The sequence below is a fragment of the Nelumbo nucifera genome, chromosome 3 (assembly GCF_055504915.1).
Source record: "Nelumbo nucifera cultivar China Antique chromosome 3, China Antique-T2T, whole genome shotgun sequence".
In the NCBI taxonomy this organism is placed as follows: Eukaryota; Viridiplantae; Streptophyta; class Magnoliopsida; order Proteales; family Nelumbonaceae; genus Nelumbo; species Nelumbo nucifera.
Window position 1 is genome coordinate 47,682,159 of NC_142651.1, and position 71,916 is coordinate 47,754,074.

Here is a 71,916-nt window from a genome sequence, read left to right on the forward strand (position 1 = left end):
TAAGGCTATGTTTGGCTTGATAGAAAATAAGTGAGAAACAGAAAATTGAAGGAAAGTTCTCTCTTATGCACATATTCAGCAAGGATATCGTAATCAACGCAACTCCAACTTCAGCCATTAAGGAGCTCACGACCTTTTTAATAATTTGTTCACTAAAAAATTATTCAATTCAGCCACTCCAGCTGTTATCAAACAGCCCCTTAATCCTTTGCCTTTGTTTTCATCAATCACATTGGGCTTTGATAAATCAGTGGGCCGAGTGAAGAGGGTCTTCCTTGGAGTGGAGGATCCATCACTTCCACTACAATGCAAATTGCTGATCAGAATTAGGTAAGGTTAATTAATTTAGGGAAAATTCTGATGTTGTTATCAACATATACATCAGTCATCATCCATACATCAAATTATCAGATGGAATCAAGAGCGGGAATTGTGCTCTGGAGTGCAAAAGTGCGAAATGCACCTCAAGCACTATCCTTTTGTGCAGGCTTGGCCTATTGCAGCTCGACAGAAGAGTACAAATTTGGACTTGTATTGTATTTCCAATTCATCCTCACCTACTGATGACAACCAAACAAAGAAAAAGCCATTTCTAGTCCAAAACCCATTAATATTTCTCAAAAAGTTGTCGCTACGTAACAAGAATATCATCTACTTGTATTCGAAATACTTCCCGATAGCTACATTAACATCATTTTCCTTGCTCATCCAGAATTGTAACAGTAGCTATTTATCTCGAAAGAAGTGTTGAACTTGCTTTGGGTCTAATGATAACTAGCCACGTGGCAAGTGGGTTCTGACCAAAATAGAGTATATAGAGAGAGGAGAAAGAAGTAGGGATTGGATTGGACATCAAATCCTTTTGCAAGGGTCATCTCCTCATCCCCACATCATATCCATATATGTCCATAGCCCTCCCTCTCCTAGAGACGGATTAACCGAGGTGCTCATCTTTAGCCCAGCCCAAGTCAGCCTGATCAGATCATCATCCTCCACCAAATACAAGAATTCTATCACTAGCCCAACTTATATTTACGTGTTTGGTGCCTGCTAGCCTAACCATACAGGCCTGGTGCACTATGGGTCTGCTTATAACAAAAGGACCAAAACGAAGAAGAAGGCAAAGTTCTTATGGGATCCTGATTAATTGATTATTTGCCCATTTCGTTAATTATGGGCTCGTACAACCAAGTTCTGGTTGGGCTGGGTTGCCTGAGACTCAACACCTACAGGCACATGGGAGCTGTAAGGCCTTTTCTAACAAACAGGATTCAGTACAAACTAGTCTGCAACTGCAAAGTGAAAAGGGGAGAGCAGATCAATACAATTTTGAAACTGAAGCTAATCCAAAAGACGGTCTGAAAAAAGAGAAAATCCTCAGCAATAATTGTCGAATAAAAACTGAAACAAAGTGATCTGATTGATTGATAGCCTAACTTTTGAAACATAGCAAAAAAAGCAAATCACACACACACACAAGAGTGAGAGAGAAAGAATAGTGCAATACAAAAAGCAACAATGCCCAAAAGCAGAAGCAGAACTATTCTCCCCATCTTCTGTAAAAGCGCGTAGTAAAAGCTTCTGTTAAAGACCTTGAAGTAGCAAAACGTCCTCTAATAGACAGGGGAGGCATCATCTTTAGGAGCCAGAGAGAACCCATGAATCCTGCCGAGTTTTTTGGTTGGGCCAATGGGCCCAACTTATTTGGCCCACCAACCTAGTTAGTGGGGAAAAAAAAGAAGCATGATTTTTTTTTTTTTTTTTTTTTGAGAGTGCACTTGCCAGTGTTTGGTGAAAAAAAACGTTTTTTTCAAACTACATGTATTTTAAAAATTGTGGTGCAGTTTGGATCAGGTGGGCACAACGTTGTAAGCACATTAATTGAGAACTTGGAAATTTTTTGACACTTGTCCCTTAAAATACTCCCCAGCCTATCATTGAAAAAGATTAATACCCACTTTTGACAGTTGTCAAAATATTTATCAAGTGCTCATTTAACGTACTTATTTTTTGTGCCTATTAGATCCAGTCCCATTGTAGTGGGATTCGGATGAGATAAGCATAAAGTTGTAAGCACGTTCAATGAGCACTTTGAAAATTTTTTTGACACCTGTCCCTTAAAATACCCTCACCCCGCCCTTGAAAAAATCAATACACACTTTTGACAGTTGTCAAAATATTTATCAAGTGTTCATTTAACATGCTTACTTTGATGTGCCTGCTAGATCCAATCCCGTTGTAGTGTGCCAAAATAGATTTAAAAAGAAAAAAGTGCTTAAAAACAAGAACCTTCTTGGGTGATTATTCAAAACAGGCTTATTTCCAAGAATACACACTTATTGGATGGGACTTTTTTATCAAATGCCAATAAATGCTTATTGGTGTGACCCCAATCTAAAATAAATGGATAAAAATAAGCACTCCCAAACATGGGGGTTGGAAGAAGGTTCCGTTTGATATGTTAGTCTTTAGTCATGGGCTGTTGGCCCAGTTCATATCTGTCCAACAAGTATGGACCAAGAATCTAGTGCTTGAATAAAACAAACAGGAATTTAAACTAAAGGGAGGGTTCCAAGTTGATGGATGTTCCAAGATGTAGCCCACAGTTTTCTTGGTCTAGGTTTTTCAGGAACAAGTGAGCCAAAGTAGGCCACTATTTCCATCCAAATTCCAAACTGTCTTGACAAACAATAGAAAATTTTTCGAGTGTTGCGCCCCTGGCGCTGAACCCAAGGAGGATGGAAATGGATTATGGGTTGGAAAAGAGATGAAGAAGGTAGTTGCTTTGTTAGGCAAAAGTAGGTTTGAGTAGTCTTCAACCCACAACAAACACAAGCAACCTACTTCTCACTCTTTCATCTCCTGCTCTTCCTTTTCCTTTTCCAATTTTAAAAAGTTAAAAAGCATAAGATGAGACACAGTATTCCTGCTTTGTAATTCAATATAGAGAAAAACAGTATTCCTTTGATTATGTTTTGTTTGTTTGTGAAGGGTGAAAAACTGAAAGTAAAACTGTGGTCCCCATTTTCTCTAAGGTGGGAAGAAGGCTGTTTGTTTGGGAATTGGGAGGAGTAAAATAAAAGCAATGTTACCAAATACCAAAAATAAAATAAAAGCAATGTCATGTGATCTCTAGTTAATTTATATGAGAGAGAGGAATAAGGTACAATAGGAGGTGGTGTAAATTTTGCATCAATTTTGTGATGCAAAATTTAGTGTTAATAAATGCAAATTTTGTTTCAAATCATAATCACAAACAAATGAATGTAAATGTAAACTGGGTACAAAATTTTCATCCGGTTCAGGTTTTACGCTGCAAAGTGCAAACAACAGAGCCTAAGGTTTTTGGCCCCTTGAGACTACCTTTTTTGTGGCCAACTACTGGCCACAATTGTAGTAGAAATGTAGAATAACCCCCGCCACAATTTGTGCTTTCTTTGTCGGAGCAAAGTATTTGAAGTCAATTTATAACTTTGCATCTTCTCCTGTAGCTGTTAAAGTTTTTAAAGCGTTAGCCTTTAAATCTTTAGAATAGAAGTTATATCAGTGAGGATGCATCTGCTGCGACCACAGCTGCAGTACTTTCTTGCGCACATGCACCAGCAATTGATAGCTGTGAATTTGCCTCTTGATAACCAAGGAGAAATGAGAACAGGTTAGCTGCATTTGATAGCTGTGATTTCTGCTGTAGGATGAAAGCGTCAATAATGGGCTGCAGGGCATTTTGGTATTGAACCACTCACCTTTTGTCCCATCAAGGTTTTAAAACTGAACCGGACAACAAACCGGTTCCTGCATCGAACGGTCCGATCGTTCAAACTGAACGGATGGCCCGTTCTGACAAAAAATAAAAAACGGTCTAAATCGTTGGATGATTTGAATGGTTTGATCGCCCAGATTAGCGGTTTGCTAATCAAATCAACGGTTTTTTGGTGAAATAACGGTTCTGGGATAAAACAGGACCTGTCACTTGACCAGATCCCGGTTTTCCCGATCCAGTCCGGTTTTGAAAACCACGACCCCCATAGAGGCCGTATTTTAATTTTCCTTGGCATAGTACAGTACTTTCTTCTAGCAACATTAATAATTCTTCTCAAAGGTGGTGAGAGCCAATAACGGGGCTCAAAACCGCATCTCACTTGGGACTATCCAGTTTATGTGCCAACTAAGCCACCACTCGGTTGGTAGTATCTGGCTCTTAATGCTATCTACTTTGTAGCACATCTTAAAAGTTAAAAGACATGTCATCTAAAGCCGTGTTTGGGAGTACTTAAAAATAAGTGCTTATTTGGGCCAGAATCACACCATTAAGCACTTATTGGTGTTTGGGAAATAAGTCCGAAATAAGTGCTTATAAAATTATCCCTAGTTGAATTTTAAAATACCACTTATAAAATTATCCCTAGTGACTTTTATAAAAGTACTTTCGTAAAAGTGCTTTGTATTTTTATGAATTTGCTTTTATCAAAGCACTTTCATAAAAGTACTTTTGTAAAAGTGCTCTCGTAAAAGTATTTTTATAAAATTTGTTTTTATAAAATTTGCTTTTATAAAAGTGCTCACAGAAGTATTTTTGTAAGTGTAAAAGTACTTTTCATAAAATTACTTTTACAAAAGTGCTTTCATAAAAGTATTTTTACAAAAGTAATTTAATAAAAGTACTTTTGTAAAGGGTATATTTTAAAATTTTGAAAGAAGATAAAGGACAAAATAGTCACAAATGCTTATTTAAGTGCTTATTGGAGAAAAGACTACCAAATGCCCAATTATGAAATAATCACAAATGCTTGTTTAAAATAAGCACTTTGTATGTCAAATAAAAATAAGTGCTTATTCGAATAATCACTTGTTTTTAAGCACTTATTCAATAAACACACTCAAACACGGCCTTGTACCGCTTGGAAGGGCTTTCAAGTAACAGCTTCTGACTTTATTAAAGTGGGTCCCACCCACACAACTAATAAGCTATGTTTAACAAACACACTGGAAACTTGGAAAGCACAAAAATAGCTGATTGAGTTTCCACTAAAGTTAAAAAAAAAAAAAAAGAGTTTCCATGCAACCTCTTTTAGGCTGCATTGGCAGTCCTTGTTTTAAGAACTTATTTTCTTTTGTGGTTAAAAATTCAGTATTCATACAGACATTTTAACAGCAAAAAGGAGATAAGTCCTTAAACCCTTCCAAATACGCCCCAACTCTAAAAACGACCAAACTAAACTAAGGGTATTTGGTCCCAATAATAAAGTAAAAAAGAAACTGATTCCAAAAGGATCAGAACCCCATATCAAATAAATAAATAAAATAACACAAGTTATCTGTTTTAATCATACTACGTTGCATTGTGGTCAATACTCAATAGAGTAGGATGTTGGGGTTGGGCTGAAACCAGGCGAACCCAAGCCCTACCTAACCTCAATGGAAGTTTTACATGGATTGGGCCTGCTTTTTGGGCTATGGATTGCGCTTGGTGCCTGTATCTTTTGATATATTTACAATGTTATCTACACTTTATGGTAAACTTATATACTATCAACCGGGGTCCATGCACCAAGCTCGTGCATAAAATGTAAAGACAGTTTAATTATTTACTTTCTCTTTTGTTCAATTAGATGATACCTAAGTTAAATGAAGGTAAAAGTGTAAAACCTAAACCTGAACATACAAGAAAACCTTAGACCAGCCCAGCACTATCCAAATTCGCATACTCCTGAATTAGCCCAACTTGTGCTAACTGAGTTCAGCTCATCAGGCGTAGACATTGCACATTGGATTGAGCTGTGCCCACACTTGAGGTCCAGGCCTTAGGGTTTGGGCTGGATAACCTTTAAATCCAATCTTTTCACAGACAATTTGCAGAGCAGCAGAGCTCACACAGTCAGACCAAGCGTTTTGAAATTTCAACAAACGGGATAGTTTCCCGCATAAACACGGATTCGATTTCTGCAACCACTGAATTTGGAGAAGGGGGTTATTACTTATTAGTAGTGCGTATCATCAAATATTTAACTACTAATTTCCAGGTCAGCACTTCCAAGGTTCAATCCAAACAGACAGCCCGTTGATGGTTCAACCACCCGGATCAGCAGGCCATTGCAAAAAATCGGTTCAGGGGTAAAACGGTTCAAAAACCATGGCCATATATAATATAATATAAGGCCTGGTGAAATGAAATCATCTCATTCCTTACTCATTAGCATGTTGATAAAACTTAGAAGCAGAAATGAAAGTCAACTTGACTAGTTTTATTAAACAGAAAGCATAGGTATGTAAGATAGCTTCCAGACGTATCTAGTAATAAGTAATTAGTTTTCTAACAAGGGAAGATTGAAAGACTCATCGAAGCACAAGGAGTGAGGAATTAGTTTTCTATCTAGTCGATCAGTTGGTACTGTTAGTGAATAAAAACTTAAGCTTGTATGCTGAACGGTTCCCTGAGTGACAAGTGGGGCTATCTTGTTGATCTCAAAATTTTAGTCCAGTGGGATCAGTTGTTCAACTGTCAAGCATTCTATCTACTGTTATGATCTCACTTAACCTCAAGTTAAGTGATATACATAACTTGAGGCTTAAGTGAGAGCATATATGCGTGTACGTATATCTTTTCATCAAGAAATGATCCCTTTAGGCCGGCTATACGTCAATTTGGTTTTCCTTATAGGAGCTTTCTCTCAAGTTGATATTTCTGTTAAATCAAATACAGCCTTAGAAAATAATTAAGTAGTTGAGATTGATAGCTCGATTCCCCCCCACGAAATCCTCGGGACCTCATCTAATAACATTAATTAATTAGATGCTGAAATTTTCAACTTTTATTTCATTTTCCTTGTAGGAATCAGTTATGGACAGGAAATTCTCTGTTCAAGGACTTTACTATTAATCTAACATTTTATATGTAGGTTCTGAAAAGACAAATTAAAGGGCATATGTGTATGAGTTAGACCTAGAACATGCATGCATGCACGTTGACTATTATAGGGGCCTGTTTGGTTGGGTTTATCAAAAATAAATAAATAAATAAATAATGGGATGCTCAAATATCACTATCAGTATTCAGTACTGTTTGATCCACCCATGCCCATATTCATTAATTAGCAGGTTCATGAACCTCTTATCTTCTATGTGGTCCCATTCTCCCCAGGGTCGGTATATATATGGACCTAGCTACATCATTTAATAGGTTCACATCTGGTTCATTCAACTGTACTAGTCACTAGAGCTTTAGCCTTTAATGTGTTGTTCTTCCTGTATGGCTCACCTGCTTTTCTGAACCGGTCAATCGTGAACTTATTGCACAGTTTTACCTAAATACATAATGCTAGCTGCAGTCTGATGAACTCTCCATTTAAAGTAAGAATGTTAATATGTTCACCATGTCAAAAACCTCTACACTGCTGTATCTACGTGTTCTGATGAATGGATTGTTTACCAAACTTTACACGTGAACATCTATCTCAATCACTGAACTTCTATATCACACGCCAAGCAGTTAATGAGTGTGTATGTTGCTAAATCATTTTCTAGTTTCTAACCAAAAGAAAACCCCAAGGCCCCATTTTCGTTTGTCGGTTTCTCATTGGGATAAGTTGGTCAATTAACTAATTGATCACGATTCTTGTATTCATATGCTGCAGATTCTCCGAATGCTCAGTTGGTCATGTTTGTTGCTCAGAAAACAAAGCGGCTGAAGTTTTGGCCCTTGGCTGGGCCTGGGCCTAAAACTTTACATTTTTTAATTTTTCAAATTGAATTTGAGTTTTTAAGTAGTTCCAGTTCTACTCATATTCAGCCCAACCAAACCCCAGCTCAATTATATATATATATATATATATATATATATATATATATATATATATATATATATATTTGTATGTATAATTACGTGTATACCAATAACGCTCTCCCCCTCCCACCCTGGATGGGAGGATGGGTAAATCCCCTAACTTTAGGCTATGTTTGGTTTGAAAAGGCTTTCCTACCTTTTCCTACTTTTTTCTTCAAATCAAACACAGCCTAATTGTCTTAAGTCCATAATTCATGCATGAGGGAAGCTTCCTAGCTAATGCAACTATATCCAGGAATAAGAAGCAACTACAGAAAGAGGATTTATTGACTCATTGAATGATTCTTGCAGAAGTTGGAGAGAAACATCCAACGACAGCCACGGGCCATCAAGAGAAAAATTCCGGCAAATATACTGACTTCAAGACGTTTCCTGATTGACTTCAATTTCTAGACTTTTTAAAATGAAATAAAATCAAGACCATGAAATCCAAGCATGGTTACCAAATTCTTTTAAATATATAAACCATCTGATTTTGATACATTAATCGAAGTCGTCCCCCGATCCTGGCCAGCCTCTCCAACACCAGATGCCAGCATTATCTTCAATCCAGTTTGTGGACACTGCTCTAGCCTGCAAGAGGCCTTTCGCTCTATCTTATACAAGCCCCAAACAGAAATGGGTCATCCGCCAGCACCTCCTAGCCCTGCTTCAGGACTTCCCCACTCTTTCCCCGTCGGCAGACACCTTCGTTCATAACGACGGTACCTCTGTCTACCTTTTAAATGCCAGAGGAAGCCTTCGGATCTCTCGTGCCACACTTCTGGTACCCCTCATTATTTGGGTTCCTCAAGACTACCCTGTTGCTCCTCCTATTATTTTCCTCTTACCGACTTCTGACCACCCAATTCTTTCCAATCACCCTTTCGTCCATCTATCTGGCTTAACCACATTCCCTTACCTCAACAACTGGAACCGCTCTCGCTCCAACCTCTCTGACCTTGCACACAACCTTGTCCAACTCTTCGCCCACCACCACCCTCTGTGTCCTCCCTCATCCTCTCCCGTCTCTAGGTTCACTAACCCCTTTCTTGCCTCCAAGGTAGAGCTCATAGACCGTCTCTACGGGGCGCTTTGCTGCGATGTGGTCGCCCTCCAGGCCAAAGTAGATGAGGAAATACAAGGGCTAATAAGGTTGCAGCATCAACTGCAGGACCGAGCCAAAATCGCAACAACGATTTTGAGGGAGGTTGAACATGAAAGAACAAGTTTGGAAGAGAGGGTGACAGCTTTGATATCGGAAGCTGACGAGCTGCAAATTTGGTTGAAGGCTTACGACTCCGACTCTATTGTTGCACCCACAGAGGGTGAGGTGGACGCATTTGACGCCGATGACGAGGAATCGAAGATGGAGCTCCACCGATGGGCCACATACTTGGCAATAGAAGATTTACTACAACAACTGGACGATGTATTGGAGAAAGGGGTAGTGACTTCTCAGCAATACATTAAGCAGGTGAGAATTCATTCAAGGGAGCAGTTTATGACAATGATACGCAGGCGAAACCAAGAACACTGATATATTACTACGTACTTGACCCAGATAGATTTTCAGTGTTTATATTGATTGTTAATTTATTCCACTTTGCGGGACGGACCAAATTGTTCTAATCTATCACTGGTCCTTCTCCTTGTCCTGATCACTCCTCAGTGTTTCTGTTTTATCTCGAATGCATGTATGACATGAAGAAGCTTTGTCTTGTTTTAGTTAGACTAAGGCTGTCTTTTTTAATTAAGGAACCAATTAGGAAATCTTTGTTCCGGAAAGTTGATTGTGTTGGTAGAAATACTATATCGAACTCCTCACTAGACCTGTTTATGGGCCGGGTAGCCGGATGGCCCGCCCCGCACCCCGGTCGGGCTTGGTCGTATAATTAGGCCCGTAGGTCTGACCTTGGGCCTAATACAGTAAGTTCGGCTGTGTTTCAGGCCGGGCTCAGAATTTGTCAAAAAAGCCCGGCCTGAGCCCGGCCCGGCCCGACTCAATATTATATATTTTATAAAATACATATTAAATATATTATATAAAATACATATTAAATATATTATATAAAATATAATATTTATTAAAATATATATTTATAATTTAATATATATACATTTTTTATTTTTTTTCTTTATAATTTCTCTCTTTCTCTCTATCTCTATTCAGCCATTTCAGCAATAGTAACAAATGAGCTAAATTTCGGGCTTGGGGTCAAACCCAGGCTTCGAGCTTTTTATGAGGACCGGGCTCGAACCCAAATTGTAGGGCCGGGCTCGGGCCCAAACTGCACGAGTTTAAACCTGACAGCGACCATCATCATCTGATTGAAGTATTGTCCATACCCATGGCAAAATTATGGGCCCCTAAATTAAATCATGTTTCACTGTTTCAATTCGGCTACTTGTGAGTTTTGGCTGCCCCTAGGCCCTAGCTAACTCGTCTAGTCACATTATATATATCCTTTTATATCATTATACGTACTAATTACTGATGATGGTTCCCTTAATATATATATATATATATATATTTTCAAACAATAATTTACTTTGTTCCAAACACAACTATACAAATATAAGAGGAAAGTTTCGATATTTTAATTAGAGATGATCAAAAAGAGAGTTTACTTATCCGCCATGTGGCAAGGAATTTGTGGCTCAAATTTGGCCCACTAACGGGGGGGGATAGGGATAGAAAGAGTAACTTTGTGAAAAATGAAAATGCTTCCAAGTCCTAACCAATTTCTCACTTTAAAGAATCCTCTAGTTTGGCCTGATTTTTATACTAAAAAAATTAAAACTTGGAAAAGCTAATATTAATTGTTGAATGTAAGATGAAGAGTATAGTTTCGATAGATAGCTGATACAGAATGTGAGATTGTATGTGACAGTTTGACTGTGCTGCCTATTAATATGTACAAAATTTATAGACAAAAGGTCGGTTCTAGCATGCCTTAGATGCAGCGATGTAGTTGATCCACCCAATGATTCGTTGGTCGATCTGTATTTACAAGGTCTATTAGGTCTGCATTATCAGAAAAAACTAAAAGATGCCTTGTGGTTTTGAGGCTTATTAAAAGGGCTCATATTCGTTGGACCTCCTTCTGCAATTTGGAAGCCTTTAGTGGTATTTTTTATGATGAATCCTCGTCCTGCACTTCTTGTAACTAGATTAAAAGAACCATCAATAAACATGGAGGGAATGAATGAGTTGAGCAGTGGTGCATGATGAGGAGAGAGGTGAGATTGAGAGGGCCATTCCATTTGCTAATGCAAGCGATGGTTCAAAGATTTACAACTCTGGATTGAGAAAGATTCAAAGCTCGTGATAAACTATCTCAATGAAAACCTTGAATCAATGATAAAATAACATATCACATAGTTGAATCTTTGACGGTAAGTACACCTTGTCGAAACTAATAAAAAGTAAATAGACCATATATTGTCTTCAATGGAATTAATGGTAATCACACTTTGTGAAAATGTAAACTAATGAAAAGTCAATAGATCATGTGATGCCAATTAGGATTACACCTTGTGCAAACATGAACTAATGGAATTAATGAAAAGTAAATAAATTATGTAATATCTTTATTTTGACTTACCTACAACAATTATTTGAAATGGGTTACACAAGACTTAATTGACTTGACTAACAACTTTGCTCCATGCCATCTTTTAGTTGAATATTTATAACTTGGAAAAATAGTTTTTACTTTAATCAAATCCAAAAGGGGGCTACAAAAGACGAGGGTATTACACCCCCAGAAATCAAAAGAACAAATATATGCTAAGGACCACCGGAGGATGCAGATTAAGAGAAAGAGAATCCAAGACATTGAATTGAGTCTTATGAGCTAACCAATCAACAACTTTATTGGCCTCATAATACACATGATCATACCTTTCTCAAACAGTGTCATCATCTGATTTTTTTGCTCAATCCCCCTCTAACCCACTTCTCACACTCCAAATGCCTAATTAGACCTCACCATTCTCTCCAGAATGTGCCAAAACCTAGAGAACCAAATATCAACTAAAATACTCTTAAATTCACCAATCTATAAGATTCCCTTCTGATGGTTATGATTTTGTAACATTGTTGCACTTGTCACATAACCAAACTCCATCGTATGAGACATAACACCTTTAAAGCACCAATCATACAAAATTTCACACTTAAATTCCTTGATTTCACCACTTATCCATCAAAAATTCCATTTCGACAAATCTAACATTGTGACACTTCCTGAGCCTAAGACCTACAATCCACATGTCCCCGACACAATCAAACCATCCCAATAAATTTCAACCCAAGGATATCCCCCATTTTATCCATCCATTAAACCAAGATTCCACTCTAAGACCCCTCATTGGCCAAAATACTTGCAATCCAGCCAAATTTTATACTCATAAATACTCATTTTACCCTTTGTACAAAAAGATTTTGAATCACCAGGTCGGCGATAGAGGCAACTTGTCAAGTCGACAATGGAGGCAGGTTGTCAGGCCGACAGCGGAGGCAGATCGCCAGGTCGGCGGCAGAGGCAATTCGTCAAGTCGACAATAGAGGCAGGTCGCCAAGTCGACGGTGGAGGCAGGTCGTCAGGTCGACGGTGGAAGTAGGTCACCAGGTTGGCAGCAGAGGTAGGTTTCTAGGTCGGCGGCAGAGGCAGGTCGCCAGGTCGGCGATAGAAGCAGGTCACCAGGTCGCCAGTTGGGACTCCATCATTTTGGCTAAGGCAAGTTGTCACCTAGGTGGTTCTGGGGTGTCACCTAGTTGTTCTGAGATGCCATGTGTCATGATGTCAATGGAGGGTCAAATCTGCCATCATCAATTGCCCCCACTCCCGATCTGAGATCAGCTCAGTGAAGGGAGTAGATCTGTGCTTCGTCATAGGTCCTTTGGCCTGTTACCAACATATTTTGAGGTCGGCTTAGGGGTCCTTGATGCTAAAAGTGGTTTGGCTTTCCCTTGTGATATGTGCATCAATGTTGGAATTTAAACAGCGAGTCAATGTCATGACTGCACTGTGTCAATCCTCTAAGGTGCTGGTCGTCTACTCCTACGATAAGCCACAAGGAGCTCAACCTGCGGGGGCTGCTTTACTAATTGCAGGTTGCCAGCTCGCATGGAAACCTTGAAAGGCTCAACCCGCAAGGGCGACTACAGTCCGTTGGCCACCAACTCCCGTGGGAGCCATAGAGGGTTCGACCTATAGGGGCGACTTCCGAAACAGGAATAACACGGCTCACCTGGTCAGCGGAAGTAGGTCACCAGGTCATCGGAATTTTGGCAATCTAATTTAGCTCTCAGCACCTCGGCCTACAAACACCTTGTCACCTCGGTAGGACTGACCTACGAGGGTGGCTCCACAACCTGCTAGCCATCAACTCCCACGTAAAGCATGGAGGGCTCAATTTGCAGCGCGACCTCACAGTTTGTTGGCTATCAACTCCCACGCGAACCACGGAGGGCTCGACTTATGGGGTGGCCTCACATTCTGTTTCAACTCTCATAGAGAGCACATAAAGCTCGACATATGGGGTGGCCTCACAGTTAGGGAGATTCTATCCGGGCAAGACTGTGAGAACTCATTTGGGCTAATCATTTTGCTTTTGCCCCCCAAGGGAGTTCTTTCGATCAAGCGTTGTTGTTGCTTGAAGATGTTATTACTTGAGGCTCAAAGAATCGAGTGAGGACATAGCCTTTTGTAGCTTTTCCCACAGACGGTGCCAATTGATAATGCGCACTTTGGCAACTCCCAGTTGGCAGGTGACTCGGATGCCTAGCTGAATGGTGGCGAGCTGAAAAGGTGCCTCTTATGCCTAACTGAGTGGTGATGAGCTTGAGAGGTGGCTTTGTTGCGACTTGCAAAGAAACAGTGTAAGAGTGCCTAGGTTGCTTTACCCGGGGTGGGCATTGCGATGCTTAAGTCAGCGAATCAAAGATTTTTAAGATAGCTAAATGTGAGAGAGCTGGAGAGCTGCGAGAACTAAATTGTGCATCTCCCTTTTGAGGTTGGAGGTAAGGCCTTTATATAGGCATTGTTTGGTGTGGGCATCATGCAACACGTCTGGGATCTCCGGGAAGACGTGCCTAACTACTCCAAAGTCCTTGAAGGTAGTCGTGCACGTAGGCCAACCTTTGTGCCTTACTCGGTTTCCTCCAAAACGTTCGGTGTGAGAGCTAACTTCCGAGGGAACCGAGAGTGATGGGATGCATGCAGAATTCGTCGGCGAGCACGTCTCACAGGTTACCACTTTGACCTTAATCAGGTCGGCAAACCTTCGAGGGAGGTCGCCTCGGCCAGTAGTGATGAGGTACCACAGGTTAGCCCTAGACGAGGTGCTACTATCCGTCTTGAGTTATGGACGAGGTCGCTAGTTAAGTTTCCACCAAATCGGTGGAGGAGGCAGATCGCTAGATCGGTAGCAAAGGTAGGTCATCAGGTCGGCAATGGTGTTATTGTCAATTTGTCTCAACTATTTCAATATATATATATATATATCTGTTTATTAATTAGTCTCTGGGTTAGTGGTTGTTGTTGTTGCCATCTTTATTGTTATTGCAATTTTATTTTAAGTAGAAAAGTTTTATTAATGACTCATCTAAATGGGTCCAAAGTATGCATGGACTGATGACGCATAAAGTGATGGCACGCATGGCCAATCCAATATTGAGTATTGGAGAACACTTTCAGATTTGACGACCAATTCAATGATGAGAGCACTCACCTCAATATACTTATTTGTAATTTTCTCATACCCCATGCATTAAATGCTGCTATTACAAATTTTAATTAAAAATTCCCAAAAGAAGGATTTCTTTTGGCGTTATGGACGTGGACCAAAAATTTGCCACATAATAAATAATTAAAATTTCGTCATCACCATCAACAGCATCATTTAGTTTGTGTTTGGTTCTATAGACATTTATTAAAAAAATATTGTTATATCAATACTAAATAGGCATTGGCATTTATTACATATGAAATAAAATAAAATAATTTTTGGTTTTATTATTTATTAAATAAATGGTAGAAAACTGAAACACTTTGATTTTTATATATGAGGCATTTGGGGAAACGTCAAATTCTTGTTTCCCCCAACACCTCAGCCTTTCTTGAAACCAAATGCTGATCTGGCACTTTAGTGGGTATTAATCTGAATTAAATAGTAAAAAGCGTTTAAAGTGAAATCCAACCAAACAATAAAAACAGAAAACATTTCAAGTGAAAAGTACAAATAAACAATTAATGCGAGAAGGTACAAATAAACGGTTATCCATAAAGGCTCATGGAACCAAATACATACTTGAGCCTTGCATCCAAGTCAGTCACATGAATCTTGTTTTGCCATTTCATTTTATTCAAGGCAATATCCATCGTTAAATTATGGATGCTTAAATCATTTTATATTATTTAATTCCACCTAAGGCTCTGTTTTCTTTTCGGTAAGTTGCTTACCCGGATAAATGCAATTATCTAGATAAGTTTTTCCTGAGAAATATTTACCCGGGCAAGTGCATTTATCCATGTTCTTTTATTTCCTAGGTAAACAAGGCAATAACCATTTTAGCCATAAAAATCTATTATTGAAATGGGCATTTTTGTTACATTCAAGTGTTGCCAACCTTCCCCCCAGGTGGAAAAGTTATTTACCCACCTAGGAAATGGGTATCACTTACATGGGTAAGTGGTACCCATGAAAATAAACATGGAATTCTTAGTCAATGAGAACCAAAATTCCATTGACCAACTTTCCCCTCTCTCAAGATCTCAAAAAAGAACGCCCCCTAAGTGTACTTGGGCTGCCCCTCGATCTTTTCTAGTCGGTCCCTTCAACTTGAAACAAATCATTTTTCCACACATGCTATAGATGTTCTTCATGCACATGATTAAACCATCTTGATCTACTTTATCTCATTTTATTATGATTTAATGGGGCTATTTGTAGATTTCTTCATATGACTTCATTTCTATCCTTTGACCTTTAATTTCTATTTTTCCCACATTCTTTTTTTTTCGAATATATTATTCCATACGGCTCCATCTACAAGTGTATATAAAAGGAGGAGAGTTGTGTATAAGGTTAACGGCCATTGTCAAACTCTTATGACATTAATATATCCTGAATTGTCTTCGTGCTTATAATAAACAATTAACATTTAACGACACCAATATACAACATTAATTGAAGCATCATTTGCTAAATCAATATCCCCTTTTTATTGTCACAGTGAGTTTTAACAAAAACAATTAATCAGATTTCTCTTGCAAATGTAAGAGTTCAGATAGAAAGGTTTGTTGAAAATTGAAATTCCCAATACAGGCCAATCAGGAAGGCATTTTGGTAAAATATATGGTATATATTTTATTGTGGAATGCTTTTATTGACAAGCAAAAAAATAAATGTGATTAATATTTTTTTTTTGAAAGAAATGAGTTCAAATCAGCCCCCTACAACGTCTCACAGCATATCTCTATCGTACATTAAAAATATTTTCCGATGATGATATCATCATTTCTAGTATTATCATCAAGAAATGTTCTCAATAAACGACAGAGATGTACTGTGGGACATTATAGGGAGCTGATTGGGCTGATTGTGATAGTAGTAATTATTTACAGATTTCATGCTGGTACAAATGGCATAGCGTGCCCATTGAGAATTACAGAACATGTGGGTGGGTCTTGAACAGGAAAAAAGACTCCTATTTTATTATTTTTTTCTGGTAAAGAACTGACTTCATATACTATTTTATAATTAAAAAATTATTGGTGTTTAGTATACATAAGTTGTGGGTCTCACATGGGCCCCATGTGTACCAAACACTGGGTGTTCGCTTCTAATTGGTTGTCCAGCCCAACGTTTAAGATTTTGTTTCCAGCAAATCTGGATTGCGTGTATGTAGCAAGGTTCATGAATACTTGGGCCTTGTTCACATCTTGGTAAATGTATTTATTGGGGGATAAGTGTTTTTCTGAAACAGTTATTTGGATAAGAGCACTTACTTTTATTCCCTGATAAAGATGTACAATAAACCGATCTAACCAAAAAAGTGATATTATTGGAGGTAATAGTGATTTTCAACATGCATGAGTAAATATGTATCCAAGTCTAAGGAGATTACTAATTCCCCAGTTAAATGAGTCGTTCGAGAATCATTCTTTTTCGTGAGACCCACTAATACCAAAAAACAAATACAAGTTTATTTCTTTTTCGAAGAAACCACCAACTTATCCATTTTTACTTTCCAGAAAATAAATGCCTCTAGAGAAAAAGGGTAAATTGTATATTAATACCTTATACGTTGAGGTTAATCTCAATTTAGTACCCAAACTTTAAAATTTGACACTATATATAGTACCTGAACTCCTTAAAACCATCAATTTAGTACCCATGGTGATCTATGGGTTATCCGTATCACATGAACATGCGCAACTTAAATTTTTTAAGCATGTCAAATCTGCCCATTTTATCACATGAATGACATGTGCAACTTAAATTTTTTAACCAACATTTTTAAGACCATTTCACCTAAATCGTCTTGCCCAGCGATAGCAAGCAACAATAGCAGTCTAACCCCCACCACACACACACATTGTTTTTTTTCTGATGAAAACATCATGTAAGACAAAAAATGAACAGTGGTGCCCAATCACACCAAAAATCTGTTTGTTGTAATCAAAACTCGAAAGATATTTATGTACTTTCACATGCCATCTAATTATTTAGATTAAATTGACAGTTTTGAGAATTGAAATATTGTAATGGTACATTTTGAAAATTTGAGGTAATGAAGTAAGACCAGCCCCATGCAAAGTATAGCATAATAAGTTAAGTGGAGACCTTGGCGCATTGACTGACTAGTCAGTTTTGCTTGGAGGAGAAGTTACAGGGTAGTTTCAGCATTGGAACGGTCGTTATGACCTTGTCAACAAGAAGAAATAAAAAATTAAACTAACTAAATCCGGCTTAAACTATTTTTCTTGATTGACTCGTAATGTCTACTCTTTATGTAATTGAAAAATAGACCAGACTATGACATTCATTCATTCCTTACCACTAAGTTTAAAATATAGGCTAAAAAAGGGTAAATTATATATAGGTCCCTTGTACTTTTGGTAGTAACAAGTAGGTATCCTAAATCTTTAGTTCTAACATTTGAGTACCCCCCCCCCCCCCCCCCACCCCTTAATCTTCAAAAATAGATACTTAGGTCCATCTGTCTGTTAGTATGTGAGAATGTCATCATAGGGGGAGATGTTGGATTATTATTTGAGAATGATCTCAAAAGGTATTTTTGACATTATGTAATGTTTAAGTAATGGAATACTATCGGATCATAAACCAAAGTGTTTAACTGCATTTGGCATATCCTTCTGTGGTGTTTATAAATCAGCAATACCGATTTTTGGTCTATTTCCATTTGGAAACGAGCCCTTAATTCTTGCAATTGAAAGCCCAAACCAAAGGATACCTATCTGTCGTTACCCCCAAAGCAGAGGATACTATTTTACCCATTAAATAATGCATTTCCACAGGCCAATATTATCTTCTTACGTCTTCCTTCCCTTCCCAACTCCCAAGTTGGATCTAAACCTCTTTCCACCTTCTCTCCCTCTCCATCACCGGTACCGATGGCACCACAACCTTCAATCCGTTTCGTGGACGCTGCTCTGTCCCGCACCAGCCCCTGCGTTCTATCATACAGAAACACCGACCAGAAATGGCTCATCCGTCAGCACCTCCTATCCCTATTGCAGGAGTTTCCGACGCTGTCCCCCTCAACAGACACCTTCGTCCATGATGATGGAACCACCGTCTACCTTCTAAATGTAAGCGGCAGCCTCCTGGTCACCCATGCCACACCCACTGTGCCCCTCACCATCTGGCTCCATCAAGACTACCCTAATGCTCCTCCTATTGTCTTCCTCTCGCCAACTCCCACCAACCCAATTCTTCCCCACCACCCTTTTGTTGATCCCTCTGGTGTTACTACATCTCCCTACCTCCAGACCTGGCACTACACTCACTCCAACCTATCTGACCTTACTCACAACCTTGTCTGCCTCTTCGCCCATCAGCATCCTTTCATCTCTCCTTCACGCTCTTTTATCCGCAGGTTCACCAATCCTTCCCTCGTCTCAAAAGTAGAGGCCATCGACCGTCTCTTTGGAGCACTCCACTGTGACATGGTGGACTTAAATTCCAAAGCAGTTCAGGAAATACAAGAGCTGTCCAAGGTTCAAGCTCAGCTGGTTGATCGGGCCCATGTCGCCAAAACCATACTAGTGGGGCTTGAACATGAAAGAACAAGTTTGAAACAGAGGGTAACAGAGCTGACAGAAGAATCAGATGTTCTGTTGAATTGGCTGAAAGTTAATGGATCAAACTACGTTGTTGGTACTTCCGGGGATGAGATAGAGGCATTTGAGGCTTCAGATGAGGACTCGAGAATCATGCTTGACTGTGTGGCAGAAGACTTGGCCATAGAGGATTGTATATATGAATTGGACAGGACAGTGGCAGAAGGGGTAGTGACTTTTGACCAATACATGAAGCAGATAAGGTCCTTGGCGAGGGAGCAGTTCTTCCACAGGGCTACGCAGATGAAACTGAGACCACAAACTTCTGTCTGATTTCAGGATTTATTCTCTCAGATGTATATAACTAGGGAGAAGCTTTTCCACCACTTCTTTTCCTTCTCAGTGTTTTTTGTTTCATGAGAAGAAAAGTCGGGGCTTTGCCTTGTTTTAGATTGACTAAGCTATCTTCAATGGAACCAAGTGGTTACATGTTTTAGATTGAAATCTCGAATTACCATGTTTCTGTTCTGCAAAGTATGATCAAATGACAAGATGTAAAGTCTTACCAAAAATAATGAGATTCAAAGATTTAAACCAATGCTTCAGTGCTGGAAGTGATGGTAGTTTAGCCAACAGCTTTTTGCTTTCTTGTTTCCTTTGCCTGGTTAGTAATGACCAAGCTGAGCAATCCTTCCCAAATTTGAATAAGGAATTACATCCAATAAACATGAGAAACTTAAGACTACTTGGGTCCAATGCAATAGAAGTTCAGTGGCTGTTAAATTTTATGTCTCCTTCATGGGGATCAATGTTAGAATGAATTCATCTACACTGGAATCAAGTAATGAATTCACACACAGCCACAAGGCCCACAACCACTACAAGGACAAAAATGGATCATAATTACTCCAACCTGTATACCAAGTTGAAATATTTTTTTGTTATGCTGTTGTTTCCTAAGTATAGTTCCAGAGTTATTGCATTGCAGAGACAAAAACAACTCTTGAGAATGGATGGGACTGATTTGAGAAAACCCCAGATTTTATAAACTGGGCACAAACACCTTATGAAAACTCATAAGATACTCCCTGTTTACAGTGATAAAATTTAGTGTCTACACTCCTTCAGTCTTCCAAAATAGGTTCTTTGTAACTTGTAATTCACAATCAGGGTGTGCCATGTCCATCAAAAATGGGATCTGCCCACATCACTCTCCTATAAAATGTTGATGGTTATCCACTCTCACATTGACTAATTTATAATATTCTTTCAGGTTTGAATTATTTACTATATTATTTATTTAATTGTTTTACATTCAATTATTTATTAACTAGAAAATATATGTTTTGGAGGCTTATGCCTTGAGCCTCCATTTTTTTTCCCAATCATGGGCCTCCACATTTGAACAATGAATAAGAAAGTCGAACGTATGGTATAGATGAAGCCGTATAAATGCTACCAGCCCATGCTTTGGCAATAAAAGCGAAATCCAGTAAATGTTCACATAAGCGTGTATGGTATGCCAACTTTGGGTGGGATGGCGGGCCGGGACCAACATCAAATCAAAGTCAACCCAAACTCACCCAGTCTTCGTCGCCTAGCCCATATTGAATTTGAATTGGGTCTGTAACTTCGATTAATTTACTTTTGCCCAAACGAAGATTTCGAGCTGTGTGTTACTTTCTCAATTTCCAACTTCAAATCAACATTGGCTGTGTTGTTTGCGATATAAACGCCGAATCAGGATATTTTTATACTGTTAGGATTTGTGAGTATTAGTTTGATATATAAAAATATAATTATTAAGATGATAAAAATGATTTTTTTTGACAGATTTGTGTCATAAAGAAAGTGCATTACTGTGCCAATTTTTGAATACAAAAACAGGTTATACTGAACCTAGTTTGTATTCATGAACTGCAAAGAGAGTTATGCAGAGTACATATTTGTTTGTATCACAAGTAAACAACCAAATGCAGCCTATGATTCAAACATACCTCTTTTATATGCAATTATATTTTTTTTTCTCATTTTTTTCTTTTTATCCCTTTAACTATTGGTCTACTGATAGGAAAGAAATAGTTAAAGGGGTGTTTGTCCACACTTGTCCGTGTTTTTATCCAAGGTTTTAAAAACCGACCCAAAATTGATACTGTTCTGACCATTAATTTCCAGGCCAATGGTTCGATCGTCTGATTCGAACAGAGCCTGTTCCAACGAAAAAAATAAAATAGTTAAAATAAAAAACAGTCAAAAACTATTAAAGGGATTGACAATTTGCCTATCTAGGTCAGCGGATCGCTAACCAATTCAATGATTTTTTAACCAAACACCATGGAACTGGTTGCCTAAAAGGTTCCCGGTCCAAATAGCCTAACCATCCGGGTCAATAATGGTTGGAGAACATTGATTTTATCTAGTTCACAAAAACAAATAGTGTTCCGTATGCAATTAGTATGCAATTATTGGTTCTGAAACCAGCAAAATGGCCTTTTTTCAACATGACTTTTTATAGATGGACGGGAAGCAAGAATTAGTGTACGCATGACATAGCGGTAACGTGGTGTCACACCAATATGGCTCAGTGATGATGCCTCTACTTAATGATAATTGTATGATCAAAATTAAAGTATTAAACAATGAAGATACGTGTATGTACCATCACATGACATGATCATGGATTGTATGATTACATAATACATGTTTTCACTATTATCTACTTTTGTTTGTAAGGTCATCATCAAACAAATATAATTTGGTTGGAGCCATATTATTGAGTGGCACCTCACACCGACCCAACTGCCCTCTCTCATGAGAACATCTACCGTACTTTGTATTAATATTGATGGGAGATGTTTTTCAATACAAGGTGAAGCCAATCTCCAACTCTTCGAAATGGGATTCAGTTAATGCAAAGCCCGTTCAAACAACCATCATAGTCTTGCATTGGGAATATCTCCCTATAAAATAAAACATAAACGAGCCCTTCAAACAACCATCATAGCCTTGCATTGGGAATATCTCCCCATAAAATAAAGTATAAATGTACGGAGATGTTAACGATGCAAGGCTGTAAAAAGTGTTCAAACAGTGTTCGAACGAGCCTTGCACCGACTGAAGCCGATCTCCCAGTCTTCACGGTCCAGCAGTCTAGTCCAGTCCAAGTCTAGCCCCAAGTCCCTAACAACATTGATAACAGTGCTCTGTAGCCGCTTGGCCCGCTTCTATCGTATTGGCGTGGGGGAAGAAAAGAGCAGCATTGAAACGTAAATTCACAAAAAAAATGGAAAGAAAAGAAACAAAACAAAAGCAAAACTGCAGCGAGCTTTTTATATGCCAGAAAACGGCAAATCCAAAATATACATCCCTGAATTGGAAATAAGAAATTTCATTTTAACAGCCTTAACAGGGAATTTCTGATATGAAAAAATAGTGAAATGTATTACGTAGGTCTGGTCCAAGTTGTCTCCGAGGTAAGCACATTCCCATAGTAAACCTCTTTTGAGGAATCATCCCAATACGCCTAAAGATAAAGAACAGGAAACATGTTTTAGTAAATCAGATCTTCAAATTTTATGAGCAAATGAAATACACACAATAACCTCGGCAATTCATCCTCTACTGAACCTCAGGGTACTCAACATAAAAAAAGGAACAAATTAGTCATGGTCCCAATAACCAAGCGTGATGAGAATAAATGAGAAACAGATTTTTTTTTTTTTTGTCAAAATGAGAAGCAGACTTAAAACCTTATGGAACATATGGTTACAACCATTCTAAAATCTTAGTTGATTATGAAAGGAAAATGTTAGTAGTACAGAAACAAATGAAAGAAACCAAGGAAAAAGATGACAATTTTCAACTGATTCCACACCAAGTCATGGTTTTGGCCTTTTGGGTGACTTGATTTTTAATCTGAGCCTTTTATTACTTACTTCCCAGTTTTAGGAATAGGCACACTTGCAGTTTATTGGTTCCAAGAATAGGCATAGTTGTCATGGCATCAAATTAGAAAAGGCAAGCCTATTCTGACGAGACCGGATCTCCTGCCCACAAGAACTCTACCCACATAACATCACAGCCACACATGAAGAACATCTCATCCTCCCAAATAGTATTAAGAACGAGAAATGTTCTCAATGCACGGGGTAGTGTGTTGTGACTGCCCCGGCTTCCAAGTATCAATACGCTCAAGAGCTTCTTTTGATCAAAACAAACTCTTACTTCTATTTAATCAGACACCGACAGGAAATACGTCAAAATCAAGATTTTAAGTTCAAAGCAAATGAGATCACCTAATAATACCCAGTGGCCTTGAAAACCAATACGTATCAATCCATATGCACCGATACGTTTCAATATCTTAAACCTTGCTTCCATCACTTTTACTCTACCGGTCTACCCGTCACAACGAGTGATCATTTCTGGCCTAGCTCAGCCCACTATATTTATATGCACATATATATAATGCATATAATATATGTAATGTATGTATATATAAATCATAACATATATTTTATATTATATGCGCCAATGGCCCAGTAGTTGAGGGCCGTTTGGGGCACCCCTCCAGGAGGCATGGGTCCAAAGCTGTCATAAATGCAGGCTCTCCATGGTATGGCCCAGTGGGCCTCACATGCACTGCTCTGCCCCACCCCCGATTTCACTGTCCTATAATGTGTAGTATGTAATAGCAAAAAAAACGCATATATTATGTCATACAATATAAATTATCATATATATTAAATATTTTTTTGAAGGTAAAATAAAAATTTTAATAAACAAAAAGAAGATACAAGAAAGGTGATAAGCAATCACCCGAGAGAAAGTAACAAACCAGTCGACAAAAACCCTAACCCCAACAAAAGCCAACCCGAATTACAGCACAAACCCTTAAAAACCAGAAAAAGGAAAACATCGAAAATCAAAATCGCAACCCTAAAATGAAAGGCCAACCCGAACATCCACAACCAACACACAGCAGACCCATCCCTATCACCCTCCCTGCAAAAGACTCAATGCCAAAAAAGCCTCCTTTTATTCGCACAAAAAACTCCGAAACTGGAATCCGTTGTTAACCTTTTCTGTCCTTTTGAGTTCTGAATCTTCTAACTGTATCAACATTTTCCACAGCTTCTTCAAGGCTCCCTGCTGACTTCTGAACCCACCGCCCCCCTCAGAAATTACTTCCTGCTTCTTGACTACTTCCCCACAATCCTTAGCACACTCTTCCCTCCCTTGAATTAAAGTGTTAGAAGAATTGCAGTCAAACACTAGAACGGCCTTTATATATGATCTAATAAATAATATAGACCCAAAGCCCAGCCCAACCCATGATCAGCCCTACTTCCAAGACCCAGATAGTTAGGACCAAAATTGGGTTATGGCCTTTATATATCACATGGTTCGTTTTAAGATTTTACTGTTGGAAACTTGGAATTTAAAGATCCAAGGGTTTTAAGAGAAAAGGAAAGAAAGAAGAGGATAAAAGATATTTATTTTTATTTTGATAAGTTTTTCCCTCTTTTTTCTTTTTTTCTATCACACTCTTTTATATAATAAAATTGCGGCTCCACCCCTTGTTTTTTTATCTTTTCCATTGTATTTGTCTTAAATTTTTTATAATATAAAATTATAGCCTTCTCTAGTTGCTGATTTGTTATGGATTTACGCAATTGAATACTTTTTATAAAAAACAATTACTCAATAAAATACTTATTGTTGTTTTGAAAATATTAAAAAAGAAATTGCTAGTTTTCAACTTATGTGCACGTTAATTAGGTCAAGAAACATTTTTGAAGATATGATATATATATATATATATGGGGAAGGAAAATATACGGAAATGTAGAGTGCATGACCAGTGACATGTTTCTAAGCATACCTGCCATCCAGATGGGAGATCTTTTGAGAGTTCAACTAAATCAGGCTGCTGTTTTTCATTGGCAGGTATCTCTGATTGAGCCTGCACACTATCATTGGTTAATTGGGCTCTTTTACGCTTCACCCGTTCCCGCCTAAATCAGATAATAAGACATCAGCATAAGAGGTAGAGGCACGGAAATGTAAATGAATATACAGAAAAAATCCAGTGCACAGAAATGAGATTCAAACAGTGCTGAAAAAAAGGAGGGTTCAAATAAAGAAAAAGCAAATTTGAACAAGATCTAAATCCTTGTCCAAGATTGTCTAGGTGTTGTTCCTTGCTACCTTAGACTAGCAATAAGCAGATAGAATCCTCGTTGTCAATAACTTGGCAAATTTAATGAGGTGAAAGGAAGTTACATAGGCCTCAGAACATCAACTACCAAAAAAAAGTATCAGTTAAATAGGCCTCGTTGTCAATATTAGATCACAATGGACTAAAGCCTTCACCTCACATGTTAAAAGTCTTTTTTTTAAAAAAAAGCATGTTAAAAGTTTTTTTTTCTTTAAAAAAAAAAACATGTTAAAAGTACTTTTATAACCACAGGATATATATATATACATACACACACACATACACATACACATACACATACACATACATATATATATATATATACACACACACACAACACGCACACATACACATACACACATATGAGTGCAATAAATGACTGATAACAAGGGTCCAAGACATTCATTAAAAAAAAAACAAAGGTCCAAGACCAACATACCAGTCTCCTCCCAGAGGTTGAAAATTAGCATTATCTTTAGCCTCTCCACTGGCAATCTGTTGTGCACGCCATTGCTACAGAAGACAAACTGAATTGTAAAACAGAGGAACCATGGGAAAAAAAAAGGTGAGCCAACACAATAATGGGAATAAATTTGGAGATACCACTATTTCTTTTTGCCGCTTCTTTTCTAATATCTCATAAGCATATTCTGGTTCATCTTCCCCATCTTCATGCAACTCCTCTTTCACAGCCTTCCACTGGCAAGAAGAAATTAAGGTTCCATCCTTTACAATATTAAGTAATTAAACCATAACGTAGAGAGAAAATATAATGCAAAATGCACCTTGTCCACCAGGCTAGAGACCTTCTTATTAGATCTCAAAGTAGGTGCAACAGCAATTGTTCGTTTCTTCCCACGTAAAGCTGAGAAAATGGATAATAATCATGAGTAAAGTCTAGTCAATAAAAATTTAAGGGAGAAAGAGATTGTTTGGTTGCAAAATTTAAGCGGTACAGCATCAACTTAACTGTGACTACAACAGTCTATGTGGCACATTTGATCAAAACATGACATAGGGATCTCCATAAGTAGGGAATATAGAGAAGAAATAGACAAAACAGAAGTACCTATAGTAGTGATTGGAGTGGACATTTGAAGTCTAATACAGATAGTAACATACCTAATTTTATTAATATAAAAAGAAGAATTATTTTTATTTTTTTATAAATATAAAAAAGAAGAATTATTTTTATTTTTTTATAAATATAAAAAAGAAGAATTAATTGTGTACAAATAATAGGCAAGCCCGCATTTAAGATGCCTTCACCACTATCCTTTTACAAAAAAAATAGTATCCCAATATAATTATTCCCTTTCCACCCCTATTTAGCCAATCCATCTGCTCATCTGTATACCCGTGTTGCATTGATCAGTCTGTTTGTTTTAAGCTCATTTACTTCCAATGTTTTGTTTCAATACTACCAATGGAATCTCCCTGAATGACCAGATTTGTAGCATGGGTTTCTTGCCAACATCACCCCTTGCAAGGCGGCTGATAATTCGGCTATCATTGAATTTTCATAGTCTTCTAAGTTTTATTTCTCATTATTGAAAACTCAATCTTTGCAGACTCATTCTAGATCTAGAACCCCGTTCAACACCCTTTTCTTAAGCTTTATGATGAAAAACTATCCTCTCACAAATGTATCTATCTATACAAAAAGATGATGGTAATGAAGAACAGATTAAGGTGGCATTTGATAACATTTTTCAAACATCTAACATCTGAAAAAAATTGCTTTCCAGACATGCAACCCGTTTGTGTTTAGGGCTGAACACAAACTCATGTATTTATCTTTACACAAAGATTATGGTAATCAAGAACAGATTAAGGTGGCATTTGATAACATTTTTCAAGCATCTAACATCTGAAAAGATTGCTTTCCAGACATGCAACCCGTTTGTGTTTAGGGCTGAAAACAAACTCTGATCAAATGAAATAGATCTGAAATGGTAAGGCATGGCCTAGTTGCTTAACGCAATCAGACGTGTATCTGAACCTGACCAAAGTCCTAAATGCCTCCAAAATTTTTCAAAATGGCCCATGTTTCCCCTTCTTCTAAACCCAATTTGATCCCTAATTCGAGTCCTTTCCTCTCGAAATAGAAGAGAACACCATATCACGCCATTGTCATCTATGTCACATCTTCTCCGACAAGCATTGCAAGCATCAATGATGATGGTGATTTTCTGTGACATTTGGATGTTGCGAAGGAAATTTTGAGGAGAGAGAGGGGGTGGAGAGGCAAACTACCGTCATTGCCCCAGTGCCAATGGCCATGATAAATTGACAATGCTGTTCAGTAGCTTGGGTGATTCAAGTCCAAGTTCAAAGAAAGAGAGGAGGGAGGAGGGGGACGAAAATGAGGATGAAGAAGAGGGAGGAAGGGAGAAAGGGTGGACGGCGACAGTTCAGGGCTATCCATTTGCCGCCGAAGGATGAAGCTGTTCAGTAGCTTGGGCGATTGGGGTCTGGGATCGATGAAGAAGAAGAACATGAGCACCCTTCGTTATTTTTTCAAGTAAATAACAGCACCTTTGGTTCTTTTCATCAAAATTTGAAATAGGGCAGTGGATGTAGACACTTTACTATAATGTAAACAGTCAATTTCATTCTAGATAGTTTCTCCATGTTTAAATAAGAATGTGATAATGTAGGTAAAAAAGCCAGATTGGTTGATTTTGGGGCATGTGATCTTTTCAAAAACAAAATAAGATGGACTTCCTACAAGATACTCCCATTTCCATGAATTCTCTAACCATGGCACAGCTATGTCAATTTTTCATCCTAAAACTAGTCAAAAATATTCAGACCCTTAGAATTACTTGAAAGTAATCAGGATTAGCCTGCACAGCAGAAATACATTAGCTTGGGATTACAGTTGATGTTGAAGTCAAGTGTAGGCTGTGTAGCAAAAACAAGTTAGGTTTTCAGAAATTGCACATACCTTTAGATTGAGCCTTAGAAGCAGCTGGAGCAGCAGTACTTGCTGCTGTGGCAGGAGCACTCTCACATACTACAGTGGTCATTGATTCTACTGCGGGTTGCTTAGGTAGAACTTGTGCACTCACCGAGTTGGTAGAAAAATCAGGTTCAACCTTTGAACTTGGTAATGAACTGGATCCAGACTCCGCAAGAGTCTCAACAGATCCCATCTGAACAGAAGCAGCAGTATCATGATAGCTTACAGAACCAGATTCACAATATAAACCTGATGACTCCATGCTACTAACTACAGGTCCAGATTCATTGTAGAAACCAGATTCTGAGCTAGTAATCACAGTTACAGGAGGCATTGGTCCATTAGGAAGGTCATAGTACACTACAGGTTCAGTAGGCACAGGATTGACCATTGCAGGAGCAGCTTCAGGATAGGTGTTCTGTACCGTATCATAATACTGTACTGGCTGGGGCTCAGCAAGCTGATGTGTTTCCCCATGAGCATAATAATTAGCCATTGGCACTTCTGTCATTGTGGCACCATAGTAGTTAAAATTAGAAACTGAATAACCCAAATTGTATTGCTCTGCATAACAAAGAGACGGAACTGTCTCAGAATATGGTGGGGGTGGAGGATATGAGGGGAGTGGTTCATCAGGTGGGGGAGGAGGCAGTGGTTCAGCATCAGGTGGTGGTGGAGGAATCCACTCCTCATCTGGAGGTGGTGGGGCAGCAATTTCATTCCCAGGCTCTATAGTTGGACACTCCACAGAAGGTGGAGTTGTCTGGTTTTGTTGCTCCAATGGAGGAAAGACTTTGGTAACTAATGAATCTCCAGTCATGCTATTTGCAGGAGCTTCATCAACTTCCATTTCCACATCCATGTCTATATCTTCCCCGATCCGGGTTGCATTTTTAGAGATAAATGCATCTGGGAGTGCTGTCTCATTGAGTTTTTGCAGTTTTTCTTCCACTTCCTTGCTCAGTTCAGTTGGAAGTCCAGAAGACAATGCATGGTTAGTGTTTGTATTGTCAACACTTGTATGCCTACCATGAGCTTCTCTGTGACCCAGATTTACTTTATCAACATCTGGAGAAATGTATTGTGTTTCATTAGCAGAAGTCAGTACTTGATCCTTCTCACCCACTTCAGATTCTCTTCCCATGCTTTGCAAGGAGATACCATCCCCTCTGAAGGATGAAACAGGATGATGCTCAACTTTGTTTAGCTGCTCAGATTTATCAAATTGCAAAACTTGATCATTAATGGCACAATCAAGTTGTTTAAACTGTGCTTCGCAATGCACCCAAAATGGAAGAAGAGGGGAACCATAAGCCAAAAGTGACTTAATATCAGCAAGTCGGATCTCAACTTCCATGGTGTACTTTGATATCCAGTCATATCTTTGGTCATGATTGTTGTATCTGAAAACCAAATATATACATCTGTTACATATGCAATAAGCTTTAAAGACAAAGAAAAAGCAAACAGCTTTCCATGAATCAATATTCAAAACAAAATTAACAGCAAAAGCGTTTTTTTGGAACAAAACCAGTCACACCCTTGGCCATGATACTTGTAACTGAAAAGCAAAACTATTAAGGTGTTAAATGTGCAAAAAGCTTTAAAGACTAAGAAAGAAAGATCAGAAAATTAAGCAAACAAGCATCTTTTTGTGTACCAATATTCCAAATAATAAACAGCAGAAGTGTTTTTTGAAACAAAACCCAACATGTAACTTCCATTGCAGCACATAGAAGATATACAAATTTTGGATGGATTGGCCAAACTGCAATGATCATAAGAACTACAATCCTATCTGTGTGCAGATAAAGGTTCATGCTTGGACAGTTGGCAGTCTAAAGTCCAAAAAGAGCCAAGTCTGGTCTGCCCAATCTTAATTGTGTCCAATTTTCCATGCCAACAACACTGACACATGAGTTTACCATCCTAGTATTGGAGGCCTACCTACATTCATTTTCCTAAAAACCTTCAATCATAAGATGAAAATTAACAATAGTGTACGACAATACATTCATAATTGAGTCATAATTCTGGACCTAACCATATAAATGCATACACATTTTGGAAAGAAAAATCACTAACAGTGATGCCAATAATATAATACCCTTCAAGTGACGTCAACCGTTTTAACAAGCTTTCACCATATTTTACAAGAGAAGAAGAAAGAGCCACTGCTGACTCGTGTTGCTCACTGACTACTGTTGGTTTTTCATCCTTATCATCATGAGCTGTTGTAGCTGGACCAATTGTGCTAGAAAGAGCACTATTTGACTGCTGCACAGAAACATAATCACCTAATGACAAAGCTTGCTGATGCAATACATTTAGTGTGACAGAACTCTCTGTAGATTCAATTTGCTCTGTGTTGAAACTTAAATTTAGAACATCTTGACTTTCAACTCTGTGTCCATTCCATTTCTTCTCATGAAAGCCATTTTCACAGTTTTCCTGGGTTTCAGGAGCTAATATGGAGCCTTCAGGTTCATTAATAGCAGACACATTCAAATGAAAAATTGGACTTGATGCATGTGTATCTCGGGAAGGATTCTCCTTTTCTTCAGTAATATGAGGTGTGTTCAGTTCAGTGGTTATTTCAGATCCCTGAGCCAACACACCAGGGGGTTCCCATGAAGTTTCCCCGGTCTCAGTATTCCAATAATAATACCGACCACTCTCTTCATGCATCACTATTTTCCACCCAGAAACCACTTCTCCAATGATTTGTACCCCGGAAGACCCTGGATCAGAGACTTGTGCAGCTGCATCTGCTTGGTTGTGAGGTTCTCCTGAAGCAGTAGCATCACTTCCTCTGATTTCAGCATCATTCAGATTGGAAGCAGCATTTGAATGAGTAGCATCCTTCTCCACATCCTCAACCATGACCAACTGAGCTGCAACATCTTTGCCAGTATTGTTTTCTAAAACTCCAGATTCGGTATCAGCAGCCTCCTTTACCTGTCAAAACAAATGTTTAAGATAAACTAGCTGCCATTTTATACATGGCAATAGTACTACATATTTAAGACACAATATCTAGGGGTATGGGAGAGCTTAGAGAGCTTGTACTATGAACACATTTAAGACAGGGATGTTAGGAATTAGGATTTGTAGCCATGCATGTATTAGAGAATTACTACAAGTACAGGAGAGAAGCCACAGTACCAAGTGGGTATCTGTTTTTTATCAGATATCCACAAGAAACAATAAAAAATTAAAAACAAAAACAAATATTAATACAAGGATGTTGGTTCAAAAATAAATAAAGACATAAATAAACAATGCCATGCATCTTTAATTATTATTTTTGTTGTAGGGGCAGCTTATTGATGCAATGATAGTCATACATAATAATGCAAGTCCAAGTATGAGAGCAGTTACTTCATACAAAAGGTATGCCAAAGGTAAGCCCTGTATTCAGTCTTCCCTCCCAAGACCACAGATGGCCAGGACCATCATTGTGAAATGGCCTTTTAGTATTCATGCATGTCCATGCAAGGATTAGAATATAAAGTAAAGACTGCAACATTGAGCTAACCTGTCCATTGTCTTCAATCAATGAATTCTCAGTAACATCATTTGTATCCTTCTCATTTGATTCATCCTCCAATTCATCATCACTGTATTGTCCAAGTAACAGCAAAGGATTCTCCTGGCATTGACCTGAAGACAGGATAGCAACCCATTACATACTTCTAAACAAACAAAATATCTACTTTAGCAATTTTTTTTATTATAAAGAAATATCTACTTAACAATTTTTTTGATAATAAATAAATATCTACTTAGCAATTGCCAAGTTATCAAAAGAAATCTGCTAAAATCATCACTTAAGATGCAACATGCAAGTAAAAATAGTTTTAATAAGATAGAAATTAGTGGCTGTTAACGCCTATAATGAAATCCATAGGAACATCTTAGGAATAATTTGACCATGGCCACCTGGAAGACACTTGAAGATAGTGTTAGAACACATAAAACAAATAAAGACAGAGACATACGAACCGATAAGGCAAAAATTCCCTGCTGAAATCTCCAAAACGCTTAGTTGCTGCCAAAAAGGGCATAACAGGTTGGGAGTCATTCAATATTTCATTGTGGCGGGGCTGACCTGATCTGACCATTGAATGTTCCCAAGACCTCAGCCACCCTACATTCTGAAAACCAAATGCTTTGGGCAAATAATATGACTTGTACAATATTTCCAATTTCCACCAAAAATATGCTGTGAAGGCATGTCTTCTTTATATAGTCCTTGAAGATAACTGACGGAACCCACCTGAAGTAGATGGTGAATTGGGGACTCCATCACGATAACTCTGATCTAGATCCCCTCCAACTTGATCATGTGCAGAGGAGCCACCCAAATCCCCTAGAAAATTTGTAAAAAAACTTCAAGTTAAAACAAGTACTTGGCAAATTAGCACTGACCGGTAGTCACCGCTTAAGCACATCCAAGTTACCGTGTTAGCAATACAAAAGTAGCATTGCCGAGAATACGTAAACAAAAAGTGAAAACAGAAAACCCCAATTTTTTGGCTAACATAAGAGAAAAAGAAAAACAGAACCCCATTTATCAATTCCAAATATGAGCAGCAGAAAATTAGCATAGTGATCAAGTTAAAATTGCCAAAATGAACATAAAAAATTGATCTGAAGTTTAACTTCAGCAAGCCCGACAATTTGCATTAATCACATAGAACATAAAATTCGAAATTTACTACAGTATTTATGATAACAAAAAAAAGGAGACAAGACTCAAAATTAAACTGGTTGTAAATACTTGTTAATCCGGAAGGGAGAAGAAAAATCGTCCTTTCAGCATTATTTTCAAGACCAATCGTCGTTTTCAATAGAAATAACGATAAGTAGAACAAATAATCAATAAATACGCGCTCGAAACCTAAATAGAAGAAACAGAAACAGAACTAAAGTTGGCTGGCCCATCAAGCTGCCCGGGAGGAGGGGATAATATTGAACCTTAGTCCGTAGAGTCGAGCTAAACCCTAAAAAAACAACACCTTGCATATTAAAGAAAAAAACACTTAATATTGTCAAAACAAAACATGAGAAGGAGAAAACAAAAAATCAAGAATAAACGAAGAAATCCAAAAAAAAAAAAAAAAACATATAATCCAAGAGGATAATAGAATGCACGGTTCGCAGTGAATACCAGAGGGTTCCGCAAAAAGATCGAGCTTTACTCTTCGACCAGCCGCGCTTAGAGCTGCGAGGCGGCGCTCCTTTCTCTTCCCCATCGATATGGAGTTTGGTCCCAGAAAAGATCACGAATTCGGGCTTTGTGAGCTCTCTGCAACAACGATGGAAACGGGCCGCAACGCTATTGCCCTAGAAAACAAGCCGAATAATAGAAACGCTATATAGATACTTGTTTTCGCAATCACAAAAATATCCCCATTGAACTTGGGTTGAAGTTGAACGAACTCCAGCGACCCGGCAGCAATGACCCAACCTCGGCTAACCCTCGCAATTGGATTTGATCCTCGCACCGACCTCACGGAACGTCCCACCGTTAACATCTCCCCATAGGAACGGGATCTGCTCCCCATATACAAATACAACACATAATAATACGGAAGATATTCTCGATGTGCGGCTGTCGGCTGAGTCGTTCTGTGAGGTTGTTGTGCGGATCCTTATGTTTGAACTGAGAACCAACCGGATCTCCTGCCCACGTCTACCCACATAACACTACCTTCGTGCATTGGATAGACGTGAACAGCGTTTTTGTGGGCAGGAGATCCGGACTCGCCAAGTTGTGTTTTAGATTAGGAATAGGGGCAATCATTCATAACCCGGCCTAGAAGCTTGGCCGGACCAACTCCATAATTTTTTGGGCTTGGGCCTAGATTTTCTATTCAAGCCTGACATGGGACTAGACCTGCATTATGCCTATAAATTCCTCTAAATATTTTAGATCGCAGATATTTCTAATGCCCCAGTTTTTTAATGAGCCATTTACTTGTTAAATGCACTTATCTGTGTCTTCGTTTTGAATAGAAGTGTTTCTTAGATGAGCTTAACAATGACTTTTTATCTATAAAATGTTACTATTATTAAGGGCAATTTTGTTTCATTACATTTTGTCAACTTTTCCCTGTATAAGAAAATTATTTACTCAGATAGGAAAGTTGTTTATTCACGTAGGAGATGAGTATCACTTAAAAAACTACCATGGGATCCAAACCTATGATTGTTGGTCAACAAAAACCACCTTCCCATTGACCAATCCCCTCTTCATTTATAGAAAAAATAAATAAGCCTAATGGTAAGTTTGGTTTGTGCGACCAAGATGAGAAAATATGAATATTCTTCCAAGATTCTTGCTTTTCCCTCATTTGTTTAGGACAAAATATTGAGATGTGACGAGAAATGAGTTCTAAAATTTTGGGATGTGGGGTCTTACCAAATATGTGTGACCCCATTGAGAAATGAAAATGAAGGGCACGAGTGAGAAAGTTTTATTGAGAGCGACAACTTGAGCATCATCTTCTTCCTAGACACCATCCGACAGTTAACTCACAGGTGCCATCTTCGACGATTTTTTCAAAGGTAAGGTTATATTTGGCATCCTCTTGTGATTTACATTTATTTTTTATACAATTTTTATCTTTTTTCAGTGAATGAGTTCCCCCACAAAATTTTCCCATCGTTTACCTCCATCCGTGGTCGTCCAGAGCTAGAAAACATCTTATCTACCGCTCAAGGTGTTCATTTTAACGTCAAAGCTCCAAATCTGGCTTCCGACGTATACCTTTTCCAGATATGGCATTTTTCTAGATCAGTTCTGGTTATAAATTTGTTTCAGGTTTGGCATTAGCACCGATAGTGTTGGTATCAAATAGATTTGTTTATGTTATAGATTTGTTGTTTTATTTTTGATTTGTTTCAATTCTAGCATTTTGTTGTGTTGATAATACTCAATCTCGTACCTGCATTTTTTTTTTTTTGCTTTGTTTGAAGTCATCTCAGGCAAACTAAGTTGGAATTTTTACGCTGAGGTACCACATACCCTGTGTTTGTTTGTCGTATAAAGCTCTATTTCTTTTTTCCTAGTGAAACTATTAACTTCATACCACTATGATTTTTTTCTTTTGATTCTTGTCTTTGCTAATTCATGTAACTTTATACAACAACAATCAGCTAAAGAAAAATAGATTATTCATGCCAAACAGAGGTGCAAATCTCCTTTGCTTGTTACAAATGGGTAAATCTCCTTTAATTGTTTCTTATCTAATTATGGGTAGCATTTGTAACTATGAATGTGTTTTATGGGCAACATTTAATTTATGTCTTTTTGCACAAAGGTATTTTAGAAAACTCCATAAACTAGTGGCTATCCATTTTTAACTATGAATCAAGGTTCAAAGTATTGACACGTATCGTTCCGGGACCCCTCTGATATGCCCCTACAGTGGGTGTATCAAAGGTCTAACCGGTTCAGGGGGTAGAGGAGACCTAAATCGCCCTCCTGAACCGGTTGCAAAAAAAAACAGCTCCAAAATGTGCATCCCGATACGCCCCTATCGGCGTATCGGGCATATCAATATTTTGAACCTTGCTATGAATGTACTTCAAGGGGACTTGGTTAGTTTTGATTGTTGAAATGAGCTATTTACATTGTTTTGTTTGTACAAAATCAGAAACACGAGTAATAGCGTCTTGGGTTAAAGGGTTGTGGGGGTTTTGGATATGAAAGAATGCATGTGTTGCTTGGCATGCATATTGGTGGTATGATACTGGCTAGTTATCATTGTGTAGATGCTAGACTGTTAATGCTTTCCAAAAACAATTTAACCAACAAATAAATGATCTTAAAATGGTATATTTCAGAATACCTTAGTTTGCAAATAAAATCCCCCATGATAGATAGTTCTTATCTAGGAATATATTTTTGGTGAATCCATCTGGAACAGGGCTTTGAAAATGAGGAATGCCAATGTAACTCAAAGGCCAGGAGAAACAGTGCACCATATTAGTGTATTCCCCTAGTTTGTCCTCTTCTAAGTTAATACCAACCAACGTACTTTTTTCTCAAATTATTTTTCACACTAGTCATCTACTCAGTGCACCTATTCAAAACTAAAAGATTCATTATACCTTATCACCCCCATCCTTGCAAAGAATATCGATATTATTGTTCAAATTGAAGATGAGATACGGATACTCTTGAACCTCAACTTTGGAACCTCTAATAAGATCAGATCTATATGCGCTAGAGGTAAGACAGCTACGTACACTAGCCATAGGTGTGTACGAAAGGAAGATAAGGTATCACATTGACTTCTGATCTAGAGATAAAACAAATAAATGTTTTCATTTCCATAGGCTTAATTAGATTCTTTATGTGAAAATTTTCGTGCCACATCAGTGCTAGAAAAGTAAAAACATTAAGTAGTTCTTTGATCAAGCAAAAACTTAAAAGCAACTACAATAGCAGCTTAGATGACTGGCATCACTAACAATACAAGGCAGGGATTCCCTGAGGAAGAAATGAAGAGCCTTATTTTACTATCTTTTCATCGTTCATGGCTTGAACATGAGATGAAACAAAGATTGTTATCTTTTCTAATTGTGATATGCTAAGAACAAGTATAATGAGTTAAAAATTTTTGTAGGAGGTTTTAGCAATCCTTATGGATTAACTGTTTATTTGTAATCAATGACGTCATAGCCTATGTGGCAAAACTCAGAAGACCAAAGTTCCTAGTAGCAATGCGGAGCTTCTATAAAATAGAATTCTTCAGTTTGGAGAATTGATGTGACATCTTGTTACATAACAGAGTAATGATCTGCATAAACGAGAAACTTTGGCACTCAAACTGGATTAATTCTTGGTTTCTAATAAACCACAAGGAATCAAATAATAACGTACAGTTGAAGGGCAAATAGAACCACCTTGTAAAGACATTTGCGTACCTTGAGAAACACTCAAAAGGTCTCATATTTTCCTGGTCCCCAGTTCATCAATTGCAGAACTTCTATAAAGATTTTCTCTAGTCCAAGTTTACTATGGAAGGATAGATGGAACCCTAGAGATTCAACAAATTCTGATGTTAAGACTTCATGGAATATAGGTCTTCTTACCAAGAAAAAAGTCTATGGAATATGGACTTCAACAATTCAGGGTATGTTGGGTACCGTGAATTTCAAGTACAAACATTGAGATTCAATACACAATAATACCGAACACAACCTCACATGCTATCAACTCATGGCCATGGAAAGGGTTCCCATTCAAATACGAGTATTAAGACAGGTCTCGGTAAAGAAAAATTGTAAAGACTGGTAGCATATTTTTGAAGCACCGAGAACATGGGAAAGAAAATTACTACCTTACAATATAATAATAATAATAATAATAATAATAATAATAATAATAATAATAATAATAATAATAATAATAATAATAATAATTTATGATAACAATAAGGAATCACAACTTGAATTTTATGAAAACCCTTGACAATTTCCCTGCAAAATGGCCCATCCATGCGCTCAATCATATTTTTCAAAAGATTTATGAGTTCAATCATCATCAGAGGAACTATCGGAGGAGCTGTCCAGTGGAATCCCATCCATATCATTTCCCACAGTCGTCTCCTGTAAACATGCTCCAAAAAATGGACAAAATGAAATCAACAAAGTCTTGGGAGCCAGCGTAGAGTTAAATACTCATAGAACTCGGGAACTTACCGGCATTTTATCCCAATCTTTCAATTTAGAACTTGTAAGCATATAACTATCACGTAATGGAGCCCAAGCAGGGCCATCATCACCCTGCATGTCATAAAACCGTAATCTAAGTTATCTCCATACTGAGCAAAATTAATTGGCAGGACTGGATTCTTTTAGTTTATTTTGCCTGGCTTATCAAATATGTGCACACACAACACAATCCATTTAACGATTACTTTGTGTATTATTTGCCCCTTCAAAATAATCTGTAATGGAAAATAAAATGTGTAGGAGGGGATACCTTGGCAGGAGGGTCAACAGCTTGTGATGGCTTCCGTAGCTCTGAGAAGAAAGCTTCTTTCTGCCGCTTCCCTAATGCTGTCAGAATAAAGAGTGTGCCACTCAATTAGACAAGTAAATGCACCTAAATCCTTGAAAAAAACAAATGAGGTGATCAAATATCAAAATCATAAGCTACCAAAGAATCACTTAAAGGAGAATTGCTAGTGGAAATTTTTAGTATAATTTTTCATGTAACATAATTCACCCAATTAGACTGATAAATAGGCTTTTTGATATTTGGGTAAGTCCTATTCAGAAAATTATGTAGATACATTCCATTAATTACATCTCTGCTAGGGACAAAGAAAATCTCTTGATTCTGGTTTAGAAGTACAAGTATTTTCTGTGGTTTATATATTCCCTCTTTATTTGAGAGAAAACCAGAAAATATAAATAGATAAAAATTTTCTCTATACATAACAAGCAAATAGGGACCATAATTAACCATATTCCATGAATAAGGCTGTAGATGGCCTTAATAATGATTTTTACGTGCTATTATGCAGTGAGGAACCATAATCGGCCAAGTTTTCTAAACTAGGCTGTAGATAGTTATCTCCTCGCATGCATTCCAATCTAAGACAGGGAAGAAAAGAAGGAAATAAATAAATAAAATAAATAAAGGGGTAAGAGGAGTAGAAGGAATAGATTTAGTCCTACGTCTCATGAATGAGGCTATAGGAATATCATAGTGAAGAGGTGTAGGAGGAATGCAAGATTCCCTTCCTCTTCTTTTTTCCACATTCTTCATGTCCCAATCTTCTTCTATCTTCTCCTTCACTTGTCTCTTTTTGCTGGAAATCCTAGAAGCAGAATAGTATTAACCAACAAAATGGCATTAGCCTTCTTCTCCTACAAGAAGAAGGGTTTATATAGAGGAGGGATGTGGTTAGGTAACTCCTCACCCCTCTCTTCCTAGAGTGCCAAATGTCACCCAATTTAGAATGGTCTAAGGGAAAAGAAAACTCTTTCTTCATAGGGTGACAAGTCACCTTACTTAAAGTGACTAAAGGGAAAAGACCTCTTTCTTCTTAATGTGCCATGTGTCACTTCACTTAGGCCATGTTTGGTTTGAAGGAAAGGTAGGGAAAGGAAGAAAAAGGTAGGGAAACCCATAAACCAAACACAACCATAAAGTAACCAAGAGAAGAAAAAGAGCTCTCTTGTTCTGATAGGACAGATGGTATCCCCTTAATAAATAAATGAGACACCTCACAAAATTAGGTGATATATATATATATATATTTGATCCTCTTAGGACCTACTGTTCCCATTAAATGGGCTCTACAACAGGACCATTAAATGCTTAATGGATCATTATTAAGGCCCAAATTAATTTAGGGTATACTGCTCGCTAAAATGGACTCCAGGTCCCTTTCTTTCTTAAATAAATTACTTCAGCCCACCCATAGGACTGGGCTTAGAAAATTAACTTGGAAAGAAAGGCTTTTTTTTTCTTTTTTTAAGCTGTAATTGCAAGTACTTTAATAAACTGCTCCTAATCCAGCAAAATTAAGGACTTAACAAGAAGACCAACATCAAGAGTGTTTTTTGCACCAAGGTGGGAACCAAGAACCATCTCAAGCACCCAAGCTTGAATTTTAAACAACAGAACCTAAATGTTAGAAACCAAATATTTTATCTTTACTCAGAATGTTGTTATTGTACTGTAAATTACCTTTCCAGCTTTAAATTAATATAACCTCCATATAGATGAAACAAACAAAAAAAAAAGTTGAGCAAAAGAAAGTTTCTTTCTCATAAGGATTCAATTGAGTTATCAGATGCCTTAAGATGAACCATTTAAGGAAAACACTATCCATCTGGCTGAAAACAGTGTTTTAAAAGCACAAGGGCAAGATGAGGCGTACACCTATTTTAACCAAGGCATAAAATTTTAAAAAAATTCAAAATAATATTAATTCAAAAAAATGCAAACTTATATTTTAGAAGAAACTAAATGTTATAAAAAACTTACTAACTCAAATTAAAATACATAAACATAACATATAAAACATATTGAAGCACTCAACAATGCAAGCATGTGAAAATTTCAATCTGTTCATTTCTCTCCCAATTGCATTACTTTAGGTAGTTAATGTGATTTAAACATCTTGTATTCCTATATCTACAAGATCAGCTGCATGCCTCCAACCCAACCATTATGCTTGAAAAGGCAGAAAATTAAGCCAAGGCACAAGACACAGGCATGTGCCTTTGTCAAAGGGGCTGCTCTTGGGCCCGCAAGGCTTGTAAGTTGAAATGCGCCTCTCTTGTGCACCTAGGCACACCTTTGAAATCAATGGCTGAAAATTTGCAAAACCATACAAAATGAATGTAGGGAACTTTACCCTTATCTTCTTTTTTCTTACCATATCTACAATAGAAATTATGCAGGAAACAACAAAATTATGGCAACATAGAGACAAATAACAAAGCAGGAAAAAAAGCGTGCAAGTAAGAGAGAGAGAGAGAGAGAGAGATTGTAGGACTGTTCAGAACAGGGCAGAAATGGAAATTGGGATGCAATGGGAATCCTAAATCCACTATTTTTAGTGTAAAGCATTTCAGCTCTTAAAGTTGGCATTGGCACTTATATAAACCAAATGCAGTGGTTCTTGAAACAAAACAGTAAAGCAGGGAAGGTAGCAGTATATGCTATTTTTTTGGTCAATTTAGGGGTTACAGGATAACTAGTGGAGTCATTGGATGATCTTTACTATAAACTGACATTACCAGAGATTTGGAGAAGCACATCGTTCCATTGGTTCATCTTTTGAGTGATTGGAAGAGAGTTTCTATCACATTCATTGTATAAGATCATATGGGACAATCATGGGAATTCCTCTAAAGCCAAGTCCTCCCTTTAACCTCATCCATGGAAACCTTAACTGACAATTCTTTGTCATCAAACCAAATGTTTAATTATGGGCATCAAAGGGTTAACAAATGCTCCCTAAACTGACTCCATAGTTTATAGCATCATTTTGTAAGGTTAAGGAACCATCTCCAAGAGATGCTAAAGAAGTCCTTGTGCAATGGTACATCGTTTAGGAAAAGAAGAGAAAAGAACCTTAAGTTTATCCAATCTGACGTGCACACATAACTAAGTGTACCACATGACATACTAGCTTCCAGAACATCCTGAGTTGTGTTTAATCTAGGGCCCTTGTAGTCATTTTATGATGTTTCAACACAAAATCAACTGGACTTTCTCCTGCCTTACGATGTATTTAAAGTGAGAGGTGAAAGAAAACCACACATGACTTCTAGTGCCAAAGACAAAAAGCAAAGTGTGTGTGCACCTGGAAGTGTTGCATAGAGCCATGGACAAACACAAACATGGATCAGAAGTTCAGAAGCCAAAATGCATCCAAGAGTCTAATTTAGCAAGATGAGAAAACAGGCTTGAGTATACATATATGAAAAAGTAGATACTATTAAAATAATTCATATGTTTTTGAATTCTAACACTATATACCTACAAAATTTGTTGCCTCTGTTACTCAGCGACATTTAATAAAAAAAGAGAATTCATCTTCAATATTACTTATTCATTTATGTCAAATAAGCTAGGAGAGAAAAAGGAAATGCTACATAGAATTGCCTCAAAAGCCCATGAACATCCGCTTGCTTTTTATTCCACTTTGAATCTGTTTTATAAGTGATGCTTATTTTGTCTGTTTTTTTTTTTTTGTGTGTGGAAAGCCAGCTTAAAGAAAATCAACACTTATGACCTCCTTCAGAAAAAGAACCATGGAAGGTCTTATCTATCTCCTCATGTTTGACGTTTCTACCTTAAAGCTGGGGAATCTACCAACCATATCCTGCTCCACTGTGAGGAAACTAGAAAATTTTGGAACGCTTTTCTATCATTATTTGAATACAGCTGGGTTTTCCCAGAAAATGTGGTTGAATGCTTAGGGCAATGGTCAGGAAGAGGATTAAGCAAAAGAGGGAAAACTTTATGGCAATCTGCTGCACATGCTATTTTCTGGAGCATTTGGGAAGAGAGAAACAACCGGGTGTATACCAACAGAACAAAAAACTTTGAGGAGCTGATTTCTCTAATATGTTACAGATGCGTCTTGTGGACTTCCAGCTCAACTCACTTCAGATGTGTCACCTTTGATGACCTCCAAAGAAACACCGTAAATTTCCTTCACTCTAATCAAATGTAACTAGTCACTCCCCGCAGTTTCAGATCTGATGTGGAAGGCGAGACGACCTTGTACTTTGATGGGAGTGCTTTTGGAAACCCAGGTGTAGCGGGTATTGGAGGTGTAATTCCAAATAGAAATGGTATTATCAGTTGGGCTTTTAGTGGACCGATTGGGATAGCCTCCTCAACAAAGGCCGAAGTCATGGCAGCTCTAACCAGCATCGGGATTGCAAATGACATGGGCTTAGGTAGCGTTTAATAAATCTGAAAATTCAGATCTGAAAAGTTAAAAAAATATTAAATGTGTCTGAAATCTGAAAAGAGGTATAGTTGCTTTTCTACTTTTTATAAGATCTGAATCCATGAGTTTGTTTGTGTTGGATCAACCTTTTACCATCTAAAATTTATTGATTTTACTATTTTACCCCTAAAATATACAATTTGAAAATGTTGAATTCAAATTACATTCTCATAAAAATTAATTTTCAACCTCAAAATAATATTGAAACAATATAAATAATAAATAATAAATTAATAATTACTAATTAATAAATGAAACAATTAAAATTAAAAAAGTAAATAATGATTATAAAAATATTAAAATAATTAATAATTTACACAAATAAAAATTAAAATAATTTTTAAAAATTAATGAAATAATTAAAATTTATTAGTTAATAAAAATAATTAATAATTAATAAATAACACAAGTAAATTTAATAAAAATAATTAATGTTTAATAAAAATATTAAAATAATTAATAAAAATATTTTATAATTAACAATTAATAAAAACATATTATTATTCACCAAAGTACCGAACCACCACTGCTGTTGCAGCGGCAGTGGCGGTGGTAGGAAGACATGGGAGGGAGAGAGAGAAAAGTTAGGGGGAGAGAGCGAGAGAGAGCCACCGCTGGGGGGAGAGAGAGAAAACAGTGGCGGTGGCAATGGTGGGAATACAGGGGAGAGAGAAAGAGAGAGAGAGAGAGAGAGAGAGAGTGAGAGCGAGAGAAGACATGGGGAGAGAAAGCCGCTGCTGGCAGGAATACAGGGGGCAAAGAGAGAGAGAGCGAGAGCGAGAGAAGATAGAGGGAGAGAGCCACCGCTGCAAGTTGCAGTGGCGGTGGCGGGAATATAGGGCGAAGAGCGAACGAGAGAGAGAGAGCCGCTGCAAGTTGCAGCAGCGGTGGCAAGAAGGCAGGGCGGAGGGAGAGAGAGGTTGAATGTTTTGGTTTTCTAGGTTTGGGGTATCAAGGGTAATTCGGGTCATTTACGAAAAATTGTAAGGATATTTTGGACATTGGGCCGGCTCTGAAACACGTTTGAACGCATTAAGAGACAGCCCAAGGTCTGTGATTTTCAGATCTGAAAATTAGTTTCAGACCCAATTTAAGAGGTACAACCAAACAAGGAGTGAGGTCTGAAAAGTAGCATTTTCAGATTCAGCAGACCTCTAAAAAGTGCAATCAAACGGCACCTTACTAAATCTTACCATTAAAGAAGATTCAGCTAACAGCCTAACACCGTTAATTGGCTTTCTAATCCTGACAGTGGGCCTTGGGCCTAAGCTCACTACCTGGCTGAAGCGAGAGACATCCTCGCTTCTTTAAATGCCCATGTGGTCTGGATTCCGAGGGAGCTAAACTCTGAAGCTGATAATCTAGCTAAATCTGATGCTCACAGGGATTCCAAAAACCGGAAGTACCGATTCGGTTACAAAAAAAAGGCCCACGGTTCGGTACCCTTATCTAGTAGGTCATGATTAACAAAACAACATATCTTCTATCACTTGTCTGTGATGTCTGCTTCCATGGTCCATTGGTCCAGATACTGCTTTGATTTATAAAGAACTTCACATGTGTAATAACCTTTGCAGTTCAATCATATCACAAATTAATACCCAAAGAAATAAGAAAGTACAAAAAAAGAAGGTTTTGCATATATTGAGATTACTGACCATAGTCAATAGCAGTTCAAGCCCACGGAGATACAGGAATCTGTTGAGGGACATTGGAAGGATAATAAGAGAGATTAGGGGGTTGAGATAACATGGATCCCGAGGGAGGGGAACAGCATGGCGGACACACTAGGCAAGTAATGGGTACATATAAGAAATAAGTATTGGGGGGGATCATCTCAGGAGACCAGGGTGACCAGTATGATTATATATATGACAAAAGCTTGTCTTATTTGTCCTTCATTGAGAAATATTCTTGATTACCTTTTTACATTCTTGATATGGGGTAAGATTAACAGTACGACCATATAATCATGCCAAGTAAACAAAATCCATGTTGAACAAAGAAAGATTAGTGAGTCGCAAGCCCAAAGAAATCATTCGAAAATTCAAACTTCATAACAACAAAAACGGAAATAAGAAAAAGGAATAGCTCATGAACAATCTTATTCATGTTAAGACAACCAAGATGAATAGCAGCAATCACAAATAAAACCATTCAAATGTTTCATGAAGATCTCATTTGCAAATTTCATAATAGAACAGAGGCTGCTCAAACTTTTATTGGTTACAGATTTCCATTAGTATACCTTTTGCATCTTTAAACCTTGATGGATTTAATCCTTTTTGAGCATTTTGTGCTTTGTTTACCTGTATAATGTGTTCAATACAAGCATACATAAGCATACAACACAGTAGCTAGAGTACAATAAAAATTTACACAATTAACTTTTCTTTTTGGATTGTTGAAAATGCACAGGAAAAAAGGTGAAAACACAAGTGCCAACTTACAGCATTAAAGAGCTTGACCACTTGAGCACCAGCAACAATGCAGATATGCAAACCAAATTAGTTGATAAAAGATTAGAAAAAGAAAACAAAACAAAACAAAACTTGAGGAAAATAAATGCCCCTTATGACACAAAGCTCAACCAAAAACGAACTCATACCTCCTTTTGTAGCAACGCTGATAAGAAATTTTTCACGTGAATCCAAGAAATTAGCAGGCTTCACATGCCCTTTTTCTCCAACCTGCAAAATCACATAACACAAGATAATAAATAGCAAATTAGATTTGGCAATAACCCTTCCTTTAGGGTGCATTTGTATGTTTGGTATATATCTCATTCACATATTTCATTAGTAAACTCTCTTGCTATCAAAGAAAAAAAAATGTAAAATTATATTTGAATTTTGGAATATAGTTAAAACGTGGACAACACACACGCACACAGGCAGAGGCAGACACAGAGAGGGGTTTAATAACAAATTACCAAATGTTTCTCCTTCTTAGCATCCCCCTTGGACTTCCATTCAGCTTCTTCTTCAGCAAGCTTCTTGGCAATAAGCCTCTTCTGTGCTGACAAGACAGGACCCTGCCAAGACAGTAAAATCTTAGAGGGCTTACTTATTATTAATAAAGAAAAATCTAATAACTCAAACTGCTTACCGCTTACCAGTGAATTATCTGACACATTTGTCTTAGTGATCTTCATGAAGGCTACTCTGAATGCTCTACAACCTTCTGTGAACTTTGTAATTCCTGGCTGAGTTCTATCTCCCTCATCTTCAGAATCCCCCTTTTCTTCAACAGCATCAGGATCAGAGCCATCTATACCCTCCTCTTCACTAGAATTCCCAACTGAAAACTCTTCAAGAGGTCTTGTATTAGCTTCTCCAACTTCAGGGTTAGCCTCATCATCATCATCATCAGAATTGTACTCTCTTGCCCTCTTGCGAAACAACTTTTTCATTTTCTTATCTATTTTGACCTTTCCTCCAGTACCTGAAAAGATTTTTACTCTCTTCCTTTCCTTGCGATCCTTACTGCGCCTAGATTTTCTCTTCTTAATGCCTTCTATTTTTTCTGGCAGGTGAATTGCTGTATCCATGACCTAATATTTTGGAGTCTTCTTTTCTTGGCTTCTAAAAAGACCCTAGAATATTGAAACCAATTACCATAAGAATTTGCAATTAGAAATTTCACATCAATACTAATCTAACATTTTTTAGGTCTGTTTTATGGGTGAATTTTACTATTGACCAAGTTGAAAGAAACATGAACTATGGGTTTGGGGGCAATATGGACATAATTTATGCTTAGACCTTCAGAATTCACAAGACTTCGAAGAAAGTAGAGCTGCTCACAAAGACAGTCAAACCGACCAGACCGGCCCTATCCAACCCAATCTGGTCGGTTTTGGGTCAATAAAATATACAACCATGAAACCGAAACCGAACCGATTATGATGTAATATATAAATTGATATATACGGGTGGTTGGAATCCATTTTACATACATTTTGGCATTGGTTTTGGAGTTACAAACTTAAACACCAAAATAGAAACTTAACTCCTTTTATCTTTTCAATAAAGAGACAACCTATGCCAACCTATGGACACTATCTATAGCAGTGTTTTAAAAGCGCAAGGCACAAGGGCCATTTTGCGCCTGAGGCTCAAGGCGAGGCATGCACCTTTTTGAGGCAAGGCGCACAATTTAAAAAAAAATGCAAAAAAATCGAAAAAATGTAAAAAAATCAAAAAATTATAAAACATAATATTAAAAAAATATTAACTTAAGTTTTAAAATAAATGTTTTAAAAAACCTATTATCTAAAATTAAAATACATAAATATAATATGTAAAGCATATTCAAATGAGAATTTAAAAATGAAATCAAACATATAAAACATTTTCAAGCATATAAAACCCACAATCTCTTTTTTTTCTCAATTGCATCAAGTAGCTAATGTAATATATTACATTCCTAATTCTACGAGTCGCCTTTGTGCCACACCCCTTGAGGCAATCCCAAACAAGTCCATGTTAGGGTCTTACATTCTTAGATTTCACACAAAAAATAATAATTTTATAGTTTGAATTGCTTTTAAGAAGATATTTTATTAAGACGAATGAATGGACAACATTACCAACTGGCCTTGGGGGGCGTGGCATGGGGTCCGGGGGCGGAGCCCCCGGCCCAGCGGCCAGACTCAAAAAAGGGAAAAAGCAACAAATTTTCAAAAGGCACACGCCTAGGCACACCAGGTGTGCGCCTTTTGAATGGGTTGCGCCTAGGACCTGGGCAAGGCACCTACCCTAAAATGCGCCTCGCCTGAGCACCTAGGCATGCCTTTTAAACCACTGATCTATAGAGCCTGCCTATAGAGCTAGCCTATAGAGCCTGCCTATTAAACACCTTATAGAACCAACCTATAGACACACTTTGTAGAGCCAGCCTATTAGACAGTGTTTGACTCAAATCCCTTTCCTTGAAAGGAGCGGCAAATTTGAAGGGCTTCAGAGCTATCAGCTTGATAGGAAGTGTTTGCAAGGTTCTGGCTAAGACTCTAGCCACAAGGCTAAGGAAGGTGATGGGTGCTATTGTTTCAGCATACCAAGGAGCTTGTGTTCACAACAAACATATTCAGGATGGAGTTCTTGTAGCTAACAAACTCATCAATTCAAGGAAGAAATGTGGAAAGACAGGTTCGGTTTGCAAAATTGATCTAGAGAAAGCCCATGATCAATGTCAACTAGGATTTATTGGATTATATGATGACAAAAATGCACTTTGGGTCCAAGTGGAGGAGCTGGATGAAGGTGTGCATCACCACACCAAAGTTCTAAGTGTTGATAAATGGTACTTCTAAAGGCAATTTCAAAAGCTCTAGAGGTTTGAGGCAAGGTGATGATGGTGGTCCACTATCATCCTATTATTTCTCATGGCGATGGAGGGCCTAAGTAAATTGGCTGATTGAGGTTCAGACTTGGATTGGTTGGAGGGGTTTGAAAGCTCTAGCAATGGCACTAAAATTCCTCTATTACAGCTTGCAGAAGACACACTCTTCCTCTGAAATGCTTCTCCAACTCAAGTACTGAATTTAACACACATCCTATACTGGTTTAAGATAGTATCAGGTCTGAATTGATCAAGAAAAAGATAGTATCAGGTCTGAAAGTCAATTTATCCAAAAGTGAGACGCTAGCAGTTGGAATAGTAACCAATGTTCATGAACTGGCCAAAATTTTAAGGTGCAACTATGCAAGGTAGGTAGTTTGAAGGACATTTGGGACCCAATTTTAGAGAGGATGGACACAAACATGACAGCTTGGAAAACCCGGTACCTCTCTAAAGGGGGTAAAGTCACATTCATCAAACGTGTTTTGGCAAGTCTATCAGACTTTCATGCTGACATTCTTTTGTTGAGAAAGACCATCTCATTCCTTTCCTCCCGAACTGTCCATGGTACAACAGCTCTTAGACATTGGCACATTGCAGAGAGGCTCAGTGACTTTGTATTATATCATTGAATCAGGGTATGTTTACTTTGTTTCTGTTTTGTATTATAACACCGTTCCAATGGGAAGGGCTTGGTCTTGATCTTGCTTGAAAACGGGAGTCTTTCAAGATTCAAGTTATTCAGACCAACTCCTATGAGATTGAATTCTAAAATGTTAAAACCTTGCTTAGCTTTTACTTAGTCACTTCTGTATTCATAATTTCATTCTATATATGGTTTCCATTTTATGCTTAGTGTTTTGTAAAATTTTATGAAAGAGAATTGCATATGTTTCTCCCCTCATATTCCCTGTTTGACCAATTATTTTGGGCCTGCCAAACCATCTCAACTTTCAAAAATTACATGTCACCTTCTGCCCTACTTGCTTCCAAGCATCCAAGAATTTAAAACAAGATACAGAAAAAGTCATTATTCATAGGCTCAAGAAATGACATTAGATTGCAAGTTGCCTTTGGAAGATAAAGTTCCTGCAAATAACTATGTTCACAGAGGTCAGAAGCAGCCTTAGTTGCTTTTATGCTACACTATGATATATTGATTCAATTAATATGAACTTATGAAGCACTAAAGCTTATTTGCTCCTTTTTGGCATCCATTGGATTTTTTTTTTTGATGAATAGTTCTTTGGATTTAATTTGTTCATAGATTGTAATTGCCCATATAAAGGTTTAATTCAAGCCATTGATTTAGTGGCATTGGGGAATGACTCCAATTGTTTAAATAGAAGAGAAGAAAATCTCTTGTTTTTCATGACAAAATTTTCACCCTCTTTCATGATATCAGATATAAGATAATAAGGCTTCTATGTCTCACTTAATCTGTTTTAACAGTGTTTTCTTGTCAGAGAAAAAACTGGCTAAAACACAGAAAATTGCAAAAAAAAATACATAAAAATACTGAAAAAATACAAAAAACAACAGAAAAATTCAAAGCTCACCGCCGGCCGCCGCTGCTCCTTGTTGCTGCTGATTACAAGAAGAAATCCGCCGCAGATGAAGCCCTTCTGTGAGGAATGAAGGCTGTAATCGCCAGTCGCAGTAGATGAAGCCCTTCTGTGAGTAAGGAAGGCTGTAATCGCCGATCGCCGTAGATGAAGCCCTTCTGTGAGGAAAGAAGGCTGTAGTCGCCGGTCGCTGTAGATGAAGCGTTTTTTATGAAGGAAATCCGCCGTAGTCGCCGATCGTCGTGATTTACCGTCGGTCGGGACTGCCGCAGGTCGTTGGTCGCGCCGTCGGGGTATGAGGTCTGAGAGGAAGGAAGTCTGCAAGGGTTAGAACGAAAGTAACCCTAACTCGTAAGGCTGGAATCGGGGGACATGAATGTCATTTTCTTGTTTTTTTTTAAATCCAGTGAAAAGAAATTTCGCAACCCGCGAACCGTTACTCGGGTCGAACGATTTATCGGTTTGACCACCCGGGTTAGCGGTTTCTGACCTTTTCAACGGTTATTTAGGAAATAGCGGTTTACAGTATAACCGGATTCGGGGGCTGAATGGTTACCGGTTTTTACGGTCCGACCGTCCGGTCCGGATTTGAAAACCATACTTCTGTTTCTTTCCGGGTAAATTACATAATGTCACCCTATACACTTAATCCCCCAAACTTTTATTTACAACGAAGGCCCACCGTGAACTTCAACTGCCAACACTTTGCCCGCACAGTTAGCATTTCATCAGTTAACCCCATAAAAGATTCTGTGATTGTCATGTACATGTTTAAACATTTTTAAAACGCCAGACTGCACTTATATCATTTTATGACATGGTTTTCAAAGTCAGATGGGACCGGATGGTCGGACTGGAAAAACTGGGAATTGATTCCGTTTTTTCCCAAAAATTGGATTTCCCCTCAAAACCGTTGATTTTGGTCAGCGAATCGCTGAACCAAATGGTTAATCGTTTGAATCATTCGAATGGTTTTGATCATTTTTTTATTTTTTTGAATTTTTTATTAGAATGGGTTGAGCGTTCGGTTTGAATGATCAGACTGTTCAACCCGGTAACCAGACCCCTAACCAGTTCGATTTTAAAAACCATGTTTTATGAGACCATTTAGTAGAACATTGATAACATGGAATAAAAAAAAAGTAGGAAAATGCAAAAAAAAAAAGGAAATACATTAAAGAAAAAAGATGAAAATAAAATAAAACACCAAAGTGGAAAATTGAAGAAAACATCAAAACATAACAAAAGAAGATACAGAAAACACTGGAAATTATAAAAAAAAAAAAGAAATACAACAATAAGGAAATTGAAAAAATACACAAAAAAAAATACAGACAAAGAGAGGGAAGTAAAAAAAAAAGACAGAAATACAAAAGAATACAGAATAATAATATTGTATCTCACACATCAATAATAACAGTTACAGACTACTAATACAGACAACAGTCTTGCTAAATTTGCCATGCTAGTACTTAAATAAGAAAATTTCTTGGTAAATGTCTATCCAAGTTCCCGCCAGTGGTCTCTCTTAATATAATAGAGTTAGAGTGCAGCTTCCAATAGCGGTCATGTTGACCTTGTCAGGGGCATTCTCCAAACAATTAGTAACTGCTTCATGGAGACATAGACTTCTTTTTGCATTGAAATGAAGACAAATCTATCAAATTCAAGCATAGTTATCAAAACTCCAAATAATGAAGGAAAAGGTAGAGAGAGGAAGGGAAACATAGGGAAATCTATCCAATGTTTGTAAAGGTTTCCTTAAATTTCCCTTCCTCTTTCTATTTTTTCCATCAAACCTAATACAGCCTAATTGATCCCTTTATTCATGATGATGGAACAACCACCTACTAAGACATTCCTCCTAGTCCCTAATGATCGTTATTGTTAGCCCAGCCCACAAATTTCAGGCCTCGGCCTGGTTAACAATTTCCATAGTATTGGGAAATTGTTGTACATAAAGCCCATGGTTTTTGAACCGTTATTGACTCAGACAGTCGGATTGTTTGACCTAGAAACTGTTCAAAAAACTAGTTCCGGGTTTTACCCAAAACCCGGTCCATAGACAAGAGCCCTTGAATCGGTCAACAATCTTGAGCGGTCAAACCATTCAACCCATTTTTGTCATAATGGACCATCCATTTGGACCAGAAGATTTAATCGTCGACCCAGAGACCGGTAGCCATAACGCCATAACGGTTCCGATTCTGGGTCATTTTTTTAAAACATTGCTAAAAACCTTTAACCAATGGATACGAGTTAGCTTGTAGGCCTAGAAGACCCATAAGCCTGTGAAGGGGTGGGTCAAGTCCAGGTCGGGCCAGGGCCTAGCCGCCTAGAACCCTAGGTTAAGCCCCTTTTCCTAGGTGCTAAGCCCGGCCTAGCCCTTGCTCATGTAACCTTGTCTGTCACTTTGGTCATATTTGAATCCAATCCGACACTATTAATTGCAAATTTGATCGATCGGATCTCATAAACATTGATTTAAATTGAATATGATGAATAAGTCAGATGTTCAAATATGGTTCAAGCCGATTTGTTTTTTTTAATAATAATTTCTTAAAGGAAATAAAATATAACACTTTAAATAAAGAAAAAGAAAAAATACAAGTATCTTTTCAACTATTTTCATCATATATACATGTTTTTTTGCAAATAATAAATGATATAATAAATTTACAAAAATACAATGTAAATAATATATTTATAAATAAATAACATATATATTTATATAAATAAATAACATATATATCGGGTCAGATCTTCTCGAATCAAATAGGGGGTGATCTGAATTCAACCCGATTTCTGATCAGATCCTATTATCTGATCCGATCTGAATATAAAAAATGGGAATATCCGAATATGATAACATAGACCGGACTTCGGATCGGATCAGATCATGCACCCCTACCACCAAAATTCTTTGTTCTATCCTTTCAAGTCCAATTTTTCTAGATTCACCAATCCTTTTCTTACCTCAAAAGATGAGGCACTCGACCATATTGTTATTACTTATCACCATTCATTGTGACAGAATCTACTTTATCAGAGTAAAGTAGAGGGTATAAATATATGACCATCAAGATAGAAAGACGAAGTTATTGTGCGTGTAGATGTCACCAAGACCATGCTAGAGCATTATGGAACAAGCTTGAAACAGAATGAACATGAGCTGGACGTGCAGTTAATAAAAAGAAATGTGCAAATAAAGTGGTCAAGAGTTCATGATTCCAACTCTTATTGCTTGTGGAATGAGAATTCCAACAGCTTTTATATAAATAAATTCAAAAGACGTTACAATTAGGGGGTGTTCTTTTTTTGGATTTTGAGAGGGGGGAAGTTGGTTAATGGGATTTTGCTTCCCATTGATCAAGAATTTCATGTTTGTTTTCAGATTTATATGGGGACCAGAGAAAGTTTATTTTCCTGTGTATCACTTACCCCATCTCTTAAGTGGGTAAAAATAACTTTCCCACCTAGGGGGAAAGTTGCACTTACCCGAATAAGTATTTCTCAAGAAAAACTTACTCAAGTAACTGCATTTACCTGGATAAGTAATTTACCGAAAAGCAAGCGTGGTCTTAATTAAAACTAACCACTTTCACTATGGGAAAACCGATAAATAGCACAGTTTTGAAAGGCACCAAATGGCCGCTAAAAGTAGTACCATATAGCAGCAGTCGTTTAAAACTGTCGCTAAAGACAGTGGTGATTGTAGGAATGGCAACGAGGCAAGGATTACATTTCCCATCCCCAACCCCATTTTCCAAATCATCCCCCCACCCTGTCCCCGGTCCTCGTCGGGGAAAGAAATTGTCCCCAACCCCAATGGGGGTGGGCTCCCCGTTGGAGACCCCGATCCCCAATTGGTACTAGTTCCTAACAAGTTTCAACACTAAATTTTGGCATTGGTTCATAGTAGGTTTCAGCACAAAATCAAAAGAAATTTTTCGTAGTTCTATCCCTTTGAAATACATTAATCCAGAAAATTAGAAGGAGATGAAACTGTACTTACAAAAATCTCCAATGGAATTTTGAAGTTTCAAATCTATAATCTATTGGCTATGGTGGAGAACTAGAGATTCCTGTTTTACGGGAAAATAGAGAGGTTTATAGAGACTTCAAATTTCAGAAATTAGACTTGTGAGTTGTGAGTTAAGAGAGAGAGAGAGAGAAGACTGTTGCCTCACCTGAAGTCTAAAGAGTGGAAGACTAGAAGTCCTAGTAAACCAAACTATCGAAGACGAAGAAGAAGAGTATAAGAGAAGTAGGGTTCAATGGCCGCCCAGGTTATCACTTCACTTATGTTCTATCAAGTCTCCAGTGTTATGTGTCGATACCTTTTTAAGTTTTTGCTAATTTGTTTTGGAGCAAATTTCTTAAAATACCCTAAGGTTTAGGAAATTAACTAAATATACCCCTACTGTTTTAGTATTGTCTTAAAGTACCCCTACTGTTTCTAACAATTAACAAGCTCTACCCTTATCGTTATCATTTGTTAATATTCCGTCAAATTCCATACACATGTGACACCATGTGACGTATAAATTTTTAAAACCTAATTTTACCCTTCACTCTCTATCTCTTTCTCTCTCTCTCTCTCTCTCCTTCCCTTTCATTCTCTCCCCTGTTTCATCACCACTGTTGCAACACCTCTGACACCTCTCTTTCTTTCTACAACTCATTTCATCACCATAGCAGCGAATAGTTTAAGGAATAAAAAGACTAAATCTTCCTTGATCATCTCCATCGAGCACCACCTCACTCCTGAAATCTACCTCTGGCTTACGAGGATGTAAGCGAAGCTGCACTGCCGACTAGTAAACAGATGTCACAGAGTTGGATTTGAGCAGTTTTGAGGGAAGTATTCAAGGACCGAGAGAGAAAGAGGCCGGATGTGGACCAAGAGAGAGAACGATGAAGGGGAGGGAGAGAGGGAGTGAGGGAGAGAGAGAGAGAGAGAGAGAGAGAGGATGTGGAGGGTCCGTCGTTGCTGCGATGATGAGTTCTTTCTTTTTCAGTTCATCATCAGGCCTCTCTATCGAGGAGAACAGGGGAGTTGTAGCGGCTGAGCTCTCCTCCTAATCCTTATTGAATCCGGCAAAAATCTAAGTTGTCTTAGTCTCATTATTCTTCCCTTGTTATTTTCCCTCACTATATCACCGTTCTTTTACCACTGGGATTGTTGGTGGAGCCTAGGGTGATAATTTCAGCCTGCCTTGGCTCGACCCACATCAAGCCTGCAAAGTTTAGTGTCGGGCTTGGGCTTAATACTTCAAGCCCAGCCCAAGCCCAGGCCGGCCCGCATATATTTAAACTTACACATTTTGTGTATAATGTATACATATGTACACATGAGCTGGGCTCCATGTGCTCTTCCGCGTCCTCTTGACCCGAGGAGCCCGCCTCTTCGACTTCATCATCACTTTCCTCCTCTGATGAGCTAGGCTCTTCGTTCGTCGCCTTTGCCACCTCGAGGGTAAGGCCCGGCATAGTGATGACTCCGAGATCAAGGTCGAGGAACTTCTGCCGCACCAAGTATCTGCATAGCTTGAAATCAGAACGATTGGAACTCGACCCATATTCGACCTGGAGATCGTGGAACTCCGAGGACTCCTTGAAGCGTTCGATGGCGTGGCTTCTTTCTTCAGCTCACGCCTCTTGGATGGCGGTCTCGAAGATCTTAGTCCGCTCCTGGATCGTCGCTTCGAGATTCTCGATCTCTCAATGAAGCTTCGCCTTCTCCTCGGTGAACGTTGAGATTTGCTCCTGTTGCCTCATTTTTCCTCGGTCAATGTGGAGATTAGTTCCTGTTGCTTTTCCTTCTCCTCAGTCATGGCCAAGATCAGCTCCTGTTGGCTTCGAGCTCCATTCTTGGCCCGAAGTATTTCTCCCCGAGCTAGGTCCAGTTCGCGATGAAGCTGCCGTGCCTTTTCCTCGGCATCCAGAGCCCGCTTCAGACGGATCTCGGGCTGACACATCAACGAATGAATGGCGGAGTTCACCTAGCAAATAAAACCGAGGTAAGTACATTTGAAATTGACAAAGAAATAAAATGTAAAGTAAGATACTTACCACCATGCAATAACCGGCAACTCGGGCTCCGAGCATGGTTGTAGACATGTCAACCCACTCCGCAACCTCGTCAGGAAAGACGGCATCCCTGCTCTTGCGCATTGCGAGCCGAAGAGTCATTATGCTCTCTTTGGAGGACTTGGGCCTCGGTGTAGAAGCGCTCTCCGACCTGTTAGGTTGGACGCTTTCCTGCTCGGGTACAGAAGTGCTCCCCGGTTCATGAGGTTGAGCGTCCTCCTCCTAGTCATCATCCAGGTCCACTATGGGGGGTCGAGGACGAACCTCCTCCTCGGGGAGCTTGGTAGAGATCGGCTCCACGGCCAAGACCTCGGATGGGGCAGGGGCTGAAGGACCGGCCTCCCGGCGAAGCTTCTTCAAAGCCTTCCTCTTCTTCCCTCTCTGAGAGTAGCTCTTGAGAAGGTTCTCGGCATCGACCTTCGGCATGGTAGCTGCAAGAGCAAAAGGTAAGCCACGAACTAAAAGGAACTTTAAAATAAAAAACCAAGGTGGAAACCTACTAAGAGGGCTCAGACCAGCTCGCACAAGCTTCTCCTCGGCCAAGAAATCTTTCATCTCAAGGCCGAGGTCCCTCCACGAGTTGATGACTGCCCTAGTTTCTGCATTCAAGCTCACCCCGGGATCCTTGATAGCCACCCTCCAGTGAGTTGGAAAAGACCATCATTCGGGATTTCAGACAATAAAATACCTCCTCTTCCAAGCTGGAACCTTGTTCAAGCAGCCGAACAGGATTTTGAACCCAGGGCGAGGTGAGATGTAATAACTCTGTCTAACATCCCCGTGTAGACAGGCAGAATTTCGCTTGATCGCACAGATCGAGTTGAAGGTGTCTAGGGACAAAGGTCGGTTGTATGTGTGGAACAAAGAGATAGTACCAACTATATTCCAAATAGAGTTTGGGTGAAGTTGGTCGATGGTAATGTTAAAAAACTTAACTACCTCTATAATGAAAGGGTGAAGCGGGAAGCGCAGCCCGACCGCGAGCTGCTCCTCAAAGATCGCGAGCTCATGGTGATCATGAGCTCCCCATACCGAGGTCGGGGGAGCCGGGTACCCATCGGGGATGGGGAAAATTGCCATCCCTATCGTGAGTAGGGGTGCTCACGGTTCAGTTAACCAAACCGTGGGGTGATTTTCTAGACCAAACCAACTTGTTCAGTTTTTACATTTAACTGAACCAAAACCGAACAGATGCAACCGGTTAACTGGTGGATCGATTAACCACGACCCGATTTTTCTGTTTTCTTAATGCCCTCAAAATTAAAAAAAAAAAGAGAGAACTAGGAGACGGGGAGAGTGAGAGTCTGAAAGAGTGTCACCAAAGCAAGAGGGATCGCCAGTGTCGGAGGCCACCCGTGATTCGGTCTGAAGATGGAGCACCGAAGGTCATTGGTCCGTTGGGGATTAACAAAGAAGAGAACTGGGAGAGTGGGAGTCTGAGAGAGTGAGAGTCCAAGAGAGAGAAAGAGGGAAAGAAAGAAAAAGGGAAAAGGGCGGCGGGTGTTAGACTATTGTGGAAGCAGGAGGGATCGCCAGTGTCGGAGGCCATCAGTGATTTGGTCGGAGGGCGGAGCGCCGAAGGCCATCGCCCATCGATCCGTTGGGGAAGAACGAAGAAGAGAACCGGAACTGGGAGAGTGAGAGGCTGAGAGAGAGAGCTCAAACAGAGAGAGGGAAAGAAAGGGAAGCGCGGGTGTCAGACAGGCTGTTCGCCAGTCTGGCAGACTTGTGAAGTGAAAAGTCTCAGTTCAGCAGTCTGAAACTGTCGCTTTTTGAAAACATCGAACCGATTCGATCGGGTTTTTCCGTTTTTTTCTCACCCCTACAGTTCCACCAAATCCACACAGGCGTGAGCATCTTTTCCTCGTTATGTAAAAAACCCTTTTTCTCACATCACATCCCTCCTCTTCCCGCCCTCTTTCACTTGACCTTTTCACCACCGGCACCAGGCGACTTCTCTCTCTCTCTCTCAACCTTTTCTCACCACAGGATGACACTTAACCAACGACGCAGGCGTCAACAATCTCTCTCTCTCTCTCTCTTGCTCTCTCTCTCTTATGGATTTCCCTTAACCGTTTGGTTGATTTTTGCCCCCCACCGAACAACACAAACCGGCAACGTCAAGGTTAGCAGTGTGGATTCTGGCTAGGCTACCCTAATCACTTCTCACCCATCCATGCGACATACAAAGATTGTTGGATTGATATAGCCACAACCACCTTTTTGTTTGAACCATATCAACAACCTCTAGAAACGGTGGCAACTCCAGAAGTCTCAGCCTAAGCCCCGATGACAACGCCAGCCAAGAAGAAATGGTTTGGGTAGCCTAGCAATGGCGTTTTATGTTTCATAGTCCTTGTTCCTAAGGTCGATAGAATCATCAACCGCAAGGGCGTCTTAAGGTCGGTAGAATCATCGACCGCGAACTAGTCAAGAAGATATGCAAGGAGACTCGCACTCGTTAGTGCGTTCGCATTATAGATTGACCCAATGGCACTTCTGATCACATTGTGAATTCATATTTCTCTCTCTTTCTCATGATCCCATTACTCTTATTTTTCTCGTAAATTTAATCATTTGTGTGTTTTAGGGTTTTCTCCAATTTAATTGAAAATTTGTCTTATTGATCATTGGATTAGGTATTGTAAATAATTGCTCAAGAAAATATTATTGTTTTTTAATAATATTGGTTGTGAATGGTTGAAGCCTAGGCTGCAATCCAACAATCCTTTACCGATGAAAAAGGAATTCACACTTTATATGTTATCCCAAAAAAATCCTCTTCTTTGATATATGTATGTGTAAATTCATTGTAGTTGTCACTTATAAAATACCAGTCTTTAGAAGACTACCATATGTACCCATAAAAGCACTAAAAAACAGATAATTGTGGAAAATGTGATGGTCTGTATTATAAGAACAAATTAATTATCACGACACAAGCATGTTTTCAATCTCATGGAATTCTAAGGAAAAGCTAGGAATATAAAATAAATTTATATGAAACTGTTGCTGCCACGGACGGGCCAAGGGCAACAATGTAATTATGCTTCCGTAGACGAGGACTAGCTGAGTCTCAGGGCTTCAAGATCTGACCCGTGAGCAAGGAAACACATCAGACGCCCCGAGTGTTATCTTAGGGGCGGAGACTCTGATGATCAAGTTAGCAAAGGTATAGCAAGTGATTAGACGAGGCCTTGAGTAGAGATAGCTCAGACGAGGTCACCAAAGAGCTATAGAGTTTAGAGCAGTAAAAGCCAAGATAGCTTACCTAGGGAGTGACGCCACTTATTTATACTTGAACCTACATGGGTTTTATTATGAGCGGATGGCCAGGATGTAATCCGGCCTGTGCCATGTGTCGCCATCCTGGGCCTGCCATGTGTGTCTACATCAGAAATTAACACGTCTTTATGTTGAAGAGATGAAACTAACACATGAGAGTTGAGTCAACTAAGATGGTTCAGGTATGAATTGATCCCAAGTCTCTGCCATGGCCAGCCAAAGGCGTTAAAAATTGAGCCAGTTGGCACCTTCAACATTGAGCTAGCATTATGTTTCTTACCTTTTCCATAGGCAGGAATTGATCCCCAAGTCTCTCCTATGACCAGCCAAAGACCTTAAAACTGAACCAGTGGACAGCTTCAACATGAGCTAGTATTGTGTCTCACCTTTTTCCAGTGATGATAACTGATAAGCAATTCAAGGGACCCCATTTGAAACAAACTACTGGTCTTGTCAGAATTTAATATTTGAGTCCCTCTTCTAAAGATGAAAGTATGAATCTATGTTATCTATATTCCATATATATCAATTGTCCAAGGTCCTCAGCCTTCTCAAACTGATGGAATCTGAATCTAAAGCAACCAAATATATCCTTCCCCCTTCTTTGCTTGTTGAAGCCAGTAGCATTGCACGTTCACCTTCCTCACAGCCAAAGTGAATAGGGATCCCTTCATTCATCACCACACAACTCATATGAATAATCAGTTTGGAACAACTCTTGAAACTATGTCATTTCACATCCTCTTTTTCTGTCAGATCCTACATTAACATTAATCAAGTTGTTCCAATTTTTGTCATTCAACAACCCCTCATGTTTTTCAGGAAATCTCTTGCCTCATGGAGAGGCAAGTAATTTAACTTTCTTGGCCAAATACGGTGGAAAAAACAAACAAGCTCAAAAGGTAAAATCTATAAAATTGACTTGGAATTTGACTCGGCTCCACATAGATGTATTCTGGCAAACAAGATGCACAACATATATGGTGGCACAGACAGTATTCGAAGAGTATACAGAAAATATTGAGATTACTCACCATTTCATCAGTGAAAAAGTCGGCCAAAGTTTCATCATCTCTCAGTAACCTATTTACATGAGCAGTCGTAAAACATTAAAACAAGTAACACTAAAAATATCCTCAGTATGGAAATTTTGGTGAAACCCCAGTCTCTTCTTTTATGTAGAAAAACAAAGCCATGCCCACTTAAGCTTTCCTGGTTCTTTCTTTCCTTTTTAAAATTTAAGAAAGTAAAATACAATTAACACTAAAAAGGGTGAATTCATGGCAGAATATGCAAAGATAAAGAAATTTTGCACTAAAGCACAACCCTTCAACACCAAAAGCTAATGCAGGCATATAGCTATCTCCATATCCAAAAAGACCACCATAAACGATTTTTCTAGGAAGTTGGCAACTGAGTTCACCTCCCTAGCACAGCCCAGTGCATGAGGCTCCTGCCAATGCAGGATCTGGGGAGGGACAGATGTATGCAGTCTTACCCCTGCATATACAGAAAGGCCATTTCCAAGATTTGAACCCTAGTCACCTAGATCGCAATGGAGCAACCCAACCATTATGCCAAGGCCCACCCTCAGCATTGCACATTAAGAGGACAAAATTCTTAACATTTAATTGAGGTAATGTGAGAGACTCCATTGTCCTTTGCCACATCTACTCCTTCATTCAATAGCATAGTTGCATGTCCTTCAATAGCCAATGAGGGGGGATGAAACTTCTCAGTGATCCAGACACCAGTGAATGGTGCTAACTAGTTAAAATTCCATCCTTGGCAAAGTATGTGTCTAAAAGGGCCACTGAAAACCCACTTGATATTGCCATTTTGCATTTGTAAGAACCTAACCTATCCCAGTTTGCCTTATATTGCAAGGAATTCCATCAAACTGTAATTTTAACTGAGCCACTAGGAAGGAGCACCAGAGTCAATAACCATTGCAAAACTTGAGGATCTCCACTGGATTTCTTTAGGCTATGCTTGGTTTGAAGGAAAAGGTAAGGAAAGGAAGGGAAAGACAGAGAAACCTATACAAGGTTTGTAAAGGCTTCAATACCTTTTCCTTCAATCCAAACACAGCCTTAATGATCATTGAAGGAAAACCTATGAATTCTTCTGAGACCAAAAACCCTATGAGCTTAGGAAGAATGATACTGTTAGAGCTAGCCGAATAAGGGTAGATTAGTCATTTTATTTATGTTAAGTTATGTGCTTATGTGGCAGTTTTAATAGAGACTTCCTGTCCCATACTTAAGTGGGGACAATTTAGTCTTTGTACTACTAATTAGAGGCCAATCCATATTAGGGTCGACTGATAGGGTTTAGGCTATCATGTTTGACTGTTCTCTTCTTCTTCTTCTGCTCTTCTCTTGGTTCGAACTACTGTAGCTACAGGACAAACATGGTATCAGAGCAGGACGTTGCTCTCTAAATCTCCTCCCCTGGATTATTGACTCTGGAGCCTCTGATCACATGACCAGGACTCCAGGTGTGTTCTCTTCCCTCTCTGAAACTTCCACATTTCAAACTGTTACCCTTGCCAACGATTCATCTTCTCCCATCTGTGGTGTTGGTAATGTTGACACGGCTTCTCTTTCTTTATCATCTGTTTTATATGTCCCTAAGTTTCCATTCAATCTTATGTCTGTTAGTAAATTAACCAAGACTCTTAATTGCTCTATTACATTTTTCCCTTCCTTTTGTGTTTTTCAGGATCTCAAGACGGGGAAGAAGATTGGTAGGGGGCATGAGGCTGGTGGATTGTATTACCTTGACAGTGGTGGATCGTTAGTTGCACGTCAGACTTCACTCACTCCTCTATAATGGCATTGTTGACTGGGACATCCATCTCTTAAGGCACTCAAGATACTGGTTCCGTCTTTGAGTCATTTGTTGTCTTTACAGTGTGAGCCGTGTCAGTATGGGAAACATCGTCAGGTTCCCTTCAGTCTTAGAGTTGATAGTCATATGTTGAGTCATTTTGCTTTGGTTCATTCAGATGTTTGGGGTCCGATTAAAATAGAGTCTTATAATGGTTACAAGTATTTTGTCACTTTTATTGATGATTGTTCAAGAATGACATGGATTTATTTAATGAAAGAAATGAATGAATTATTTTCCATTTTTCAAAAAGTCCATGTAGAAATATGTACACAATTTGGTGTTCCAATCAAAGTTCTTCGTTCAGATAACGGTTGTGAATACTTTCTTACTTCCTTTCAACAGTATTTAGAACAGTATGGCATCATTCATCAACTTCATGTGCATCCACTCCTTAACAAAATGGGGTGGCTGAACAAAAGAACCGTCATCTCCTTGGAACTGCTCGGTCTATTCTTCATCATACGAGTGTTCCTAAACGGATTTGGAGTGATGCTATACTTACTGCGTGTTTCCTTATTAATCGAATGCCCTCCTTCATTCTTCATGGTCGGTCTCCCTTCTCTATTTTGTTCCCCACCTTGTCTCCCTTTCCATTAACACCCTGCATCTTTGACTCTGTGTGCTTTGTTCACAATCTGAGTCCTGGGATAGACAAGCTGGATGCACACTCTATTAAGTGTCTTTCTTGGCTACTCTCGGACTCAAAAAGGGTACAAGTGTTACAATCCCATTAATCGGAAGTGCTATGTCTGTCCTGATGTCACCTTTTTTGAGTATGTCCCCTTTTTCTCAGGACCTGAAGCATCGGTGTCTCCACCTTTGCTTCCTCTTCCTCTTCCTCTTCCAGTTAGTGATCCTGTTCCGGGTGTTCCAGTTAGGGTTGACCCTTCACCTCCTCTAGTGCAGATCCCTACTAAACGACCACCGATCCGGCACGTGTATACTCATCGACAAACACCGGCTCCTCCTCCAGCTTCTACCTTGTTTGCGGATCCTGCTGTTGTTTTTGTCCCAGATCTTCAGGACTTGATCTTCCCATTGCTTTACGGAAAGGTAAACGTAGTTGTACCCTCCATCCCATTTCCAATTTTGTTTCAACCTCTCACCTTTCCGCTTCACATCGCCAGTTTGTTTCATTGTTATTATCTATTTCTATACCTAAGAATGTCCAAGAGGCTCTTAGCTCACCTGGGTGGCGGTAGGAAATGGAGGAGGAACTCTCTGCCCTTCAGCATACTCAAACGTGAGAGCTCACTATTCTTCCTCCTGGTAAGCATGTTGTGGGTTGTAAATGGTGTATACTGTTAAATACTTGCCAGATGGTAGTGTGGAGCGCCTGAAGACCAAACTTGTTGGTAAAGGTTATTCACAATTGTATGGGGTGGACTATATGGAGACCTTCTCTCCAGTGGCTAAGATTGGCTCTGTCCGTGTCTTAATTTCCCTGGCAGTTATGTATGATTGGCCCTTGTTTCAACTTGACATTAAAAATGCCTTCCTTCATGGTGACCTTATGGAGGAGGTATATATGGAGCAACCACCTGGGTTTGTTGCTCAAGGGGAGGATGGTAAGGTGTGCAGATTGAAAAAGGCAATTTATGAGTTAAAATGATCGCCTCTTGCTTGGTTTATGAAACAATGCCAGGTTGACCACTCGGTGCTCAGCTATGATTTAGAAGCTGGAAAGATTTTATTAGTGGTCTATGTGGATGATACTGTCATAACTGGTAGTGATAAATTGGGGATCGATAAACTAAAGGTCTTTCTGCAAAATCATTTTCAAACAAAAGACCTTGGGACATTGAAGTATTTTTTTAGTATAGAAGTTGTTAAATCAAGGCAAGGTGTAAACCTGTGCCAAAGAAAATATGTTCTTGATCTGCTGGATGAAACAGGATTGTTAGGTGCAAAACCGGCTGAAACTCCCATGGAGCCAAATGCTAAGTTGAGCAGTGATACAGGGGAAATATTTGATGATCCTGGAAGGTATAGACGGTTAGTGGGGAAGCTGAACTATTTGACTATCACGAGACCAGACATTTCCTTTGCAGTCAGTGTGGTGAGCCAATTTATGCAGAACCCTCGAATACCTCACTGGGATGCAGTTCTTAGAATTGTAAGGTACCTGAAGGGAGCTCCAGGTCGTGGGTTATTGTACAAACCAGGAGGAAGACTTGAAGTAATTGGGTATACAGATGCAGATTGGGCAGGTTCTGTGTTTGATAGAAGATCTACTACAGGTTACTACACATTTCTTGGAGGAAATCTTGTGACATGGAAGAATAAGAAGCAGACGGTTGTGGCAAGGAGCAGTGTTAAAGCCGAATACAAAACCATGGTACACTACATGTGAATTAGAATGGCTGAGGAATCTCCTACAAGAAATCGGGGTCTCCATGAATAGACCTATGAAATTGTACTGTGACAATCAAGTTGCACTCCATATCTCATCTAACCCTGTTTTTCATGAGAGAACAAAGCACATAGAGATAGATTGCCACTTTGTGAGGGAAAAGGTCCTTATTGGAGAGATAAGCACAGAACATGTGGGCTAAGGTGACCAATGGGCAGATTTGTTTACAAAAGGCTTAAGCTCAGGGAGAGTGAACTATATATGTAACAAGTTGGGATTATATGACATATATTCTCCAGCTTGAGGGGGAGCGTTAGAGCTAGTCGAATAAGGGTAGATTAGTCATTTTATTTCTGTTAAGTTATGTGCTTATGTGGTAGTTTTAATAGAGACTTCCTGTCCCATACTTAAGTGGGGGCAGTTTAGTCTTTGTACTACTAATTAGAGACTAATCCATATTAGGGTCGACGAATAAGGTTTAGGCTATCATGTTCAGTTGTTCTCTTCTTCTTCTTCTGATTCGAACTACTATAGCTACAGGACAAACAGATACCAACCCTCTAACACTCCTAAAGAGAAATTCCTGTTGACGTTGTAAGATCTTGGCACATTGCTACAATTTCATCTTTCTAGATCTTAAGGCCAGGTTGATGTGCTGCTAGCTCTAAGCTTTTTTCTTTATATATTTTTTTTGGTAGAAGCTGCTAGGTGGCCCTATTTCATGCATCAATAGGCTGTCATCCCTTCCTGACCATTAGATCATAAATTAAGGTCAAGGTTAGAGATAGACCTGCTATACATATACTGTTTCCAACTTCAGTGTCCACAAAGAGACCTATAACTTTCTAATATACACGCATAAATGGAGACATTTCATCTATATGTATGCATTTGCCTAGCAAAAAGTTTCATTTTCTGCATTTTACTCTCAAATTAGTGGGTAGACCAAAACAAGCTAGTCCACATTCCTTGGCAAAAGGCTGGTTTATGGTTTAAAACCATTACTAATAATATATTGATAAAAAAAGCCATTAGTAGTAATATTAATAAGTTTTCTCACAAGAATAGAAGTTTTTTTCCTTTTCCCTTTATTGTTAAAGAAAAGTGGTTTTGCAATATGAAATATTACAAATAAAAACTGCTCACTAAAAATAAATTATGTTCCAGCAATTAAAGGTGTTATTGTGACCCAATGTTTCTATTGGTAACAGTAGAAATTTTATTAACTGTAAGGAAAAGAATAACATATATACAGCAAGTTCTAAGCACCCCAAAGAATGGGTTGGCATCTACCACCTAACCCTTCCCCCTTCCTTTTTACAAGTAATCATTTTACGATTGCCCCCAGAAAATTTGAGCCCTGTTTACCCTTTGTTTGGTCATCATGTCAACCAAGTCATTTGCTGATCTATGAACCAAGGAATAGGTGGTAACCAATCCCCTAACCAGGTCACTTATTTCCCTCATAAGTCATACCATTTCTGATTGCAATAAACCCTGACTATAATTTCTAAACCAGTGCAGTACCACCTTAGAATCCCCTTCCTATGTCTCTAAGGTTTAGAAATCTTCTTAGTATCAGTCCATATAACACCACCCAGACTTACAGCTGTAGTGGAGTCCCTAGTCCAATAGGGTATAAGTAAATGGATAAGATCATATCATGACTCCCTAAATACTCCAATACCTGGAAGACCATGGTTACGCAAATTGCACCCATCAAAGTTCAATCTGATTTTGCTGTACGCCAGTCAAGACCACTCTAAAGATAAAGTTCTGAATGTTGATGATGATGCCACATAGTGCCAGGCCCTCAGGCAGTTATCATATCCAAATGTTGTTTAGAGTTGCATATGTCATAATTGCCTAGGTAGCATTGAACACACAAGTGTGTTAGATTTGCAATCCCCCAGTAAATTCAATGCTTTGATGTATATTTCAGCAAATTATTGTTTAAAGTTTAATATGATTTCGCTGTACACCAGTCAAGGCCACTCCTCTAAAGATAAAATTCTGAATGTTGATGATGATGCCACATAGTGCCAGCCCTTCAGGCAGTTATCATATATCCCAATGTTGTTTAAAGTTGCCTATGTCATAATTGCCTAGGTAGCATTGGAACACAGTTACACAGAAGTGTGTTGGATTTGCAATCCCCCACTAAATTCAATGTTTTGATGTATATTTCAGCAAACTATTGTACTTTCTAGATGACAAGAGAACTTTAGATCAACATTTAACCAGAAAGGTCAGTTCTATTCGCCACATGATACTTTTCCTTCCTCTTATTTTATTTTTTATTTGATAAGCTTGATTTTGAAAATGAAAATTTTATTGTACACGTGTTGCCTTGTACTTGTTTTGTGGTCTTTGGGCACAACAGTTGAAATTCAACACTACATGCACACTTTCTCCATGTAAGAAGCCTACCCATGGCATATAGTTATACAACTGAGTGATTATCAAGCTTTAGAAATGGTTACATGATGTAAATGTCTTTGTGAGTTTTCCTGCTTCCATGTAACAAGGCAGGTGAATCACATTTTTTCAAATTATTAAGGCTAGTCATAATAAAAGATGTTATCTCATCTGAAACTTTAGGACCATTCGGGTGAAAAGTACATCGAGCACAACTATCAACTATTCCAATTATTGTAGGTAAGATTGCTGAAGTGTGATCAAGCTGCTGAGATATCTGACCAGTGTACCTATCTTCTCAATCCACTAAAACCCTAAAAACAGTAAAGGATCCCCAAGGAAGTAGGGTCAATTTATTCTTGGGTTCTTAAACCACCAACACAAGATAACCATCCCTTGGAGATTTTTACATTAGCCAGTCATTTTTCTTTATGTGAGCAAGTATTCATATTTTTATTGATAGAGGTGGCCCACCACTGTGACGTAATACTTAAATTTCTGAAAAATTGGCATCCTATACACGAGTTATAAGGACCTCCATTTGAAACACCTTTCCAGCTTTCCTTTAGATTATGTTAACGAAAGCACACACATTTTGGATGTAGCTTAGTTGGTGAAATCAATTAAGGCATGTCATATGTGCCATAAGCACTCACAGACTTCACCAAATATGCTGTCATTCAGGACTTGGCATTTCTACAGTCATAAAAAATGGACATTATGCAGTGCTGGTCCTAGGGCTATCTAGGGTCATGGGAGGGATGGACTGCATATGGACCTAACCTCGAGAATTCTATCACAAAATGTTGTTCTCAAGACTCAAACCTGCACTTTCATGCTTGTTTACCCTTGTACGAAGTATTGGCTCCTCAGACAAACCATTCATGCCTAAATTACTTGAATGTGTTTCTATTACATCCAACGTGCCTTCTTCAGTGTATTAAAAATATAGTGATCCTAAACAAACTTGAGTGTCATGGGAAGAAAAGACAATGGAAAAAAGGAGAAAAAAGAAACCACTTTATGAATACGTATGTTAGTGTCATTGAAGTAAATTATAATCTGATTTCAAGGTCACTTGTCATCATGTCCATGTTACATGGGGGATTCACATTTCCAGCTCCCATACAAATCTACCTGATCTTGACTGTTCAACCATAGCAAGAAGTTTTGGAGAACATGGGAATACCCAGAAAGCCTTGTTCCAACACATTAAACAGCCTTCCCTGTTTTTTAACCTCATTCAACCTCTTTAAAATGCAAAAGCATATTGCTATTGATTAAATTTGATAACCACCAATGAACCAACCTTCATAAAGAACAACTTGCATGAAGATTTTCACACAAGTAGGAGAACAAAAGTACAAGGGGGATAGCAACAGAATCACCTGCTGACAATTAAAAAAGGAGGGATACATTCCTTAACTATTATATCATAACAGAGGCCCACTCTCAAAAACTAGAACAATACATGGGCGCAAAACATTTCCTTCATACACTCAACTAGTAATAAGAAAAACAAAAGGACCACATACCTTAAATGACCATTACTATCCATACCCAATGTTTCCTCCCCAACAATAATAACACGGTAGTTTCCACAAGACTATGATCTTGAGTGCAACCATGGTTGCTCCTTGGGTTCACCAATTTCATTCTTTACCATCAGCTGCACGAAGTGAGCCAAGCTGAACAGGTGCTTGTGTTCCAACCACTTTGGATGATCCATAAACAGAGAGATCAACACCTTGAGCCTTCTCTTTCTCAATCTGATCCTTGATCCAGAAGTAAGTAATTCTCAGCCCATCCTGGATGCACAAAGATGGGAGTGCCCAAGATTAGTTGGTTGTCTATTTCATTTGAGGCATTAGAATGAATGAACAAGAAAGCGAAATCTTCCCTTGCACTTACCTTCAATCTCATGGTTGGGGCCCAGCCAAGCTTTTCCTTTATCAAAGTATTATCTGAATTGCGACCTCGGACACCCTCTGGGCCAGGAATATGATGGATAGGAAGCTTCTTGTCCTCAAAGCTGAGGACAATTTCTGCCATCTCATTCATACTAACCATCTCATCACTTCCAATATTCAGAGGCTCCCGGAAGTCTGACTTTGTCAATCTGAATACATAAAAAAGCCAATCAATACGGCTGATTGATAATGGAGCAAGCAAAACTGAAAGACTAGAGCTTTAAAAAATGTTCATATAGATATATAGGTTTGAGTGATCACCTTAGAACACCTTCAACACATTCATCAATGAAGGTGAAGGATCGGGTCTGGAGTCCATCTCCCCACATCTCAAACTTATCAGTGGATGTAATGGCCTTCCTACAGAAAGCAGCAGGGGCCTTCTCCCTCCCACCTACATTTAGTAAGAGCAATATAGCATATATTAATATTTAACCAATGAACTAAGCTCACCCAATAAATATGGAATTTCTACATATGTGAGCTCACCTTTCCAAGTCCCAAAGGGGCCATATATGTTATGGAACCGCCCAATCCTGCACTCAATTCCAAAGTCCTTTGTATAATGCTTGCACAACTCCTCTGTTGCAAGCTTCTCCAAGCCATAAGCATCTTGAGGCTACAGTAACAGAAAAACAGAACCCCATAAATTGTTGCTAGTTTGAAATTGATAGAAATAGATCCAATTGTTCCTGATTAATTAAGGCAACAAACCTCAGCAGGCCAGGCATCAGATTCTTTCAAGCTCACATTGGTATCCAACTGCTTAAATTCAGGGTAGATGCAAGCACTAGAAGCATAGAAGAACCTGCAAGCCCGAAGTCCCAACAAGCAACTTAGTATGCATCTAGCGGGGAAGAACAATTACAACATCCAGAATCCAGATTCTATATCAAATGGGAAACCAAATATGATAACAGTAAAAATGTTACTACCAAGATGACGAACCTTTTAACTCCATTTATCCTTGCAGCCTCAAGCATGTTGAAACTGATCATTGTGTTGTTGTACATAATGACCGAATGATTGGATTGAATGAAACCCATCCCTCCCATGTCAGCAGCAAGATTGAACACATGATCAACACCAGTTGTGACCTTCAAACAGTTATCCATCACCCTAAGATCAACAAGATGGAATTCATGACAGAACATATCTTCTGTCATGTGCTCGTTTTTCTTCCAATCAGAAGCAATGATGTAATGGCCTTCACTCTTCAGCCGTCTGGCAATGTGAGAGGCAATAAACCCACCAGCACCAGTGATAGAAATCCGGAGCTTCTCTGATGGCCAGTAAGGCTCCCTCTCCAGATTCCCGTATGTGTATTCCCCATAGATGGATCCATCAGTACTTCCCATTCTGCCTCAGTCAAAGAATTCATATTAAAAAAAAAAAGCACAATCTGCAAAACTTTTATGGTGAGAGCACATAGTACCATCAAAACTAACTCCACGATTAAATTGAAAAAGAATAGCAGAGAAATGTTATCATAAGTGAAATTATGAAGAAGTAAATCGAGGCGGAATTAACAGCATCCATCCAGAAAAATATATTTAAAAGAATGGCGTCAAAATAAATATATATATATATATTTAAAAGAAACTCGAAAATGTAATCTTACCCATTCATTTCTAATCTAGATCCTTGAATAAGAAACATTATCAAATAATTACAGTAGACCATAAATTCAAATACGTTGATACCCTTCTTTCCGTGGACGAAAAAGAAGAGACAAGAGAGGTATCATGAAAATGAAAATACTCGCTTCCTTTACAGCGTTAATGAGCAAACCAAAGAATCGGGGAATTTTGCTAAAAGGAAAACAAATTAAAAACCATCTTTATTACAAGAATAATGAACCCATTTTACGGGATCAAAAACCGAGCCAAATGTAATGATTGAACAAAAGATGAAGAAACAGAACATCTATGATTCTTACCCTCACCACCACGAAATGAACAGACAAAAAACGAACCCCACTACTCCACTACGATTATCAGAAACTTACGCATTACAACAACATCGCAAATAAACTACCCATAAAGTCAGACCAACGAATCATCCCACCGAATCACAAATCATAAGACCAAAAAAAAAACATAGCGAAATTCCAAACCACACAAACCAGGGCGGTCCGTGTTTACCTCAAATCGTGGAATTTGAAACCCCGGAGCTCAACGAGAAGCAGGTTTCAGAAGAGTGGACACAATACCAGTTGGAGAAACTCCAATAGATCTCAGCTCCAAAACTCCAGCGCTTATCCTATTATATAGAGAACGAAAATTGGAACATGACTTCTCAAGTTCCAACTTTCTTTTATTTTTGAAAAAATTAAAAAATATATATTGTCTTTTTCTTTGTTATTTATAAGAGGTTGTATTTCTTAGCCTACATTTATGATTTGTTTAAATGCACTTGTTGGGCTAGTTGGCTAATGGAGTAAGTTCACATCTGCGAATCCACAAGGGGCGCCCCACAACGTCCCATAGGACATCTCCGCTGTCTATTGGGAATATTTCTCGATGATAATATCATCATTTCTGATGATCTCAATACACGACGGGATGTGCTGTAAGACGTTGTGGGGCGCAGATCTGAATTCAATGGCTACTTGGCTTATTGGCAACTCGTGTGGAACCACCCGTGAAAGGAAACGATTGACGGGGACGAAAACTGACAGGTCTCGTGGCGGGGCCGCCTAGCCAAATTATACGACATTTTGGATAGTTGTCTTTTTTTTTTTTAAATTCTTCCATGGTCATGTGCATAAATTGAAATTTCCACAAGCATTATCCCAAATGGGGTCTTTGCTTACATTGAGATGTGATCTTGATTTCTTCCATTAAAAAGAAATAACTTTTACTAGTGAGACATGTTGTTTTTCTTTTATAAAAAAAAAGATGTTGCTTTTACTTGATTATTTTTTAACATGTTAATTGACAAAATTAGCCTTGAACATTTGCAAGTCTCCATTTTGTCCTAAATATTTTTACAAACCACCCTTGTGAAAATAAGTGGTATTTCATCATATCATCATATAAATTATATGGAATTGACTACAAGAATCCTCTTTATTGTATCATTTATGGATGTTTAAGTCATTTCTTGCTACTATATATATATATGACAGAGGGTTGATCGTTGTCCATTGTTACGTGTGAAGTTGTG

At 38.6% G+C, this 71,916-nt stretch overlaps 5 protein-coding genes across 7 annotated transcripts; 2 read left to right on the top strand and 3 right to left on the bottom strand.

Annotated features, from left to right (window-relative positions):
• The first annotated feature begins 8,369 nt into the window (after positions 1-8,369).
• Positions 8,370-9,359, top strand: LOC104609619 (protein ELC-like). Its single transcript, XM_010275992.1, has one exon. The coding sequence runs from the start codon at positions 8,370-8,372 to the stop codon at positions 9,357-9,359; it is 990 nt and encodes a 329-aa protein (XP_010274294.1).
• Positions 9,360-18,241: 8,882 nt separating this feature from the next.
• Positions 18,242-19,735, top strand: LOC104609618 (protein ELC-like). The gene has a single exon (XM_010275990.2). It carries the CDS (start codon positions 18,469-18,471, stop codon positions 19,468-19,470), a length of 1,002 nt encoding a protein of 333 aa, XP_010274292.1. The 5' UTR covers positions 18,242-18,468; the 3' UTR covers positions 19,471-19,735.
• A 2,708-nt stretch (positions 19,736-22,443) lies between these two features.
• On the bottom strand, positions 22,444-33,870 carry LOC104609583 (uncharacterized). Of its 2 annotated transcripts, none has more exons than XM_010275943.2 (10): positions 33,496-33,870; positions 32,328-32,694; positions 31,861-31,985; positions 30,430-31,280; positions 28,308-29,725; positions 26,143-26,222; positions 25,961-26,056; positions 25,797-25,870; positions 25,022-25,154; positions 22,444-22,660 (listed from the first exon to the last, which is right to left on the bottom strand). In XM_010275943.2, exons 2-10 carry the CDS (start codon positions 32,404-32,406, stop codon positions 22,580-22,582), a joined length of 2,937 nt encoding a protein of 978 aa, XP_010274245.1. In that variant the 5' UTR covers positions 32,407-32,694; positions 33,496-33,870; the 3' UTR covers positions 22,444-22,579. The 2 variants fall into 2 exon arrangements, with proteins under 2 accessions (XP_010274245.1, XP_010274244.1); XM_010275942.3 differs by having other exon boundaries at positions 32,602-32,694; positions 33,496-33,692.
• Positions 33,871-37,523: 3,653 nt separating this feature from the next.
• Positions 37,524-50,090, bottom strand: LOC104609582 (uncharacterized). Of its 2 annotated transcripts, none has more exons than XM_088901014.1 (9): positions 49,729-50,090; positions 45,942-49,258; positions 45,759-45,860; positions 45,435-45,516; positions 45,277-45,296; positions 45,075-45,135; positions 38,323-38,399; positions 38,040-38,123; positions 37,524-37,946 (listed from the first exon to the last, which is right to left on the bottom strand). In XM_088901014.1, the coding sequence occupies exons 2-9, from the start codon at positions 46,374-46,376 to the stop codon at positions 37,872-37,874; spliced, it is 936 nt and encodes a 311-aa protein (XP_088757140.1). In that variant the 5' UTR covers positions 46,377-49,258; positions 49,729-50,090; the 3' UTR covers positions 37,524-37,871. The 2 variants fall into 2 exon arrangements, with proteins under 2 accessions (XP_088757140.1, XP_010274243.1); XM_010275941.3 differs by having other exon boundaries at positions 45,942-46,421; positions 49,729-50,089.
• Positions 50,091-68,063: 17,973 nt separating this feature from the next.
• On the bottom strand, positions 68,064-71,128 carry LOC104609581 (GDP-mannose 3,5-epimerase 2). Its single transcript, XM_010275940.3, has 7 exons — positions 70,893-71,128; positions 69,697-70,107; positions 69,463-69,556; positions 69,238-69,367; positions 69,010-69,142; positions 68,690-68,897; positions 68,064-68,586 (listed from the first exon to the last, which is right to left on the bottom strand). Exons 2-7 carry the CDS (start codon positions 70,104-70,106, stop codon positions 68,431-68,433), a joined length of 1,131 nt encoding a protein of 376 aa, XP_010274242.1. The 5' UTR covers position 70,107; positions 70,893-71,128; the 3' UTR covers positions 68,064-68,430.
• Positions 71,129-71,916: the final 788 nt, after the last annotated feature.

Bases quoted from the DNA above. Each gene is read 5' to 3' on its own strand.
- LOC104609619 (XM_010275992.1), top strand. From the start codon at position 8,370: ATGCCAGCATTATCTTCAATCCAGTTTGTGGACACTGCTCTAGCCTGC.
- LOC104609618 (XM_010275990.2), top strand. From the start codon at position 18,469: ATGGCACCACAACCTTCAATCCGTTTCGTGGACGCTGCTCTGTCCCGC.
- LOC104609583 (XM_010275942.3), bottom strand. From the start codon at position 33,580: ATGGGGAAGAGAAAGGAGCGCCGCCTCGCAGCTCTAAGCGCGGCTGGT. The intron at 25,155-25,796 runs GTATGTTGGTCT...TATCTGATTTAG, and splicing joins CAACCTCTGGGAGGAGACTG to GCGGGAACGGGTGAAGCGTA. The intron at 22,661-25,021 runs GTATGCTTAGAA...CTTTATCTTTAG, and splicing joins ATCTCCCATCTGGATGGCAG to GCGTATTGGGATGATTCCTC.
- LOC104609582 (XM_088901014.1), bottom strand. From the start codon at position 46,376: ATGGATACAGCAATTCACCTGCCAGAAAAAATAGAAGGCATTAAGAAG. The intron at 45,136-45,276 runs GTAAGTTGGCAC...CACATTATACAG, and splicing joins TGGTCAAGCTCTTTAATGCT to GTAAACAAAGCACAAAATGC. The intron at 38,124-38,322 runs GTATCCCCTCCT...TATGACATGCAG, and splicing joins CTGTTGACCCTCCTGCCAAG to GGTGATGATGGCCCTGCTTG.
- LOC104609581 (XM_010275940.3), bottom strand. From the start codon at position 70,106: ATGGGAAGTACTGATGGATCCATCTATGGGGAATACACATACGGGAAT. The intron at 69,368-69,462 runs GTTTGTTGCCTT...CTGTTACTGTAG, and splicing joins CTGATGCCTGGCCTGCTGAG to CCTCAAGATGCTTATGGCTT. The intron at 68,898-69,009 runs GTGATCACTCAA...TTATGTATTCAG, and splicing joins TGTGTTGAAGGTGTTCTAAG to ATTGACAAAGTCAGACTTCC.